Below are 72,089 nucleotides of genomic sequence, written 5' to 3'. Positions count from 1 at the left end.
TGAGGAAGATGCTGATGCTATAGGTTCACCACAATTTGGGGTAGGACAAAACACTTCAATAGCAAAGGCATGAATCTATCAATGTGGAGGTCCCGACGAATATTTACTGCATCAAGACAATGCGACTAAGTGCATCATGATCATCCTATTGCCGAATGGATGAACAATTTCACAGTCAATAGAGTTAGCACATTGGAACTAGATTTGGGTGGTTCCCATATGTCGGATAATATAAGATATTCAGATCAGGAGAAGATAATTAAATTAGAGGTTGTTGAAGATCCTATGTGTTAATCTATTAATCTGAATACCAACAAAATCACACAGCTAATTAAAATATATGCCGATATTATCGATATAGAATTGGATGCTTGAAAATATTTTTTTGTCCATCACAAATCTACCTTTGCGTGGTCATATGTGGATTTGAAAGGGATTCTAGTTGATGTGTGTGAGCACCAGATTATTTTGGAGGAGGATGTTAAGCCAGTTTGTGAGAGGCAACATTGCCTTAATCCTAAATATTCTCTCATGGTGAAGGAGGAATTAGATAAACTTCTTGACGTGGATTTTATTTATCTTGTTCCGCATAGTACATGGGTGTCGCCAATCGTGATGGTGCCAAAAAAGAATGAGAAAATCAGGATATGTCAGGATTTTTAGAAACTTAATGCGGCCACCAAGAAAGATTACTTCCCATTACCTTTCACGGACAGTATGGGTAACATGTTGTCATTATCACCAAGTAGTAAAAGAATAGGAGTGGGGCACCAATTAAAGTCATTTTGTGGTATTATTTTGGGTTGGCTGAAGTGCCATTTTCTTGTATTTCTTGTGTTTTCGAGAGTAGTAGTTCCAGTTAAGAATTAACAGTGAAGAGCCGGTCACAAGTATCGATTGAAGATATTCCAGAATGGATGAATCAGCAGTAACAACAATTGGAACTTTGGGATGTCCAAATCTTGAAACTGGAGCTCAAGTCCCTATATTGGGTGAGTATAATGAAGATCTATCAAACCAGTTGAAGAAGGAGTTGATGGACAGACTGAAAGAGGAGGAAGAAGATTTGCAATTGGAACCAGATTTGGTCGAAACTACATTTGATATTGCGGTAATTGATTAAATAGATAGGCTAGAGGGATCGTAATTTTTGTAGAGTTTTGTTAGATAATTTTTAGATAGGTATCAATTGAGTGTTTGTGACGACGCTACACAAATAGGAGCGGGGCTATGTAAAATAGATATTAATTTATTTTTGAAAGATATTGGTGAAATATATTAATAGTCTATATAATAGAAAATTCAGGAGGACGGATGAGTGATTTAGTTCTTAAAAGTAGTTAATTATAGAATTATGGTTAGAATCTGGAGAATCAGGAGAAAGTATATAGGAGTTGTAGAAGTTAATTAAGGTGCCATCGCTGTGATAGTATGAGTCAGGGTAAGCTTGGTGCTACCTCTTTTCTTTTATTTGTTATTTTCTTTGAATAAGAGGATTGAGAGTTTTTAAATATTGTGAAGTGAATTATGGAATGGAAATGTGATTAGTATTATTTGAGAAGAAGAAAGATTGAATGCTAAAATCTGATTGTAGTTCAGCAGAGAGAATGAGTCTGTGTTTGTGTGAAACACTGCAATGTGAATGGCAGTTCTATGTGAAGGATTCCAGTGATTGGAATGAGGATAATTGTGTGCTAAAAGTTGTGAGGGTACAGTATTATAGTTGGAGATTATGAGGGTGAATATATTGGTAGAAATAGTAGTTATTGATATGACTGAATTGCTGTAAAGAAGAGACCAATAAGGTGAAGGAGGAGATTATAGTTTCTTTGTGTGTTCAGATATTGGAAATAGAGATGATACATTCAGAAAATAATTGATTATATGATCCTAACATGAATGCTTAAGCAACTACTCATTTCTCGCGTTCGAATCCCTCTATACGGATTTATTTCCATTAGATTAATTTGGAATAAGTAAAACAAGCAATCATAGAAGGCGAGGTTGTGTTTTACATACATTCAAGAAACTTTAATAGATTTCATTTATATGAGAAGAATATAATCCAAATACCAATTCAAAAGTGTTAAAATAACATTCTTCTTAATAGCCTTCTTCACACATAAACCTCAATTACCTCAGGTTTTAATAAAGTTGCTCATTATTGATCATATGCTACCTCATTGTCTTTTGGTTTAAGGTAAGAACATTGTTGTATTGTAATATGACTATATGGTGAAAGATGATAATATGGATCTTATTATAGAAGAATCAAGTTAAAAGAAAAAGTAAAAAAATATGAATAAAAGATAGCAAGGTAGTAAAACTTTTAATAGTAATGTTGTTCGTTTAGAAAAAATAGCTTCTACTTACTTTGTAGGACCAAAAATAAGGCAAAATAAGGTAGACTAGAAAAATAAATGATATAGACATCTTTAGGAGGAAGTTAAGAATAAATTCTAATAAAAATTATTTAAAAAAAACTAGATGTTGATACCTGGAGAGGGCCGGTTATGAACCAGGGTCCAAATTAGACCTTGAGACACAAAACCAAGTCTCGACAACGACTCTGGGACTCTTTGGCAGAGTGGAATTTGATAGCAGATTGGATAGGGTTTCTATAAGCATTGTTTTTGGATGATTTGAAGTTGTTATGACTTTGTAAGAGCTTTATAAACTCAAGGTTTATTTTGGATGACTTGGATTTTATGAAATAAAATAGGGTTTATATTTTGAGTGATTTCAAAAGTTTTGTAATAGATCTACGGGTGAAATTTTGTGAGTATATGGTTATAGTTGTTTTTAATATGTGTTATAAATTTGAGCTTGATCTAACGGTTGAATTGAGGAATATTGAGGTTTAAGTGGGTCAAGGTCTTAGAAAGTAGAATTTTAGGTCCAATGGAGGTTTTTAAGATTTCTTACAGTTTATTATTTGGATTGGAGTGAAACTTATGTAAGAAAATATTAGACTTAATTTTCTATATGTATGAGAATTTTGAGATCAATCAAACAATGTAAAGAAGAGATATTGGCTCTAGAAGATTGGCATCAAGATTGGAAAAGGAAGCTGGCCAATACCTAAGCATATTTTTGAGGTTATCGTCAATTTGGTAACTCCGATCTTTTTCAATTTTTTTGTGCTTGTTTTTAATTTAATTTCTAAAAAATATGCATAATTTGAGTTGAGATCAATGATTTATTCATTAGTTATTGAGGTTTAAATCTATTGTAGGAATTACTAGGGTTTGGTTTAAGATTTGGTTAGAGTTTGGTTTAGGATTTAGGATTTGGATTAGAGTTTGATTTAGGGTTTAGGATTTGGTTCAAGATTTGGTTAGGGTTTAGTTCGGATTTGATTTAAGATTTAGGATTTGGTTTACGATTTAGTTAGGATTTAGTTAGGGTTTGACTTAGGATTTAGGATTTGATTTAGGATTTGGATTAGAGTTTGGTTAGGATTTAGTTATGATTTAATTTAGGATTTGGAATTTGGTTTAGAATTTGTTTAGGATTTGATTTAGAGTTTGGTTAAGAATTTGGATAGGATTTGATTTAGGATTTAGAGTTTTAGTTTAGGATTTGGTTAGGGTTTGGTTTATGATTTAGGGTTTGATTTAAGGTTTGGTTTAGGATTTAAGATTTGGATTAAGGTTTGGATAGGGTTTAAAATTTAGATAGGGTTTAGGATTTGATTTAGGGTTTGTTTTAGGATTTGGTTAGAATTTGGTTTAAGATTTAGAGTTTGAGTTTAGGATTTGGATTTAGGTTTAGGGTTTAGGTTTAGGATTTGATTAGGATTTGGTTTAGGATTTAGGATTTGGATTAGGTTTTGATTAGGATTTGATTTAGGGTTTAGGATTTGGTTTAGAATTTGGTTGAGATTTAATTTAAGGTTTGTTTAGGATTTGATTTAGGATTTAGGATTCTATTAGGATTTAAAATTTAATTGGTTTTGGCCTAAAATTTGAATGAAGTTCAATAGGATTTTAACTAGAATTAAATTAAGATTGAATTGAGATGTATTTGAGTGATATTTGTGATCCTTCTAATATTTCTTTAAGAATTCTTATTGTTTGTTTGAAATTTCTTTGAGGTTTTTTTGAATTTGATTAAGCTTGCTTAGCATTATTATGATCTAATTAGAGCATTGTTAGTATTTTATTAGAATTAGGATTTTGTTATTGCAATTTCCATTCTTCCTTCCATAGCCAAGTCCCCGGAGCATTCTCAAGAAAGACTTCACGTATTACGACAACACTCAAGAATTTTCAGTCCACTCCAACTTACAGATTGTGAGAAAACCTCCAGAAATTGCATTAATATCACTTGGCTGCCAACTTAAAAGGTGAAGCAAACATTCCAGTAGTGATTTCTCCTTCTTCAACTATTAACTTTGATTCAAAATTGGTTTGCAACTTGATCTTCAAGTCTTTCAACACTAAGCCAAATTTCATCTTGATCCAACTAATAGATCTTCAAATATCTTAGAAACCCTACCCAATCTCAAACTACCAATTTCTGATATGTACTTATATCAAAACCCAGATATCTTCTAATTTTACTATTGGATTACTACAAAATTTTACATACATTTAGAACACCTAATTATCCAAGTAATACCAAAATTTGAATTATAGATGTGATACTAATTTTATGAACTAGCCAAGAGTGCTAGCCATAATTTCATTGCATAAATTCCAAGTTGCTAATACAAACCTTAACTTTCAACAACAATTGCTATCTTTTTCTAAATCCTACCAAAACCAACCTTATGTCTTTAAAAAAAGCTCTAATCTAACTTTAAAATCCTAATTTCTAATCTTTAAATAAAATCCTAATTTATCCTAGGCGGTCATTTTAGTAGCTAGAGGTTTGATTTTAACCTTGTCTCACAAACGGTCTACCCCTGGGTATCAATCTAACCTATCATAAGGATTTTTTAGCCCAATCCTACCTTCAACTTGACCTTAGTATCAACCATGCCAACCATTTATCTCTTCTATTGTGATTTTATTAATTTATGGCCTTTATAATGTAATAAAAGAGTTTCTATATCTAAGAAGGTAAAAATACTAATTGACTTTTATCTACTTGCTATTAAGACAAGAAAATAGGCTAAGAGGCCTTCATAAAAGCCTTATTAAAATATGTTGAATTCTTGTTGATATAATATAATAGGATATTAATTAAAAAAATATTTTTAGTTATATTTTTACCATATAATCATGTCACAATATGACAACATATTATGGATTTGAATCACACTGTAGCTCAACAAGAGGAGAACTAATTACAAATGGAAAGGAGATACAAGATAGTAGAAGGAGCATGGGCTAGAAAAAAAAAATATGATGGAAGTAGTGGAAATTGATAAACAAGAGTAAAAAGAATTAGAAGAAAAATAGACCTTAGAACGTGAAAAAGTAATAGAATTTAAGCTAGAACGTATTAAATCTTATATTTTCCTAAATCAAATTTTCTTTTTATAATAGTGATTCCAACTTAGATTAAAATATCTTGTTCATCAATATAGATACAATATTATTAAATGCACATGGGAGCCAGTAAAGAATCTTATAAATACAATAGAGAAAATCAAAGCTTTTCATCAATAACATCTATCAAAATCAAAATGAAGAATCAAACAAATCTTTGCTATAAAAGAAAAGATGTTCAATGATGATTAAATTCTATCTTTTATCCTTTATTATGATTTTTTTATATTAATAGTATTATAAAGTGGTAATACAACTATATTGTGAAAAATAAAATATAGATATTATTATAAAAGAGCCTAATAGAAAGATGTAATAAAAAAACTAGGATAAATATGTGTATGAAATTTAAAATCAATCAAGTGGTTAGATTGAAGCGTATAAGAGTTTTGTAGGTTATAGTTTCAGAAAGATTTTAGAATTGGTGAAGATTTTTAAGATATCTATCAATTTGCCAATTAGATTTGAAATACAATTTCTTTATAGATAGTTAGCTTGACTTTAAACAATTTTGTAAATTTTAGAACCAATTGAGTAGTAAAATTAAGAGATCATAGTTTGAAAATATCAATCTCAAGTTTAGAAAAAGAAGCATCCTAACACCCGAGTAGAATTTAATGATTATCATCTATTTAATATGTGTAATCTTCTTCAAATGTTTTATGCTTATTGCTAATTTTTTGTTACAAAGTTTGTAAATTTTGAGTTAAAATCAACAGTTCAAATATTAGTTATTGAATTTTTAATGTCCTATAGAATTTATTAAAAATTTATTTATGATTTAGGATTTAATTAAAGATTAATTAGAATTAATTTATGATCTAAGATTTTACTAGAATTTAGGATTTGTCTAAGATTTTATTAAGATTTGATTAAGATTTAGGATTTCATTAGGATTTCATTAGGATTTGATATATGATTAGAATTTTACTAGGATTCGATTAAGATTTTATTAAGATTTTATTAAGATTTGATCAGGGTTTATTTAGGATTTGATTAGAATTTGATTAAAATTTAAGATTTCATTAGAATCTGGCCTAAGGTTAGGATTTAAGATTTTAAAAGGATTTTATTAGGATTTGGTTTAAACTTTGATTGAGATTCGTTTAAAATTTTATTAAGGTTTGTTGAAGACCATATAAAGTTGTAATTAAGATTTTTTTAAGATTTCTATTTTTGATAATTTTTTAAGATTTCTTTAATATTTTTTTATTATATAATATATATTTTATTAAGTTTAATTTATAATTTTTTATGTTTCTTTTATAAATTCTTGATACTTCTTTTAGATTTAATTAAAGATTGATTAGCATTGTAATAATTTCATTACAATTTATTTAGAATTCTATTAAAGTTGTTAGGATTATCTTGTTATAAGTTCCATTTTTTTTTCATAGCCAAGTGTCAAGTGTATTCTTAAGCACACTTCATGTAATACAAAACCACTAATAAGATAGAAAATCAATCGCCAACAAATTCAACTCAAGAACTTTTATTTATTGACTTATCAAATAAGACATTGCATTTATTATAGCTTTGAAGACAATGTAATAGAGATAAAGACCTTCAAGAATAATATATTCTTCTTTAAATAAATGACAAGATACAACGTGTTTGATATCACAACCTTGAAAGAGACTTCTAGTACTTAATGATTTTATTGGAGGTAGGAATGACTCTTAATGGTGTAATAAAATATTTCATTTGAAAGAAGTAACAAAGATCTCAATAATGATCAAATAATACGATAGTCTTTCTTCTTTAAAATGGAATATTATTAATGGCTGAAATGACCTATCAACTATCTTCAAAGGGAACAAAGATCAAAGTATGTAGCAAATTCAATTTACTATATCTTGAACTTCTTCAACATTTGATCATGGCTTTTTGTAGAACTTATCTCTAAAAGTGGAAATAATATCAGGAACATACATATTTGCTCTCATAGTTATCTAGATAATATGAATAAGTAGAGATAGATATAAGTAGATTAATTTGATAATATCTTATAGAGAAGCTTCTTAGAAGCTTTATTGATACAATTTCAGCTTTATACATATCTATAAGTGATAAGTAAATTGAATACTTAGTCAATAAATTAACCACATATAGCATGTATTGATAGTTTGTAGCACAAATTAACTATGTAGCACACACATAAAAAACTTTTCTTACAAACTAAAATATATGTTGTACAAATTAAAAATGTGTCAAATCTCTTGTAGAATGTTGCGACTTAATTCCTAATTAGATAGTATATATATAAGCAAGAGTGAAAGTTTTTTCACTTTTGTCAATTCCTTGCTTATTTTTAGTCTAGTTTCAAAGATTTTTAGTTTTTTTGTCTTTTAGCAATATATATTTTAATTCTTTTTTATATATATATATATATATATATATATATATATATATTAAAATTCTATTTTTTCATCATTCTTCAAAAAAAGTTTTATTTATTAATCTTCTTTTATTGAATTCTTACCCTTATGTCAGTTATATGAATCTTTAAGAAAGAAAATCCTCAACACACTCTTGTATCACTTAAAAGAATTAGAAAGTTACTCAAAGATGATATAATATTGAATTAAAATGGCTATTGCCAAAACCAAGAATACTAGAAAGTCTTAAAACAAGACTAAAGACTAGAAAGGCATTGACAAGAATGAAGAAGGCTTCACTCTTACCTCCATATATACTCTTAATTAGGAGCTATGTGGCAATGTCCTATAGGACCTCCAAATCATGTTGACTTTGCAAAACACATATCTTAATTTACAAGACAAGATTTTTATGTGTGTGCCACATAGTTAGCTTGTTTTATACGCTACTAATATGTGGTTATCTTATTAACCAAGTTTCTAATCTACCAATCAATTACAAACTTACGTAAACTCAAAAAACATCTATAAAGCTTTTAAGAAGTTTTTTTAAAAGGTCTTATGAAATTAACCTACTTTTATCTATTTTCACCTATTTCTATTTAATTATATAGATATTTACTAAAATACCTATGTATGTTTGTGACATTATTTCCTCTTCTAGGAATGAATTCCATGAGGAGTGGTCTTCATATATTGAAAAACTTTATGATGGATAAATTATATTTTTTACATACTCCGATTTGTGTTCTCTTTGAAGATGATTGATAGGCCCTCTTGGCCATCGATTATATCTCATACTAAGGCAAAGAGACCACCTTATTATTTGGTTGTTGTGGCGGCCTTCATAACTTCCTTGAAATAAAATATTTGAAACACCGTTAAGAGTTGTTCCTACTTCTAATAAAATCTCCAAACATTGGAAGTCTCTTCCAAAGTCATGATACCAAACACGTTGTATCTTACATCTATTCAAGGAAAGATATGTCATTCTTAAGGATCTTCATCTTGATTTTTTCATCTTAAAGGTTGTGATAATTGCAGTGTCTTATTTGGTAAGTTCGCAAATCACAACTCTTAAGTTGAATTTATTAGTTGTTGGTTCTCCATCTCCTTATTTATACAAAAGCTACAAAAAAAGATAGAAAATAGAATGTTATCTTCTTTTGATCTTATTTCCTTTATGGCAAAGATTTATTATTCTTCATCTTACTTTTGATAGATGTTGTTGATGTAATTAATAAGCAATAGGATTAATTTGTTCACAAATATAAAATGGTCCTAGTCTACGATAGTCCAACTTATCACAAGGACAAGTAGTCTTGGTATTGCAATGAAGTAACTATACCTTGTCACCTAAGTTGAATTGTAGTTGCTCCTTGTAATAGACATCCGCATTGGTCTTTTGTTATTCTTGAGCTTCCTTTAATTGTATCTTCATGGTTATATGTAGTTTTGACAAATAATTTTTTAAATCTTCTGCAATAGAATTATCAACTTTTGAAAAGTCAAAAGTATCAAGTCATGGATGATAACCATAATTGCCAAAGAAAGATGTTTATTGAATAGAAGAATGTATCAAATTATTATATGTAAACTCTATCAATAGCAAAAGAGTTTTTCTATCATCTTGATGATAATTGATGGTATACCTCAAATACTGCTTCAGAACTTGATTCACCCATTCCATTTGCCCATCAATTTGCCAATGAAAAGCCAAAGAAAACTTTATATCCACCTTTAAAATCTTGAATAGGATTTTTCAAAATCTTAATATAAATTGAGTCCCCTTATCCGATATGATATCCTTTGGCAATCCATAATAACAATAGATATTATCAATAAAAAGCTTAGCTATTTTTTTATCTGAAATAGATTTTATGCATGGTACAAAATATACCTTTTTGGTGAATAGATCTATGATTATAAATATAGAATCGTATGAATTTGAACTTGGAAGATCTATAATAAAATCCATAGAAATAAAATACTATAATTGTTCAGATAGAGGCAATGATTGAAAAAGTCCATAGGATCAATGACGAGGAATTTTTTATCTTAAACAAGTGTCATATGACTAGATAAAGTCTTTTATAGCTTTTTACATTTTCAGCCACTAAAAATCTCTGGATCTAAGCTCTAAAGTCTTGTTGTATCGAAAACATATACTAACATGAAATACTCAAGATTCTTGTGACTTATATATATTGTAATTGGACTTGAAGTGCCTTCTAGATAATGACTCCATTCTTGAAATGAATCCACAATTGCAAGAAGTTCTTTGTCATAGATCTTATAGTTAAACTTGGTTGATAAAAATTTCTTGGAATAGAAAGCTAGTGAATGGATTTTGTGATTTGTTTCTATTTATCACAATACTGCACCCAAGGCAAAGTCTGATTCATCTGTTTCTATAAAAAATGCCTTAGAAAAGTCGACAAGATACAAAGTTGGTGCAGAAGTAAATTCCTTCTTTAAAGCAACAAATGATGCTTTGGCTTCTTTATTTCACTCAAGTTTGTCTCTACAAGTCAAATATATATGAGGAGCTATAAATTGAAAAAAATTCTTGATAAAGATTTGATAATAATTGGCAAAGCTCAAAAAGCATTGCACATCTCTTACTGTCCTTGAGATCTTTCAATCTATAATAGTTTGGACCTTCTTTGCATTCATCATAAGGCCTTCATTGCAAATGATATATGCCATAAAGTCAACTTGAGTAGTGTGGAATATATAATTTTCTATCTTTGCATATAATCTTGCATCTCTTAGTTTTTATAATACATGACAAATATAAACTTCATGTTCTTCTATGTTTTTAGAGTAGATTAAAATATTATCTAAATAACAAATGACAAAATCATGAAGAAATTCATGAAAGACATCATTCATTAAATGTTGAAAAGTAGTTAATGCATTTGCGAGTCCAAAAGGTATGATATTATATTCAAAATATCCATATTTAATTTAAAAAGTAGTCTTCTATTTATCTCTTTTTTTAATGCAGACCAGATTATATACTCTTCATAGATCTATTTTTGTATAGATCTTTATTTGATTTAATTGATCAAAAAGTCTTGAAATCAAAAATAGAAGATATATATTTTTGATGGTGATCTTATTAAGTCCTCAATAATCCACATACATCCACAAAGATCCATCTTTTTTCTTCACAAAGAAGATAAGAGCGTCGGTTGGAGATTTAGAATGGTGTATAAAGTTTTTAGACAAGTTTTCATCAATGTATCCTTTGAATGTAGTCAACTCATTTTGTGATAGGCTATATATTGGTCCAAATGGTGGTTGAGTTCTTTCTTGAGGATTGATGGTACAATCATAAGAACAATGCTCCAAAAGAATATTTACATTCTTCTTTTCAAAAACGTCTTAGAAAACTTAATATTGGCTAGGAATGTGACTTGATATCTTTTCACCATCAGTAATAGACATGGCATATATAGCAAAAGTTAGCCCTTTATTTGTAGCATATATGAAAGCTCTCGCATCTACTAATAAGGATTTGGATATATTAGACTTATGGATTTCTATTTGCCTAGTAGGACCTTAGGCTAAACTATGGAAGAAGTGAAGATTGCAAGAAATCCAGTCTCTCTGAAGGTTATATCTTTTTAACCACAATAATCCAAAAATGATTAGATTAGAAGGAGATTTAATCACATTAAATATTACTATTGTTAGGTATAAGAGCTTTCATACATGCTACAAATAAACTATTGTGACCACTAATTGTTACTTCTACATGAATAATTTCATATGTAACATCTTCAAAAGACAATGAATGTCCATCTATTATTTCTACATGCATAGGTTTTATTTTCTTAACAAAGAATATATCTTATTTTTTGACAAAGTCTTCATCTATAAAACAAGCTAAGTCTCCTAAATCCAACAAGGCTAAGACTTTGTGATTTTTTGGTCCTAAATAAACTTCTATTGTAAAACAAGATGAGGGATCAGAGGAGAGAATAGGACCTTTACTAGATATTGCATATGATTCCAACTACACGGTGCCTATTGTACATACAACAAGTCATTTTTCAACACATTGTCTTCTTTGGCAATTGTGTTTGTTATTTTATAATTGCATTGTTTTTTTGGATAATGTTGAGTAATATGTTTAGCTTCTCCAAAATATAAGCGTAAGCCTTCTTGACATCATCTACTCTTTTTCTACTTTGTGAGGGTTTTAAAATGTATCATATTAATTTTCATTGATTTTGGCTTTGATAAATAAGTTTTTTAAAACTTAGGAGTTGCCGTCATTATTTGATTTGTTCTTCTCCAGCCATATCTTTGTTCTTAATGTCTATCAAATAATCAATTGTCACATGCATTAGCTTGAGCAATAAATTATTCTAGAGATTTTATCTTTGGTATTGTCAATAACAAGTCTTTGATATTATCCTTCAACCCATATCAAAATTGTTTGATAAGGACTTTGCTATTTCAGGCCACATGACAAGCAAGGTTTTAGAATTCAGTAATATGTATGGTGGCTAACTGTGATCCTTCTTGTAAAGATAAGAGCTTGGTCTCTGTTATTCTTTTTCAATCACCTTCTCCAAATGTCGCTGTAATTACTTTTAGGAATGAATTCAAATTATAAAGGAATTGTGAATATTTTTCTATCAAAGATGCAAACCAAAAGAGAGCATTTTTTGATAGAAGTGTGCATGTGAATTTGACTTGAGTAAATCCATTAAGGTATTGAAAAAGATGTAATTTTAGATAGAGCTTGATTTGTTGCAAAAAATCTTTGAAATTTTGATCTTGTTCCATTGAACTTCTAAAGAATACTAATCCTTGTCTCCAACATACTTATAAAAACAAAACTCCTTGGATTTAATTGCCAAGTTGATCTACTTGCTTCTTTTAACTATACAACTTCTTCGTACAAACTCTGAACTTCTTCCATCAGCATAGGTGTAGTACTTCCATAATTCACATTAGAAATACGTGAGATTTCTACTCTTAGAATATTGAAAAACTCATGAAGATCTGCAATAGTTGCAAATTTATTCTCACTTCTGCTAAGAGTAGCATCCATAATCTTTCTTTTCATAGACAATTCAAAAAAATTCAAAAAATTAAATTAGAGGAGGATAATTCACAACTTCTAATAAAAATTCCTTAAAGAGAGATAATCCACTCTCTTTAAGGAAAAGATCAATGTTAAAAAATAAGATTTTTTGTTTAAAGATGGATAGTCCACAACCTTCAAAATACAACAATAAAAATAGGATAATCTATTCTCTTCTAAAATAAGATAGAAATAATATATTAGCATTCTTATCAAACTATCAAGGACATAAATTTTTAAGAAAGAAAATCCTCAATACACTCTTGTATCACTAAAAAGAACTAGAAAGTCACTCAAAGATGATATAATATTGAGCTAGAATAGCTATTGCTAAAAACAAGAAGACTAGAAAGTCTTGAAACAAAACTAAGGACTAGAAAGGCATTGACAAGAATGAAGAAGGCTTCACTCTTGCCTCCATATATACTCTTAATTAGGAGCTATGTGGAAATGTCCTATAAGACCTCAAATCATGTTGACTTTATAAGTCACGTAACTTAACTTACAAGGCAAGATTTTTATATGTGTGCCACATAGTTAGCTTGTTCCGGAAGCTACCAATACGTGGTTATCTTATTAACCAAGTTTCTAATCTATCAATCAACTACAAACTTAAGTAATATCAAGCAACATCTACAAAGTTTTTAAGAAGCTTTTTTAAAAGGTCTTATAAAATTAATCTACTTTTATCTACTTTTACCTATTCCTACTTAATTGTATAGGTATTTACTAAAATACCTATGTATATCCATGACACCTTGATATATTGTAGTTTTTGGATAAAGATAAAAATATTTTTTTTGTTGGATAGGTAAATTAGACTTTGAAGAAGATTTATCTTTGATATCAGTAATATAATTATCTTAGCATTTTGAGCTTGAAGAAACTATAAGAAATTGATATTTTCACTCATTTAGATATAAACAAGAATATAAATTTAGGAATTTATAATGAATATATTTATCAAAAATAATATGATAATATTTTTTAAACTAAACATTATACTTATACAACCAAATTCTTAGAATTGCTATATTTTTAAGTAAATAGTTACATGAGGACAATATCTCATAGAAAAAAAAAAAAAAAAAAAAAAAAAAAAATCACTTTTATTGATAATTATTTAAGAAATACTTTTTTATATTTTATGAAATAAAAATTTAAAATCTTGACTAATTTTAAAAATTTCAAGGCTTTAATTAAAAAAAATAATAATTTTAGAGATTTAAAAATTGATAATAGCAAAAATCATGCATCCTGGGTCTTTAATCAATTTTGTGAATAAAATGGCATTAAAAGATAATTTTTGATACCTTGTATACCTTAAAAAAATAGAATTGTAGAATGCAAGAATTAAAAAATATTTGAAAGTACAAAGTGCATATTACAATATAAACAACTTTCAAATGCATAGTAGACAAAAATTAATAACATTACAACATATATCCTTAAGTAAGTTGTTTAAGGATATATGTTGTAATGTTTAAGGATATATGTTGTAATGTGGAAAAAAAAACATCCAGAGATGTTTGATCAAGTAAGAAATCTTTACCTCAACATCTTTGTGTCTTTAGATGTCATGCCTATATACATGTTTTAGATAGAAAATGGACAAAACATATATCTAAGTACACAAAATTCATATTTTTGAGCTATATTGAGGGTACTAAGTGTTATTGTCTTTACAATGTTGAAAATGGCTCTATAATTAAGAATTGTAATATCATGTTTATTGATTGTGAAGAGTCTTAGCAAATAAAAGGAGCTTGGGAGGCTTCTAATGATAAACCTCAAAAAAATAATTAAAATTGAGGTTATAAAGTCTCCATTAGATTTAAAGAATAATAATAAAGATGCAATGGAAGACTTAGACATTCAAAAAGATCACTAATAATCAATTGTTGAATCTTTATCTTTTATTTGAAATATTAAAATATAAATTCAAACACTTACATAACAACATGTAATTTTAAATTCAATTCCAATGTCACACCCTTATCTACTCTTTTATATAATGATGTATACAAGAACTTGTATTTTGGCAAAACAACAAGTAATTGATGAATAAATATTGATTTAGATTGCTTCTAAGTCTTTCATGTCTTTAACATGTATGACACATGTTTTTTATACAAGCATTGACAAAACAATTATTGTTACTAAAGCTACAAAAAGAGATGATACTTAAAAGTAGAAAGATGCAATAAATTTAGAGTATAAGAGTCTTATTAACATGACTAGAATTTTAATGCTTTTATCAAAAAATAAAAAAATTATTTATTGCAAATAGTTTTTTAAAATCAAATACAATACAGATGGTTTACTAAAGTGCTATAAAGTAAGATTATTTTCAAAAGGTTATTCATGAAAAGAAAGAATTTATGACAATGAAACTTTTTTTCTAATTGCAAAGATGATCCTAATTTGTACACTTCTTACAATAGTTGTAATTAAGAATTTGGAAGTTCATCAAATAAATATCGTGATGGAATTTTTTAATAGAGATTTAGAAGAAGAAACATATATGAATCCATTTGAAGGCTATGTCTTAAAAAGTGAAGAATTTATGGTTTGTAATCTCTCTAAAATTCTCTATGGCCTCAAATAATCTCCAATGGTATTATATAAGAAAATAAATGAATACTTTATTTTACAAAGTATGAAGAAAAATTATATACATTTAAGCATTTATTTTTTGATGAATGATAATAGATTCATTATTATTACATTCTTTGTAGATCACTTGATTTTACTATACAACAAGAAAAGACTTATTTTAAAGATAAAAAAATCACTTAGCCACAAGATTTCAAATAAAAGATTTAGAAGAAATCTATTACATCTTTGACATACAGATTACAAAAAAATAAAAATAAAATTTTACAATTAAGATAAGTCAATAAAGATACTTGAAGAACAAACTTAAAAGGTTTGGCATAAAAGATTATAAATCCTTGGCTATGCCTTTAAATTCTAATAATAAACTATCAAGAAATATAAATACTTATATTCTTGAGAAGGTTGAAATAATAAAAGAAGTTCTTTATAAAATTCTAGCTAATAGTTTAATATATGCAATAATAGGAATTTAAGTTGATATTATATATAGAATAGGAATTTTTAGCCAATATATGGTAAATTTTGACCTATAATATTAAATAACTATTAATAAAATTTTATAATATTTCAAAAGAATATTAAATCATGTACTATAAAATGGTAGAAGTTCTTCAATTTTGCAAGTGATTGGATATTGCAATGTAGATTAAATAAGACATATTGATACTCAATAATCTACTATTAGCTATATATATTTTTTGGTTGGTGATGCAATTAATTGGAATAACAAAAAAAAACTAAGGGTTTCATTGTCTACCACTAAAGTACAATATATGGTAGCTATTCATACAATAAAAGAAGTACTTTGGCTTAATAAATTATTTAAAGATATTAGATTTTTATAAGATAATCCTATAATTATTTTTAATAATAACTAGAATTTTATATATATATATATATATATATATATATATATAAGAATCCAACATTCTATGGTTATACTTAATATGTTAAAATTCAATAATAATTTATTCGTGAAAGATTAAGAATTAAAATATCAATTTATTTTTTTTGAAGGGCTTAAGTTATGGTTGCAGATGTTTTGATTAAAGGTCTAATTTATAACAAGCATTGCAAATTCAAGGAGATGATGGAAATTTTCAATTTGAATTAGTCTAATATGTTATTAAGTAGGAATGTTAAAAAAATATTTATATATATGGTGAATTTCTATTAAGTATTATGTAGACAATTGATAATTAAATATATATTGTGAATGTCAGTCAATACATAGTTGAATAGTTGTATAGCTATTATAGTTTTTGTAGCCGTCATAACCATAATAGTCTACTAAGCTATCATGTCAAATAAGTCAAATATCCACATGTCAATAGTTGGATTAATTGTTAGTATATTTGTACTAAAGAGTCCATGTTGTTAAACCATTGAGTTATGCTATATAAGAGCTTAAGAAAGGAGTTTATTTAAAGTAGTTTTAATTGTCTTATCTTCTTATAATTATTTCTTTAAGCAATAGAAGTCTCATCTTTTTATCACAAAAGTGGTAGAAATTAAATATGAACCTTAATCCCAACAAATGCTTATTTTTAATATATTTGGAATAATCTTAGATTACATTATATTTCTAGATAATAAATATACTCACCTCAAAAGAATCATGGTAATTTAGCTTATGTTAGTATCAATAAATCTATACCACGTTCAAACTTTCAATAAAATAGCTTAGTTTAATTGATGTTTTTATTCAAATTTATAGATTTTGCATAAAATCTATCATATATTTATTTAAGAAATAGATAGGATTTAATTTTTAAAAATCATTATAAAAATATATTATAGACTTCTAAGCAGTTGTATATAAAAGATTTTATTTCAATCACATAATATTAGAATTTGAAATTTTATGTTCATAGACAAGTATTTATTTCTATTATTAGGATAATATTAGTTTAAAGTCTAATCAATAAATTGAAAATGTCAGATTTTTATTCAACCATATTAATAAATTTGGATAATTTTTTTTTTTTTAAATAAAATAAGAAGTATAAGTGTTAGTATTAAATTTGATAAATATTTTTTTTATTAGTTAGATATAGAAAAGAAAAAAAGAAAAAAAAAATGATATGTTTTATTGACGAAAAAAAAAAAAAAAAAAAAAAACTTCTCTTAAGTATCTTAGATAGAACATTTGTTGCTATATTGTTTTATGTAAAATTTAAGTGATGTGTAAGTTTTTGACATTATTTTAAATTAGATAGGTTATCTTTATACATGACCAAGGATGAACAATAATAGTTAGTTATTATACTATTGGATGAATTGTAATTCTATAAGAATATAGATATGATTATGCAATAATTGTGACATTACTTTGAAACTAAATAGTTTTTTGAATAAATGAATTTAGAAGTAACAATTAATTATTTTTTCAAAGTCATGAGGTACAAAATTGAACACAATATAAAATTATGGCTTATCTTACATAAATATATGTAAACTATTATGAAAAAAATAAGATCAAATTCAAAAATATTTGAATTAAGCAACAAGAAAATTATTATTATTTTGCTTGAATAGAATACATAGCAAAGATTATACTATTTTTAAAAAAATACAAGAAAAATTCTAAGTTTAATAATAATATATGAATAGTAATAAGTTAAGTTCAATTTTTTTAAGAAATTGTTTGTATATTCTTCCAAATTTTTAAATAAATTAAAAATAAAAAAATAAATCAAATAGATCAAATCACCTAGTTTCTTCATTTTAGAAGATATTAATTTGGTTTAAAGTCTAACTTTTGTATGTTCTTTTTTTAATCTATCTTAAACTTTAAATCTTATTTAATATAAAAACCCAAATGTTTTGGTAATCAATTATCGTTTTGCAAATGGAGTAGAAAAATATCACAATTACAAGAGATTAGTTTAGAAAGATGATTAAGCATACATGGCAAATAAAAGTGCTCTATGGTTGCCATGTCCAAATAAATTGTGGATTTGGGTATTATCAAGCATATGCCACTATTTAAATGTTAGTATGACACTCACAAGTTTATTCCATCACTGGAAGAATGTTTTTAGAATAAGATAGCAAGGTTGAAGCTAATAGAATAGAATTTACTATTGTGAAGTTTGTTATAGTGAATGAAAAAAAGAAGATCAAATTCAAGGACGTCTTTCCTTTACTTAAAATAAAGTCAAATCTAACTTCAATGAGCAAACTTGTGATTGGAGGTTTTCTGATTTAATTTAATGTGAATAAATATTATGTAAAGATTTATAATAGAGATGTAGTAGCCACAAGTGTAAAACATAACAACTTGTATTGCATCACTTAAAAGAAGCTGAATGGAATAGAAAAGCTTCAAAGCATTGTAATTGATGAATTTTGAAATGAGATATATTCTTCAATCAGCTTAATATAATTTCTTAAAAAAAGTACAAGAATTCATATGTTTTAGAAGCTTAGATTAAATTATTCTCTCTAAAAGTGTATATTCAAGAATTGGTTGAATGTCATGCCACAATTTATTTTTTCTTTAAAATTAAAAAAAAAAAAAAAAAAAAAAAAAAAAAAACGTATTTTGAAAAAAAAAAAAATCTAAAGATATTCTTCTATAGAATACAATAAAATATCATCAAAAATATATACATATATAATAATAATAATAAAGATATTATGGATGAAACATATGGATCAATATTTAACATTTGTGAATAAGAGATCATTTCAAATATCAAAACTATTTTATACATTACATAAACACACTTCTGTTTTAAATGAAAGTTTTGCAAAACTAACCCTTATAAGTAATTCATGTGAGAAAAATTGACCTTATTTTTACCTGAACCATTTCAAATTTTTATAAGAGATCAATGTTAATTATTTATTTATTTTTAATTATAAACATAACATCTTAATAATTTACAACAATCATAAAGTACAAAAAGATGGCAAATGATTGCAACAGGTAATCAGGCACATTAAATCTCAACTGCAAATTTAATTTTAAGCCTTGCACACACACACACACACATATATATATATATATATATATATTTGTGTACATACATTAAAGCATCTGTTGGATCAAAAAAATGGGAAATTAATTTTTTTGAAAGCATATCATTAATTCCCGATATAGTGATCCCCTTCTTTTTCGCAGAATAAGTAAGCCAATTACAAACATCCACGTCTCAAAATCTGAGTGTGCCAGTTCAGCCCATGGATGACGTCGAAGATAAGAAAGATGCGTGACAGTTGGGCACAGTGAAGGGTCCTCCTGTGGAGCTCTTATTACTTTTAACACCATGTTTAACATGCGCCAACCTAGCCAGCATCGAAAGTGGGACCTATTCCCGCGGATTCCTTACTAGAAGTTCCCAACATGTGGCCTGGATAAGATCCTTCGTTATGGCCCTGCTTATCGCTTGAATGGTGGCCGTATTTTCAGTCCTTATCATACCTTCATTCATCCATCTTCATCCATTTCATCCAAGTTAGAATACGTGAACTGACTTTTTCCACATGTTTGTGCAGTGCTGTTTAAAGATCAGTCTCAACACTACTTTTTTTGGTGTCATATTATGTTTTCTCAAATAATTTATATTGATTCTGAATATATATGTGTGTGTGTATAGATATATATATATATATATAAATAGGGGAATGTTGAATTGACCATGCTTTTAGTAAATAGACCCACCTTTGATAAAGATTATGGTAATCATGTTATTTGTTGTTGTTTTTATTGGTTGCAGATTTAATAATGGAGAAATGAATCTAGAAATGATTATTTTTTTTCAGAATGGTTAGGATGGGTGGGTCAATTTAGGAAAAAATTGGGTCTATTTAACATTCTCCTATAAATATGTATAAAAAGAACAAGGTTTATTAAATTATTTGACCATATTTTTATATTTGTTTCTAAGTTCAAGCATCTAAGGGCATACTTGAATGATCTTCAAAATCCAGTCTAAAACAAGCATTTTATTTTTTAAAAAAAATTACATGTGATTTCCTTTTTCCAAAAATGTTATTATTGTAAAATCTAAATAAAAAGTAAATAATTTGAATAAGGATTATTTTCAAATTCTTTTATCATGTAAACTAGGCAACTTTCTTGTTTGCAAGACTTTGGTATAGTGAATATTTTATCTTTATTGTCACATTATTAGAAAGATTCTAAAAAATTACAATTTATGAACAGAATTAGAAAAATACCAATTTTTAAGTTGAACAATCATTGTACGTAAAATAAAAGTTTAAAATCAGGTTCAGGTAGTATTTGAATCATTCGTTAAAAATATTGTAATATAATGAAGAATTCAACATATCCAAAAATATTTCTAGCATTCTAGGCCACAGAAGATTAAAGAACAAGAAACTGTAGGTGGTTATTTCTTATGTGTTATTAAAAAACATAAAATACAGCAACTAATATAAAAATATTTAGATATAAGTAACAAAAATAAGTGTTTGTAAACTTTTAGATCTCTTAGAAATTATTATGTGTTCCAAGTTGAATATTTTGAAATAAATTTAAAATAGAGTAAAGAACCTATTCATTCAAACTTTTCATCCTACAATGTCATTGAATTATTATCTTTTTATTTTTAAATATTTTAATGAAGAGAGTACATGAAAAAACTGTTTAAATACTAAAAAAGAAAAAAATAAAAAGACCTTAATATAAGACTTTTCTAGATAATGTCTAAAATAATAATATATTTTTAGAAATGCTATAAAATCATGTATACTATTTAGCTTATGATACCTAAATCTGTTAATTGATATTTAAATAAAATAAAAATATTTCTTTATATAATTTTGAATTATAATAAAACATAAAGTTTTATAATAAAATAATAATCTTTTTATTTTTTTTTATCATAAACCATGCAATTAAAAATAATTTTTTATCTTTAATCTAATTATACCACAGAGTTATAAGAAGCTATTTTTTTTTCTTATTCACAATAACATAATGATTGAAAATCGATTCATTTTTTTATTAATTATTTTACTATAATCATTTTAAATATTTTTATTTTATATCATGTATAATAATTTTTAAATCCTTAAAAGTATAACAAATTTGAAAGTAATAAAAAATTTCATACTATAGATATACAAAAAAATGAGAGATTTAATGCTTTATGTGCATCAACTTTGTCTACTATGAGAACTAATGTCAATAATGGTTAAGCTTAAAGATATAGAAATGATATGAGCTTTATAATAGTTACACATCTTCATATAATTTATCCAAGTGTACTACTTATGAAATCAAAAGTTTCTCTTATTAAGAAGTTTGATATTATTATATCTAAGTTTTGAAGATTTATTAACTTAGTAAAACTTTATATTTGATTCCAACCCCTTAATTAACCAATCCTAGCATCCCACTTCAAATTATTAGAAATTTAATTATTGAATATTTTTTATAATTTAAAAAATTACTTCAATATATTTATGATAGAATTTTAGTCTATTTAAAGATAATATCATACAACTTATATAACAACCAATAAATTCCAATTTTTCTTTTATAGCAATAAAATCAACTTATATTAATATATGTATTATAATTTTAGTAATTAGAAATTTATTTTAAATAATATAATTTTAAATTTTCCAATCAATTTTTTTAAAGTTATAACATAATACAAAAATATTTTTATTTAATTTGTATAATCTTCAAACTATTAATTTATATATTAATTTGGTATCAAATGCAACAATTACTTTCAATGAATTTCTATAAAATAATAATATTAATAATAAATTATATTTTAGTACTTCTATGCTTTAATACTTTTGCTACTAATACTTCTATGAATCAAAATATACAATCAAACATGGAAGGTATATAAATTAATCTTATATATTTTTAAAATTCTCAAAATATAAGAAAAAAAATCTATGCTAATACAAAAAAATATGTCTATATTAAAAATATTAAAAATTTTATGGTTGAATTTTTCTACTATATCATCTTTTGAAGGTTATGTTTTGTCTTTTAAATCTTCTATTTTTTTTTGTACAAGTTTATTTAAGATCAAAAAATCCTATTGTTTATCATCATGGATATATATACTTACTATAATATTTATCTATATAATTAAGTAGTAGTAGATGAAAGTAAAATTATTTCATAATAATTTTTAGAAAAGCTAGAAGCTTCATAGATATTATTTTGACTTTATATGTGTTTGTAGTTAACTGATAACTTAGAAACTTGGTCAAGAAGTTAACCATGTATTGGTAGCTTATTGAAAAAACTAAGTATATGACGCTTATATAAAAAAACTTGCCTTGCAAGTTGAGATATGTATCTTACAAAGTCAACATGTTTTGAAGATCCTACAGAGCACTGCTATGCACCTCCTAATTAAGAGTATATATGGAGCTAAGAATAAAGCCTTCTTCACTCTTGTCAATGCTTTTTTAGTCTTTAGTCTTATCTCAAGACTTTCTAAGTCTTCTTGTTTTTAGCAATAGCCATTATAATTTAATATTATATCATCATTGAGTGATTTTTTAGGCTTTTTGAGTGATACAAGAGTGTATTGACATTTTAATTATTTGAGATTTATATCCTTGACATTTATATCTTTTCTTTATTAGATTCTAGTATATTTTTACATAGAATAATATATTATATAAAAATAATTAAATATAAATATATATATATATAAATTAATAAATAAAAAAATATTTAAAAAAAAATACCATTTATATAACCTATCAATAAAATCATTCCACATTAATTGCATTTGATAGTATAATGAAGTAACTTCATTCATATAAGATTAGATATCTTCTACTTTTTAACCATTATTTATCTATGATTTTTTTATCAAATTTTTATATATTTTTTATTTATCTTTTATATTTTATAATTTTATAATTTTATTTTCATATTATTATTCTTTTATTATTATTTTATTATTATTTTATTATTTATTTATTTAATTTATTTAATTATTAATTAATTAATTATTAATAATTTATTTGTTTATTTTTTATTATTATTATTATTAATAAAATAAGTTTTTAAACTGCATTCCAATCAGCTCGTGAAGGTTTTTTTTACATGCATCACTTTCTTCTGTAAGAAACGACCACACTAAAACATTGATCACAACTCCACCATTGCTTATTATTATACTCAAAATCTGTACGAAAATCCGTCCAAACTTATTGTCTAACCACTATTAGAAATCAACTGTCACCTTGCACTAACTTGGCAAATCACGGCTAATCTACTACGGTCATCAATTCCCAAGCCATGTCCTACCTTTGTCACTACAAGATCATCTCCACGTCCATGTAATACCATCACTTTGATTTCTTTTCATAGGAATGCCTTCATCTCACTGCCTCATCTAAAACAACGACATAGCTTAGATCTGTCAACACTAACTTAGTGCAACATTGTTCTTGCTTCTCTTTCATTGAACTCGAGTGCCTCTAAAATTAGCATCCCTTCTTTCTCCTAATTGGTAACCTTCTTTATTGATTTGGATCTACTCCCATGTCCATAACCAATAATTTCTTTTTATCATAACCCTCACCTTCTTCTTTTTAGATTCTTCTATTAATCCTCAAAATTAAATTAAAATTTGATCTTCTATGTAATTTTGATACAAATTGCTACTTTATTCTACAATCTCTACTTCTTCCTTAGCACAAAACTCTCTAAGTAGCATGCATGTCTCCAACCAAATTTGCCACCACTTGATTTACTCATCTATTGCATACTACATCTTGTGCCGCCTTGCCTTGTTGCCCTCATTAATTCCAGTGTATTTAAGTTTTGGTACTCTATACCTCATCCGTCTAATAATATTGACATAACTTGCCTAATCTAGAACCATCTAGATCAAAACCTGTGCAACTTAGACTAGTCAAGCAAAGTAGGTTGCCAATCTATGGATTTTTCTATTTTTTTTATTTTTTATTTTTAAGTCCTTGAGACATTCTTATGAAAGATTATTAAGGGCCCTTCCAGAAGTTTTTTTATTCTATTCTTGCTTTAAAATAGTATGTCTAATTTTTTATTATTTTTAATATATATATATATATATATATTTTAATTATAAAGGTAAAATAATATATTTTTTATTGTTTATTCTTTTCTCTACTGCTTTATCAGCATAATGCTATTATCCCTACTTAATCTAATTTTAAACTACAATTGTTTCATCTACCATTATGATTGTACTCAACTCTGAACACCTAAATGAGACTTTTCTTCAATAATTTATCTAACTTAACTACATCCAAACTTTTCTCTTCCTAATTCCATTGACTTATTCTAATATTTATTCTAACTACATTGTAAGTCACAAAATTTGGCTCACATAACCATATAAGAAATTTATTGTTATTTATGTGGTATCAAATATTCATTCAAGTAGGGATTGTAGTGGAATCTAAAATTTCAATTGATGAAAATTAAGATCTATGAAAAAATAAAAATAAAAAGTCTATATTTTGATATGTATTAAAGAAAGGAAGAAATAAAATATTTTATTTTCAACTAAATATGGTTATTTTGAATATATGGTCATATTAATTAGACTTATAAATACTTTAGTTTTTTTCTAGTAAATTATTGAATATTAAATATTTATTTAATAATATATTTTATAGATATTTAGATAATATTTTTATATAAAATTTAATTTTTTATCTATTAACAAAATATAGAGGATTATAAATAATATGTTTAATAAATACTAAAAAATATATTTAAAATATGTAGAATTATACACTAAGATAGAAAAATTCTAAGAATAAGAAATGATGTTTATTGATTTTTGAGATTAAATAAATCAATATTTAATATTTATTAAAAAAAATTCTAGATACTATTCTATTTAGATAATTTACTTGCAAAACAAAATTGGAATAGAATTAAGATATACAAGCAATATTTTAAGGTTAAAAAATGGCTCTTGTATCAATTCTTATTTTAGGTTGTTTAAATTTTTCTAAGTCATTTTTTTACGGAAAAAATGTATCAAATTTTTCATGAAATATAACTTAATAGACAAGATTAATTATAAGATTCACAACAAAAAATAATTTGTTATTATAGATATATTTTAATAATAGAAAATTTATTTACAAGTTTTTTTTAATTTCATTATTTTTTTATTATATGCAATATATTAATTAAAATAATTTTATGTAAAATTAATTAAAAAAATTAATCAATAAGTTAATCGACAAATTAATATGAATTTATTGGTCAATATTTAGAATATATTTTTATTAATATTTAAAAGTTGATTCATAGGTTTTCTATTAGAACATATTTTTATTAAGATTTATATATAATATTACATACTATTTTAAAAAATAATAAGGCTTATTACATGCCTATTTTAAATAAGTTTATCTTGCATAAAAAAAAGATGTTGCATATAATAAAAAAATAGTGTGGAAGTATATAAAAACTAGCTTAAAAATACATCAACTTATGGAATATATTTAACTAACCTTAATTTTTTTTTTATAATATAAAAACTTTGTGAAGTATTATTAGAGACATACATATTTACTTAGATAAGAAATGCTAGATTGAAGATAAATGTAAGTAGATTTGATATTATCTTGTAGTAAAGCTTCTTAGAAGCTACATAGATACATATCTGACTTTATATATTTTTATAGTTGATTGGTAGGTTAGAAATTTGATCAACAAGTTAGCCATGCATATGTGGATAGCTTCTAGTATAAGCTAACAAAATGGCATGCATATAAGAAACTTGCCTTACAAATTAAGACATGTATCTCAGAAATTAAACACATGTTAAAGGTCTTATAGAATGTTGCCATGTATGTCTTAGTTAGATAATATATATAGAAGCAAGAGTGAAGCCTTTTTCACTTTTTTCAATGCCTTTCCAGTCTTTATTTTTATTTCAAGACTTTCTAGTCTTTTTATCTTTGATAATAGCTATTCTAATTTAATATTATACCATCTTTGAATGCTTATTTTAGTCTTTTCAAGTGATACAAGAGTATATTGATCTTTTAATTCTTTGAGATTCATGTCCTTAATAATTTCACAAAAGTATTAATTTATTCTTCTTATTTTGTTTTTAGAAGTGAGTGAATTATCTCACTACTATTATTATATTTTTAAGATTATAGATTACTAACCTTTAAATCAATATCTAATATTTTAATATTATTATTTTTTTAAAGACAGTGGATTATTTTTCTTCATAGAAATTTTCATTTTATATTAGAGGTTGCACATTATCCTTCTTTAATTTGACTTGTGAATTTATTTGAGTCGTCTATGAAAGAAAAAATTATGGATATTATTTACAACAAAAGTGAGAATAGATTTACAAGCATTACAAATCTTTATGAGTTTATTAATACTCTTAGGATCAAAATTTCATATATTTTTAACATAAATAATAGAGGTACTATTTCTATACATATGAAAGAAGTTAATAACAAGTTTCAAACTATATGCTAAAAAGTTTTGCAGTTAAAAAAAGTAAGTAGATCAAATTTATAACTAAATATAAAAATCTTATTTCTATAAGTATGAAAGAAATAAAGATAAGTATATTGGAGAAGTTTAATGAAAAAGATTAATTTTTTAAAGATTTTTATAATAAATGAAGCTCTTTTCAAGATTACATATTTTTTTATACCTTGATAAATTTATTTAAGTTGGATTAATAGGTGCACTTCTATCCAAACATATTTTTTTCTTAATTTTTACCTTTATTGAAAAATAATTCACTATTCTTTTATGATCTACATTCATTCTTAGAAATATTTATAGCTACATTTGGAAAAAGTAAGTAAGAGAGGATAATAGAGACCAAAATCATTTTTTTTACAATAAAAATCATGTTAAACCATTGTACATGCTACAAAATTTAAAAACCTTGCTTCTAAGGTAGATTAAAATCACAAAACTCTTATCAATCAATTTTGATATAGGTTAAAAGAAAATGTCAAATTTTTCTTATTGATAATATGAAGAACGTACTCATTATAGCAATTTATTGCTTAAACTATTATATGCAATAATTCACTCTTTAATGACTCCAAAAATAAAATTTTGGTTGAAAAGGTGCAAGTTAAGTCAAGGCAACAACTTCTAAGTTTGTAGAGGCTTACTCATCAAGGCCAAAATGTATGCAAATTAATACTCTACATTTCAAACTTCTTATTAAGCAAGAAAATATTCATCATTGTCAAGATAGGTTGTACTTATCTTTTGAAGAATCTAAGAACACTACTCAACATTGTCCAAAAAAGCAATGTAATCACAAAATGAGAACATAGTTGCTAAAGAAGATGATATATTGAAAAACAAGCTTCTCTAGTTATAATAGGAACTATGCGGCTAGAATCTTATGTAATAATTAATAAAAATCTTACTCTTTTTTTACATCCCTCAACTTATTTTATAATAGAAGTTTGCTTATGACCAAAAAATCACAAAGTCTTTGCTTTATTAGATTTGAAAGCCTTAGCTTATTTTATAAATAAATTCTTTATTAAAAAATAAAGAATATTTTAAAATAAGAAAAATAAATTCATGCATGTAGAAGTCATGGATAATTATTTGTTGTCTTTTAGAAATGGCATTTATCAAAAAAATTTATTAAATGTAGCAAATAAAGATTATAATAGCTTAATAATATTTAATATTATTAGATTTTTTTAATCCAATTATATTAGGATTATTATAACTAAAAAAATATTATCTATAAATAGATTAGATTTCTTATAATCTTAATTTTTTTTGGAGCCTAAAATTTTGCTAGTCAAATAAAAATCTATAATTCCAATACATCCAAATCCTTATTAATATATATAAGAGCTTTATATATACTACAAAAAAAGAATTATCTTTTTTATATACAACACACCTATTTTTAATAAAAAAAAATTCAAGTGGCATTCTAAATCAATATTAATATAGATATTTTTCTAAAGCATCATTTTTATGACTATTTGATCAATCTTTAAAAAAGAGCTCAACCATCATTTCAATCAGTCTATAATTTATTAAAACATAAGATGGCTATAATTAAAAATATATTAATAAGAATTTGGCTAAGAATTTTATATACCATTCTAAATCTTTAGCAAAGGCTCTTATTTCATTTGTAAAGAAAAAAGACAAATCTCTGCAAATATATATAAACTATTTAGAATTCAAGAAGTTCACCATTAAATATAGACATCTTATATCTTTGATTTTAAGACTTTTTTATCAATTCAATCAAGCAAAGATTTATACAAAAATAAATCTTCAAGGAGCATATAGCCAAGTACACATCAAAAAAAGAAATAAATAAATAATTACGTTTTGAACTAGATATGGGCATTTTAAATATAATGTCATATTTTTTAATTCATGAATGTACCAACTACTTTTTAACATCTCATGAATCATATCTTTTATAAGTTTCTTGATAAATTTGTCTTCTATTATCTAAAAATTATTTTAATTGATTCTAAAAATATAAAAGAGCATGAACTTCATGTTTGTCATATATTACAAAAACTAAGAGATGTGAGATTATACGCAAAGATAGAAAAGTGTATATTTTACAATATTTAAGTTGACTTCTTAAGATATATCATTTCAAACAATGGCCTTACAATAGAATCTAAAAAAGTCAAGATTAACATAAATATAAAAATCTTTAAAATAATTAAAGATGTATATATATATATATATATATATATATTAATTATTATTAGATCTTTATCAAAAGCTTTTTATATATTGTGGCTCTTCTTATATGTTTAACATGTAAAGACAAACTTGAGTAGAGCAAAGAATTCAAAATATCTTTTGAAGTCTTAAAGATAATATTTATTTTTGTACCAATCTTATATTGTGTTGATTTTTTTAAAGCATTTTTTTTTAATGAAAATAAATGTATCAAACTTTGTTATAGATACAATATTTTTACAAATGGAAGTAGATAATAAGCTCTATCTGCTAGCTTTGCATTCTAAGAAATTTTCAATAACCAAAATCAACTATAAGATCCCTAACAAAGAGCTTCTTGGAATTGTAGATTCATATCAAGAATTGCATCATTATTGTGAAGGGACTTTTTATCCAATCATCATGTATATAGATCACAAGAACCTTGAGTATTTTATGTGAATATATGTTTTGAATTATTGTTAAGCTTGTTAGAATATGTCTTTATCAAGATTTGATTTTAAGATCACTTTACTAAGATTTGATTTCAAGGTTTTTCAAATGTTCTTTTTAGATTTTCTTATCTTATATTAAAACAAAAAGATATAGCTTTAATCAACAAAAAATAATTTTCTTGAAGCCAAAGTTATTTCATCTTTGAATAATGAAATCATCATTGACTATTGATTCAATCTTTTTCAAGCAAGTTCAATCTAATAGGTTCTTTAATCTTTTTGTTTATAATAAGAATAATTCTTTTTAGTCTCATAATACTTTCAAATTTGAATTTAAAAATAATCTATTCTATTTCAAGAAATAATTATATATTTCAAAAGATGAAGTATGATTACATGTTCTTCAATCTCATCATGACTTTCTAGCAATAAGACATTTTGGATACAATAAGACTTCGAATCTAATATCAAGAGATTTTTGATAGCCTCAAATATAGAGTGCAGTTAAAGACTTTGTATAATCATGTAATATTTATTCAAGATCCGAAATTCTTCATCATCAAGTTTATGGACTTTTTCAATCATTATCTATTCCAAAACAATCATAGTCTTTTATTTCTATAGATTTTATCATAGATCTTTTATTCTCAAGTTCTTATGATTTTATATTTGAGATAGTAGATTATTTTATCAAATTCTTATATTTTATACTGAATATAAAATCTATAATAAGTGAAGAAATAGCTAAACTTTTTATTAATCATATCTATTGCTATTATGAATTATCAAAGAATATTATATTAGATATATAGACTTATTTTGTACTGAGATTTTGAAAAATTCTTTTTAAGATTTTAAAGATGGATATAAAACTATCTTTAGCTTTTTATCTTCAATCTAATGGATAAATGGAGCAATCCAATAAAAATTTATCATATATCTTTTAGTTAGGCAATATATATGGAAGCAAGAGTGAAGTCTTCTTTACTCTTGTAAATGTCTTTTTAGTCTTTAGTCTTTTCTTAAGACTTTTTACTCTTCTTTTTTTTGGCAATAGCCAATTTGGTTTAGTATTATATTATCTTTGAATGCTTCTCCAATCATTTTGAGTGATACAAGAGTGTACTAATCTTTTGATTCTCTAAGATTCATGTCCTTAATTGGTATTCAAAATTTAAACTTTAAATTTAATAAATCTTTTAACATCCTAGTTAAAAATTAGTCTAAAAAATCAATAAAGAATCACACTTATAAATTAAAATTAAATTCAAATAAAATTTTAAATTATTAAAGAGCTTCTTTTTTAAAATTTTATATTATATTTTTAGTACCAAGATTTCATTCTTGTATTATTAATTTACTTCTAATTTTTTTGTAGATATAAGAGTTTATTTCAATTATTAGTTCAAAATTTTCATTTCAATCCAACAAGTAGATTATTGCATATCTTTGAAATCCTTACTTATCCTTCAACTTCCAATTATTAAAACCATATTCTACTTGAATTCCAATAACTTTGAATATAACTAAATAACTAGTTTTAAATTTTTATATAAAATTCAAAATAAGTATGTGTAAGGTTAAAATATATATATATATATATATATATATATATATATATTTCTTAGATAATATATATTTTTTTTTAAATATAAAAACTTCTTTATTTTTTAAGAATAGAGTCATCTAAATTAAACCTTAAATTTGTGTAGCTTTCACAAAGTCTATACAAACTCAATTTTTTAAAAATAATGTATGTAAAATATTCTAAAGTTTATTTTCTAACCTTATTCTCTAATAACCTAAAATATCATGCATTTTTTGTAGGCATTTAATTTTATATCTTCAAGTCTAGTTTCAACATTAGTTCACAAACAATCTTCCTTAGTTATCAATTCAAGTTTTTTTTATGAATATTTTGCTAGAAACTATCTTAAATTTTTATCTATAGATTTTTATATTGGTTTTTTATTTTGTCTATTCTATCTTGTCTTTTCTTATTTATGGCCCTACAAAGTAAGTTTTTTTCAACAAGAAAACATAAAAATTATTTTTTTATTTCTTTCTATCTTTTATCTATATTTTTTGTGATATTATTTTCAAACTGAAGAAATTATATTTTGAACTATTAAGTCAATGATCTTAGTTGGTACTAATTTTTTAATAAATTTTATTAAAGTAAATTAACAAGTTTTCTTATTTTTCATATTAGAAATAACCTATATGATTATTTTAATTATTTTAATTTATTTTTATTTTTTTTTGAAAAACCTTCTTTATTATAAAAGGTGTTTATATATTTTGGAATTTAATATATATTTAGATACAATTCAAGCATGCCATGATTTTTTTGTAGAAAGAAAGATTATATATAAAAAAAACTTTAGAACTTATTTTAAGAGATTTTTGGTAACTTCAAATATAGAAAGTAATCAAAGCATTTATTTAATATTATGATACTTTTTTTAAAGTAAAGATTTGATGCCTTTGACCTTATAAACTTTTTTAACCTCTTCTTATTTTATAGCAACCTTAATCATCTATTTCAATAGATCTTATCACATATCTTTAAATTTTTAATGAAATTTATTTAGAAAATATCATATCTATCTAAAATTTAAAAAATTATAATAAGTTTTTATTCATGTAAATTTTTTTTGCAAGAGTTATTGAATAAATAGGCATGTTTGTCTAATAATTAGAAACTAAAAATAAACATGTATTATAAGAACTTTTAAAGTGATTTTTAATCTCAAATAAATTTAAAGAAATAAGTTTATAAAAATTCTTGTAGAATGATATAATAAAGTATAGCTTTAAATACCTTCTATTTAAAAATCTTCTATGAAATTTTAATACTTTATATTGAATTTTCAAATCATTCAGACCCTCCTAGAACATTCTGCAATTTTCTTGAAATTTCTATTAAATTTTAAAATTTTCCATAAAAGAATACTTAAATTTAGAAAATATTTTATAATTTCTAAAACTTCCTTTAAAACCCTCAATAATTTTTTTTTGTTGTATTATATATAAGGGCTAAAAAAATAATATCTCAATCTTTCCATTATATACTTTTTACAGCAATCTAATTATTCCGTTTTTTTTTTTTTTTTTTTTTTTTTCCTTAAATCTTTTATTGTCTATTGATAATCTCTATTAATATTTTAATATTCTTGATGATGATTAAATTTTATTAATAAATTAAAAATATACCTTATGTTAAAAATTATTTTAAAATACTAATTAATTTATTTTCTAAGTACAAAAAAATTATTGCAAATTTTATTCATTGCAAATAAATCAGCATAAGTCAATGTAATTGGTAATGAGATTCTTACAATGCTGGTAACATCTCGAAGAAATAGTTTACACAATTTTTAAAAAAATTAGAGAAGTTGTAATTGTTTCAGCGCTTATCTGTGTAAAAAATTATATCAAATAAAAAATATGTGTACCATTTCTTTTTTTAAGCCAAAGATTCGACGAAATGATTGATGCATCAGTTGTTTCTGAAATGTAACTCTGTAGCTCCATCAAGATCAAAATATAAAACTTAACCTAATTTTTTATAAAAAAGACTATAATCTGAATATTTGACAGTGTTTATAAAAATAACAAAATAAATACAAATCTTAAAAATATGCACATTGAAACACATGAATCCTTCAATAATGAAATTCTATACGAAAACCAAGAAATTATGCTACAATAAGTTGTGATCAACTGTTTAACATATGATGTAAATTTATGTTGTTATCATGAAGATATTTACTAATTCCGATCACAAATAAATATTGATCATTTTTTATTTTTATTATAATTAACTCAAATGATATCTCTCATATTATAGCCTGTTCATTTAAAGAGATTTCATAAATGCTTTGTTCCTATTTGTACAATGATGTTAAATCTTGAAACTTTGAATAAGTATAAAATATTTTATTATTTTTGAAAAGCATGATGTTCTGATTGATTTATTGTGATATATATATATATATATATATATATATATATGTTTTTTTGAAGTTCTCGAATAAAATCAGCCAATGTAACATTATTTTATCATTGAAATTTTATTATTTTTTCAAAACCAATTAATAGATACATGATTATAATTATCAAAATCATGTATATATTAATATGTACTGATTTATTTATCTATATTGATGTGTGTGTATGTATATATATATATATATATATATACACACACATAAGACATAGTGCATTTCAAGCCATAATGTTGTGGTATTATCTGACTATTCCACTTCAATTCCCTGCAGAACCACTAAGTTCCATTATTTTCAATTTTTTGTTCAAAGAATACCAAATTCTGGAAACTTCAAAGTAAAAAAAGAAAAAGGAAAGAGCCTTTCAAAAGATTTAGAACAACCTATGAATACTTACAGCTTGTAATGCTTGTTTTCAAATTAACTTGTTAATAACCCAAATCCAATAAATATTGTATAAATTACTACAGATTTAGGCCAATAGCTACTTGTTGTACACTGAAATATAAGTTTGACATAGAAACAATTAGATTTCTTTTTAAGGGCTATAGCAAAATAGATATTCAATTGACAAATAGAAAATCCAAATGATTTTTTTTTTCATTTTTTTTTTTTTTTTTACGAACCATAAACCTTTAATCATGCCTAATTGTTCATAAATAATTATGTACTTTTTTTTAAAAACCTTGCTTCCTTAACATTGGACCCTTCCTACCAATATTTTAAAGGTTTAAATCTTTCTACAAGAAGAATGATTGGTTTCAAGTTTGTGCAAGGGCAGCTTTTGACAAGCTCTATGGGTTGGTTGAGGGGTGTGACGCAGCATCAAGTATTTGACGGTAATTGCATGTCAGTAAATTGCTCACAAAATTTGAGTCAATTACCCAACCTCTATGTAAACACACATGAATGACTGACAAATGAAATAAAAGGACAGAGTGCTAACTGGGTATCTGTTATACAAAATTGCTTTGGGTGGATAACGTACAATGTCAGTGCTAGTTGGGTACCTGCTTTGCTAAATAGCTTTGGATGAAGTAAAATGTGAGTGCTGGCAGGGTACCTGTTTGGGAAAATTGCTTTGGATGAAGCAAACGGCCAAATAAAAGCAAATAGCAGAGTGGGATGAGGACATTAAAAGCCACCCGAAGTGGATAGAGGCATCGCGTCGACATCCATCCACTCTACATATTCATCCAACGGATTCTATCCATAATCTTCTTTCTTCCGCGTTGAACGTTTAATGTCAACTCCCAACAAACTGTCAATGCATCACCGAAAGCTTCACTGAGCCTTGTGTCTTCGCTATGAGGTCTGCGCCGCGGCATTGCTCTGCAACCAGCCAGCTGGTATGGTTGGTTAGGCGCGGGGTATGACGAGAGCAAGGCTCTAAGATACCGTCTAGCGCCGTACGGTTTCGCAACAACGATGCAACTTGACTCTGACAATTGGGTTTGTGCTAGCGACCACATCGGCTACTCATAGACTGACATTGCGTCGCACCCATATCATTGCGTGTAAGGAATCCGTCCACGCTCATAGCCGTGTTTAGCCAGTGTCTTGGTTGAATCTAGGATCCCAACTGATCTGGAGGTGGTCTCTTTCTTCCGAAAGAAACGAGTAAACACTAAACGGAATATTCAGTTCTTCCAGATTCTTCTTCCGTCTGGATGGTTGGGAACCTGCTTTGCCGTGTGTCTAAGTCAAAAAGGATATAGTCACGTGTTTAACAGGTATCATGAACGTCATGTATTTATCTGGTGGTTTGTTTTGGATATCCCGACATCTGAATCATTCAACGCATTTTCAGTTTCATAGAAACAAATCCTGGGTAGACTGTAGCGTCAGATTCCTCTCGGACCCCACGCTTGACTGATGGGTCACCAATTGATACTTTCGCAATTCACCATCGATTTCCAACCATCGCCCTGCACTGCACAAGTCCAACTGCAGTGGCGTTCGATACGCCATCAAAATTCTTTATTAGTATCTGCCACTTCTTCACTATCGTAGATTGCCTCAACTGGATACCTCGGTAGCCGTAGCTCGTGCGACCACTTCCTCACCCCCACTCCAAGTCTTCCCTTCCTTCGCGTCGCCGCTTCTGTTCCATAACCCACTTTCGACCATTGCTCTAGTGACTATCTTGTGATACAAGAACGTCGGTGCTGAGTTCCAGGTTTTGAGTAGGCCAAGCAGCTTAGAAGAAGTGTAAAGAACGAGAGTTGTTATAGCTAGCGTATTGGAAAATTTGTAGGTCTTGGCACCTGGTGTGTGTGATGGAAGCGAATCATTTCGTTCATTGAATCCTCGATAGGTTACTAGAGTTTCGTCCTCCCTTGCGGTGGACACTGAACACTGTATATTCTTGGCAGTCTTTCAAATCTTGTGCAGCACAACTACACAGAATATAGCCTTACTACTCCGTGCTTGCAATGATTATCCTCACTGCAAGTTTCGAAGGTTTGCAGAAGTTGTTGATGTCAGTCAAGTATTTGCGCTGCGGTCTTAAGACTTGAAGTAGCTCTTTGTGACCTTCAGCTAAGCAGCACTCTGGAGCAGTATTTTGTGTGTGTCAAACTGAGTTTGAAGGACCAGTTTCCAACATGCGCAACAGCTTTTTTCGCATCCTGTCACACTTTGTTATTCAGTTAGGCATCTGAATTAGCATCCGCTACCCACAATTCCATCAGCAGAAATCTCAGGTCAGGAGCTCACAGGGGTAGAGCTGTAAGATAAAGCTGACGGAGTTTTATGTGCCACATAGGATTGGTTAGATTCAGAACTTCCTTGTGGCTGAGTTTTCTCGGAGGCTGCGATGGTGAAATTTGCACAGCAGCTGCAAGCTGAACTAGTGCCAGAATGGCAAGAAGCGTATTGCAGCTATGGCGAATTGAAGGCGGACTTGAAACGCATCCAGAAGCACCGGGCGATGGGGCCGACCTACACTCGCACGGGGTCGTTAGGGCTCCTGAAATCGTTGGCGTCTATGAAGCCCAGCATCAGCGGGATAGGTCGCACCTTGAGTCGCAGGCGGGTTGCGGACCATATCTCGTTCTCACCCAAAGGGACTACCGAAGACTCTATAGTGGTATGTCTCTGCGCTGAATTCTCACTTTCGCTCGTCCTTCAAAAGATATGGTTCATCACACACACTTGGGTAGTTCTTAGACTGTCTACGATGCCCCTCCTTTGGAACTCAATCACCCGACATCCCGCACTACTTCCTAAGGCTCTTTGAGCAATTCATACGTAAGAACTACCACCTTAGATGTTGCGGTGATGTTCAGGTGCTACACATGCATGTAGTGGGTTGGATATTTCGACAGTTCCAAATAGCTCTTGCTTTATCAGTATAGCATGTGTGTCTAACGTCTTGAGGATCGCGTAGAGTCTATCTACAGGAAACACTACTGATATATTGATATTGGCAAGTGCACAGATAAACAAAAGACAGACCCAGGATGGAGACATTTACATCACGGAGCTTAGGGAACCGCTCTCACACTCCCCGCAAGACGTGACCTTCTTTACTCGGCTTGACGATCAGCTTAACAAAGTTAACAAATTCTACAAGAAAAAAGAAGCGGAGTACATCGATCGCGCTGGAGCCCTGGAGAAGCAAATGCTTGCATTGATCAATGTGCAAGAACTATTCGCTCGCCAGGGTCTTTCGCTACCATCCTATCTACCCAAAAAGGAGGATCCAGTTCCAGGTACCTACCGCAAGTTTTACTTAATGGTGACATCTGCACTTCAAAAGTGGTGAACTTTCTCCAGCGAAACGCATGTCTTTCACACATGATGATTCCAGTATTGATCATTTCCTCTTTTTCATTGGCATTTCTTGTCACTGTAGAAGTGAAGAAAGCATCCGATAAGGAACCTCTCATGTCAGAGAACAGTTTAAAGTCCAATGAGTATCCTCTGCAAACATTCCCTATGAAGCCCTCAACCTTTGACGAGAAGGGGAGCAGCATACCAGAAGAGGAGGCTGAAGGTGACAACGCCATTCAGGATTACATTGAACAAGTGGCGACAAAGAATTTGAAACAGAGAAGGGCAGCCTTTTCTGATGTTAATATGGAGTTGCAGAAACCTGTTCTGCATGGCCAGGATACAGGATTTGTAGTACCTGGGCAGCTCTCTCCCGCGACCGTGCGGCATTCCCCAGTCACGCCGATGGGCTCTTCCCTTCCACCCACGCCAAAGTCGGCCTTGAAGAAAGTATCCCAGATCCCTGAGCAAAAAGAGCCTGAGACTGAGCCCGTCATTTTGGACAATGACTTAGAAAATCAGAGGGTGCAATCATTTAAGTCCCAGAAAGAGCTCGACCAGGCTAAAAATACATTGCGGCTTGCGTTTGTGGAGTTTTATAGAGGGCTCGGCTTGCTCTCTAACTACAGGTATTAGTTCAGGTTGCAATGTGGCTACAAGCATTCAGGTCCTCTTGTCTCCAAGACAGTCGGCGACCATCACGTTTTGAAATCCTTAGTGCCATGGTAGGTATGCAATGACCTAACCAAGTTCCGTTGCAAATTTTGCAGATCTTTAAACATCAAAGCCTTTGTCAAGATTTTGAAAAAGTACGACAAGACTACAGGGTTGCACTTTGCGCCAATCTACATGAAAGAAGTAGAAAGTTCTTACTTGGTCATTTCTTCAAAGGTGGGCTCGCTTGACTCCAGAAACAGTTGCAACACTCAGCAGCACTTAGTTTAATGTTACGCAGATCAGAATCTCTTCAGGGGAAACTGTTGTGTTCATATCTGATTTTGATACTACAGTACGACCATGCAACCAAGTTCGCCGAAGTCCGCAAGTTGACTCGAAAAATTCTGCAGGTACAAAAATTGATAAACAAAGTGGAGGATATCTTCACCAATCATTTTTCTGACGGTGTGAGGAAGAAGGCTATGTCCCAACTGCGACCAATGCGAAAACAGGGGACCCACCGGACCACCTTTTTTATCGGTACTGAGGCCTTGATTCCGTCATCTTCTCCCGCCCTTCCTATTCCTTTTTTCATTCTTGTTCCACCTTGGTACTTAAAGCCACACTCAGCTCAGATCGCGAAATTCGAACATGATGCTAGTGTGTGTAAACAGAAGCTATGTCTCCAGCTGGTTCAATTATGGAGAGAGTAATCCTCTAGTCGATATTTGAAGTGAAGATTGTTGATGAGATTTTTGTAACGTCTGAAAACAGGGCTCTTTACGGGATGTTCGATTGCACTCTGCATTTCTTTCTTCTTCCTAGTGGATAACAAACGTGCGCTGAATCCGGGTGGAAGCACTACTGCTAAGTACTTGGAAACTGTGTTCCCAGTGTTCAGGTGAATAATTCCATCGAACACCTTGTTTCTTATGCTTGCGCGAAAGATCATTTTTACTGTATCAGTATGATTAGTGCAAATCGTTCTAAGATAACCTGTGTTCTGCGTTTTCAGCCGTCTATGATGGGCTTTGATTATTTTTCATACTCGTGGTGAACCTTACAACTGTGTTGTGGTTGATCACTGCAGCACGCTAATGTTAATTACCTTCCACATATACATGTACGCCATTGATGTCTTCGCATGGGCTAAGACTCGAGTGAACTATCCCTTTATATTCGGATTCTCGCCAGGCACGGAACTTCGATATCGCGAGGTCTTGCTCTTGGCTACAGGGTTCACGACTTTTTTGCTGGGAGGAATGAATTTGCACATTGCAGTGACGTTGTTAAACTCTAAGGCGACTCCGGCGAATCCTGGTGCTTCCGTAGATAAAACTGAATCGGTGGCAGATATTATCCCATTGATCCTTGTCTTGGTAAGGTTTTCTCCATTTGTGGCTTTTTTGATCCGCTTGAAACTATCGATTACTTTTCGATAGCATCAGACATGTAAATTTTCTATCTAGAAACTTCTTGTTCTAAGCTTACGCATACCTAAAAGATTTGTGAACACTGAAGGACGTTGTTTTCCCTTGCAATGTGCAGTCAACACTGGTGACTTTATTCCTCCCATTCAACATCATGTACAGATCTGCAAGGGTTTTTTTTCTGGGGTGCTTTCGTCGCCTCGTTTCCGCACCTTTCGTCACGGTTGACACGGAATCCCTTGACACTTAATGTAGTTGACATGTCTTGGTACTGGGTTCACGGATCTAGCTGCATGATTATGTCGATTCATTCCATTCTTATGGCGGTCTCAAAGATTTATGCTAGGGTTGATACTTCTCAGCACATGTTGAGCGAGTTCATTTCTAATCGTCTCATACTGATTTTGTCAATGTATTCTCTAACATTTGATGTGGATGGGCGATGCAGGTCTTACTCTCGGATTTCTTCCTTGGTGACCAGTTGACAAGTCAAGTGCTAGTATTCCGCAATTTCCAATTCATATCTTGCTACTACCCTACCGGGTATTTTTTGACTGGATCCGACAACAAGTGTGACCTAAATCCAATCTACAGAGGGTTCGGATACATAGTGGCATCACTTCCATTTTGGTGGCGTTTTCTGCAGGTACGGTTATGCGAACATCACAACTCCTTAAAACTGCTCAAATCTTGTCCCTCCTAAGTGCACTCTGGTTTTTAGTCCCACCTGCTAAATCTCCCCTTCCTTTCTCTCTGGTGGAGTTGCTAAGCTCTTTCTCTGTTTTAAGCCTCATTACTGACGTGTGACGTATATACTCTGGCTATGCAGTGTTTGAAAAGATGGAATGTCGACAGGGACTCGCATCAATTACAGAATGCTGGAAAATATATGTCTGCTATTGTGGCCTTGCTACTGAGGCAAGCATTCGGGAACCACCCACAGATAACTGCCTTGTGGGTTCTGTCCCTTATAGCTTCCGTTGTTGCCACCATCTATGCAAGCTACTGGGACTTTTATGTGGATTGGGGCCTGCTCAACAAAAAATCAAAGAACAAATGGCTGCGAGATAAACTGATCTTGAAGAACAAATCTACATACTTCGTCGCCATTGTACGTTACTAAACTCAAAAACTTCGTGAAAAAAAAACGCTATGTTGAAAGTGATCAATTCCATTCTGTCTTAAGTCTGACACTCCTGATTCCCGGCTCTCTATCATTCGAATCCTCCACAGTTTCTAAAGCTGTAACACTTCATTTGATCTTCCTCTCAGGGAGCGAACTGTTTTTTGAGGCTATCGTGGATGCTTTCAATTCTACAAGTCGACATGAAGTTCGGATGGAACTCGAATGCGTTTAATGTGAGCACGGCTACCTTGGAGATTCTCCGCAGGGGGATATGGAACTTTTTTCGGTGAGTTTCCAGCTCCCTGCTGCTAGTGAATGCGCTTGGGTGTGTGAATCTCTTGCCTCTGTCGGCTCTGATGCATCCAGGATCCTTGTCTCTGAGGTTGTGTCGAAATATATCCGGTGGCCAAATGCTAAGGGTTGAGTAGCTAGTTAATGGTGATCTTGTTAATGTCTGCAGAATTGAAAACGAGCATCTTAACAACGTAGGCAAATACCGCGCTGTCAAAGCGGTGCCATTGCCATTCAGCGATGACTAATCCTTCTGGAGAGTGTCCTCTTCACCGAAGACTCTATCAGATGGACCTCGCGGTGGCCTAGGTGATGCGTTTTTTATTTGCAGGAGATGCATAAACAGCAGCTGTCCTCCACATCCTTCAATGTGCAAACCATGGCACACACTGGAATTTTGTGCTGAGCACTGACACGGAGATTGATGCGGCTGCTCTTCTACGAAACAACAAGGTAACAAGCAAAGGAGAAAGCATGATTTTGATTGTGAGAGCTTTTCTTCACAGCATATCTATGGGAAATAGCTTCTATAGCATTTCTTAGTATACCCATGGTGTCCATATGAGAACTATCCTTTTTACCGTTCCATATGTTAGTTATTCAACCCACATCATTTTGGTGATGTGTGCCCAACTTTTTTGCTTCAATATATTCATGACACGAAATGTAAATTGGAATTAGTGGACTATTATTCCTTTCAAGAAGATTCTTGAAAATTTTGCAATTGTGTGTCCTTGATGGCGCATCCAAGCTGTTACTCATTAAATGTGCTAATGTATTTTATGGTTTCTGCCTTGCAGCAGTGTAGTTTAATTTGGGCACACATGTAGAAGTGTTTTATAATGTGTGGTTGATTGATTAATTATTTTTGTAATTATCCTTATTTTTCTGTTTTTTTTCCTCTAAAAATAAGTACTTTAATAAGAAGAAGCAATATAAAATTCTAACAAAAAATCAAGGATTGTTTGGAATGTGGCATGTTCAAATTGAATGTAAAACTAAATTTTATTTTTTCCCTTTCTATATATATGCATGAAATTTAAAATTAATTTATAAATTACTATTAGGTATTGAATAGAAGATATTTTAAATTTACACATGCAAAAAATTTAAGTAATTTATTCTTTATAATAAATTTTTATATTTTTTTAAAATAACTCTTGTAAAATTTTGAAAAAAAGTTGCACAAGTTAGAGATTATTTTTATATTACACTATTTTATCAATAAATTATTCAAAATAATATTTTTATCTTATTCTAACTAAAGTGGTAATTCAATTTTAGGTTTTTTTTTCTTAAAATATATTTTAATTTTTTGTAGTTATAAAATAAATCTAAAAACCACAAAATCCTTTTTGGAGTATTTCTATATAACTCTACAAATTTATAGTATATTGTAATAAAACTAAATTATAAAATATTCTTATTATCGATATTTTATAATTAAAATTTTATAATAATATATTTTTTTTTATATATTTGATGTGATGTAATAGAATTAAAACACGCACAATCCTAAGTTTGGAATTTATAAGACTTTTTAAACTATAATAAAACTATTAGCCAATTTTACTACAAATTAAGACTCACCACAACTTTTGCAATATACTCTTTGAAAATTGTGCAACAAGATTCTTTTTTAGAATTTTTTTGTAATATAATGATAAAATATAAAAAAAATCCTTCTTTTAAATAATCTTTTAAACATTTAACAACACTTGTGGTTGATAATCTTTAACTTCTTGTTTGTCTCTTCAAATAACTATTTATTTGTATTTTTTTTAATGTTGAATTTAAAGATATAAATTTCTATCTTATGTCATACACAAATAAGTTTTTCAATAATTTAAAGTATCATGCAAAGTTCTTCTTAATTTTTGAAATCATGGTAGTTTTAAAATAATTATTTTTCATACTTAAAAGTTTTGAAACTTAAGCATTTAAATACAAATCAAACATCTTCTTAAGGTAGTTATTAGCAATTTTTGGAGTTACTAAAAATTTATTAAAAAATAAATAAAAAATACAGATTTTAGAAGTAAATACTTCTAAGAAATTAATTTGTTAAATAATTTACGATTTAAAAAAATAAAAAAATTACTACTTTTTTATAAATCTAAATATACATCATATATTAGTATTTTATTAATCTATTACAAAATCACCTTACTTTTCAAAAATCTTATTCAAAGCAAGTAAATGAATTGGTTTGTATGCTTTTTCACTTAATTTTTTAACAATCATTTTATTAAAAATAGATCATAGATGCACAATATTATATCATAAAATATTTAATATTCATATAAACTTACAAAACTCCTATAGAAGGACCTAATACAAAAAAAATAAACTTTCTATAATTTCTAAACCACTAATAGTCCTTCAAAAATTTTATATTTAAGAAAAGAATAGAACTTAAAATTCTATTCAAATATTGTATAAATTGATATGTAAATGGCTATGCTTTAAACATATTATTTTAGAAAAATCTAAGAAATCTTAACACAAAAAATATAATTTATTAAATTATTATATTAACCATCTAATTTTTTACATTAGCCATGAAATTATCATAATTTAATAAAAAAAATCACTTCAAATATCTTAAAACAAAACTAAATATATTTTTTATAATAAATGTTGAAATTTTATGTATATGATATTTCAACTTTAAAAAAAGGTCTAGTTATCATGAACATACATATTTACTTCAATAATTACATAAATATTATGAATAAATAAAAATAAGTTAATTTGATAATATCTTATAGAAAAGCTTCTTAGAAGCTTTATAGATATAGATTCACTTTTATACATGTTTATGGGTGATTGGTAGGTTAGAAACTTGGCCAACAAGTTAGCCACATATTGCACATATTGATAGCTTATGATACAAGCTAACAATGTGACATACATATAAGAAACTTGCCTTGCAAGTTAAGACACATGGCTTATAAATTAGTCATGTGTTGGAGGTCCTATAAAATGTCGCCATGTAGCTTCTAATTAGATAGTATATATAGAGGTAAGAATGAAGCCTTCTTTATTCTTGTCAATGCCTTTCTGATTGTTAGTTTTATTTTAAGACTTTTTAATCTTCTTATCTTTGGCAATAGCTATTTGAGTTTAATATATAACTATTTGAGTGATTTTTTAGTCTTTTTGAATGACATAAGGGTATATTGATATTTTTTTTTAATAATTAATCTACTATAGGATTTATTACGAGTTTATTTAAGATTTGGAATTTGATTAAAGATTGATTAGAATTGGTTTAGGATCTAAGATTAAGTTAGGATTTATTTAGGATTTGATTTGGATTTAGGATTAATCTAGGATTTGATTAGAATTTAGGATTTTTTTTGAATTTGATTAGGATTTGACTAAGATTTGATTAAAATTTGATTAAGATTTAATTGAGATTCATTAAGTTTAATTTAGAGTTTAAGATCTTATTAGGATTTCATTATTATTTGACCTAGAATTTGATTAAGATTTATTAAGGCTTTAATTAGAATTTTAATTAGAATGTGACCTAAGATTTGATTAAAATTTATTAAAATTGTAATTAAAATTAAATAAAGATTAAGTTATAATTCATTTAAAATTTATTCAAAAATTTTATTTTTATTATTTTAAAATATTTTTTATTATTTCTTTAAAAAAATTTAATTCTAGCACTTTTTAAGATTACTATTATTTCTTTAAATATTTACTTTTATATATTACTTTTATATATTAATTGTCTTCTAATAATATAAAAAAATATGAATTTCATATTTGCTATGTATTAAAAGATTTTAAAAATACAAGATTATATACAAAGATAGAAAAAAATATATTCCATACTACTCAATATGATTTTTTAGGATACATCATTTCCAACAAAAGCCTAGTGATAGATCCAAAGAAAGTTCAAACTATCATAGATTGAAAGATTCCAAAGACAATAAGAGATGTGCAATGCTTTTTGAACTTTGCCAATTATTATCAGATCTTCATCAAGATTTTTTTTTAAGTTTCAGCTCTACTTATATATTTGACTTATAAAGACAAACTTGAGTGGAACAAAGAAGCCAAAGAATTGTTTCATACTTTAAAGAAAGAATTTACTTTTTTATCAAAATTTTATTATGTTGATTTTTTTAAGGCATTGTTTTATGAAAGTAGATCCATCAAACTTTACCTTGAATGTTTTATTGTCATAAAAAGGAGTATATGACAAACTCCATTTAATAGCTTTTTATTCTAAGAAATTTTTAGTAACAAAGATCAACTATGAAATCTATGATAAGAAATTTCTTACAATTACGGATTATTTTTAGGAATGATATCACTATCTAGAAGGTACTTTCAATTAAGTCACTATGTATACAAATCACAAGAACCTTAAGTACTTCATGTCAACATGGATGTTGAATTGTTGCCATACTCATTGGAACATGTTTTTATCAAGATTTGATTTTAAAATTTCATATTTACCTAAAAAATAATAAAATTTATCAGATGTACTTTTTAAATATTCTTGTCTTGCATCAAAAAAAAGAGATATAAGTTTTGATCAATAAAAAATAGACATCTTGAAGTACAAGTAATTTTATCTTTAAGTAATAAAAATCAACATTAATTGCTAATTCAACCTTTGTCAAGCAAGTTCAATTAAGTTTTTTTTCTTGCCATCTTATTCATGATATCAAGAATACTTCATTTAAGTCTCATAATATTTCTAAGTTTAAATTCAAGAACAACCTACTTTATTTTGAAGGTCTTTTCTATATTCCAGAAAGATAAGCATGTTTATATATTCTTCAAACACATCATGACTTTTTAGTGGTAGGACCTTTTAAATATAATAAGACTTTAAATCTTATATCTAGATATTTTTAGTAGCTATAAATGTAAAATACTATGAAAGATTTTATATAATGATGTGGTATTTGTTCAAGATCAAAAAATCCTTCTCATCAATCCTATAGACTCTTCCAACCATTGCCTATATCAAAATAATCAATCTTTTATTTCTATGAATTTTATTACAAATCTTCTAAATTCAAGTTTATATGATTCAATATTCATGATTCTAAATTTATTTACTAAAATAGAATAATTTGTACCATCTATAAAATCTATTTTAGATAAAGAAACAACTAAGCTTTTCTTTGACAATAACTATTGCTATCATAGATTGTCAAAAGATATTATATCGGATATCAAGTTATAACTTATATTAAGATTTTGAAGAATCTTTTTTATGATATTAAAGGTGGATATAAAAATATCTTTGGCCTTTTATCTTCAAACTAATGGATATATAGAATAGATAAATCAAAATTTTGAATAGTATTTGAAGTATACCATCAACTATCATTAAGATATTTAAACAATTTTTTTGCTATTGACAAATTTTACTTACAATAATTTGATACATTCTTCTACTCATCAAATACGTTATTTTACTAATTATGGTTATCATTTATGATTTAATATTTTTGAATTTTTATTAATTGATAATCTAGTAACAAAAGATTTGAAAAATTATTTTTTAGAGCTACATGCAACAATGAAGGTGCAATTAAAAGAAGCTCAAGAATGACAAAAGATCAATGTGGATACCTATCAAAAGGAAAAAATTATAATTTAACATAAATGATAAGATATATTTACTTTGTCGTAATATCAAGACTATTTATTCTTGTAACAAGTTGAATTATTATAGGCTGAGATCTTTTCTTATTTATAAATAAATCAATCTTATTGCTTATTGATTACATCTACCAAAATCTATAAATATCCATTTTATATTCTACATACCTCTTCTTGAGCCATATAAAATAGTAAATATTTTGAAAAAAAGATAAATATCTCATCTTCCTATAGAAATGGTTAATAATCAAGAATTTAAGGTAGAAAATGTCTTAAATTCAAAGTGATACTAAAATAGGTTGAAATATCTTATTTATTGCATGGATATGATATTAGTGAATATACATAAGAATCAACAAAGAATCTTTTAAATGCAACAAAGAAGGTTGAGATTTTTTATTGAAAATATTCATCCAAACTAAGATGAAGAATAGAAAATCTTTGCTATAAAAGAAATAAGATATAGGAAAGATAGCATTCTACCTTCTATCCTTATTTGTAGCTTTTATATATTTGTAGCACTAAAAAAATAAAAAACTAATAATTAGCAGATTAAACTCAGGAGCTATCATTTGCTAATTTATCAAATAAGACATTGCAATTGTCACAATCTTCAAGACAACATAATCAAAATAAAGATCTTCAAGAATGACATGTCCTTCAAATAGATGGCAAGATATAACTTGTTTGGTATCACGATCTTAGAAGAGACTCTTGATGTTTGGTGATTTTAATAGAATTAAAAACAATTCTTAGTGATATTTTAAATGTTTCATTTGAAGGAAGTTATAAAGGCCTTAATAATGATTAAAAAATAAGGTAGTATTCTTGCCTTCATATAAGATACTATCAATGGCTGGTAGGACCTATCAACAATCTTTGAAGAGAATAAAGATTAAAGTATTTGGCAAATATAATTTTTTTCATCTTAGATTTCTTCAACAAATAATAATTACTTCTTATGAAATTTGTTCCTAAAAGAGAGAATTATGTCATAGACATATATATTTATTCTAATAATTATCTATATGATCAAACAAAAGTAAGTAAAAATAGATTAATTTCATAATATCTTCTAAAAAAGCTTCTTAAAAGCTTCATAGATATTACTTTGACTTTATTCATATTTGTAATTAATTGATAGATTAAAAACTTAGTCAACAAATTAGCAACTTGACACACGTATTAGTAGCTTATGGAACATGCTAATTATATGGTCTATATATAGATAAAATGCTTTGTAAGTTAAGACATGAGCCTAACAAAGTCAACACATATTGGAAGTCCTACAAAATATTGTCATATAGCTCTCAGTTAGAAAGTATATATGGAAGCAAGATTGAAGTCTTTTTCACTCTTGTCAATGTCTTTCTAGTCCTTACTCTTATTTCAAGACTTTTTAGTCTTTTTGTCTTTGGCAATAGTTATTTTAGTTTAATACTATATCATCTTTGAATTATTTTTTAGTCTTTTTGAGTGACATAAGAGTATATTGACCTTTTAATTCTTCAAGGTTCATGTACTTGATACCATGGGATTGTAATACAAATATATGTTTCAATAAGCTATAGAATTATTAATACAACCATCATATGCTTAAATAATCTTAAATATATCATAATCTATTTTTATAACAAACTTTATGTTATACTTTGTAAAAAAAATATACATCCTTTATGTATCTAGATATAGATACAAGAAAAATCAAATAAACACCGTATACAACATTCTTGTAGATTTAGACTTTAAATTTATATTACAATCCTGAAAACAAAGAATGATGAAACACAATACTTACATACATACATAAAAATTATATATATATATATATATATATATATATATATATAAAAAATACCAAAAAGTAGAAAAAATAATTTCACAAGATATTTCTTAGTACTAGTTTTTTTAATAAGCTATGGGATTATAATATAAATATATATTTTAATAAGCTATAGGATTATAAATTAAAAAAATCATATGCTTAAATGATCTTAAATAAATCAAAATCTATTTTTGCAACAAACTTTGACTTATGCTTTGTAATAAAAATACAAGATCTTTTTGTTATCTTAAAAATATAATGAACAGATTTAAGTGATTATTAATTTTTTTAATGTTGCTTTTACATTTTAATCTGATCTCATTTTTTTATTTTAAGAAACATCTCAATCTTTTTATCTAAATAATTTTTCAATATATATAAATATATATAAATATATATATATATATATATATACATGTGTATTATTTAGTTTTAAAAATTTTGCTCGGATTTTTACTACCTCTTAAAAGAATGTTAATTTATTCCTTTTTTTGATACAAGTTATAAAATAAGATAAAAATAATAATTATGTATAAGATATAATTTTTACCTAATATGTCAACACATTGACTTAGACATAAGAGAAATCAAATAAACACCAAATACAACATTCTTGTGGATGTAGACTTTAAATTTAAATCACAAAAATATTTAAAACAAATATAAATATAACACATGAAAATAATAATAAATAAATATTTATATATATATTTATATGTACATAAAATTTTAATTATTTTCTAAAAATTTAAAAATCAATATACATAAAATAATAAGATACAAAAATATTCCATTGAAATATATTCTTCTACATATATCCAAATTACTAAGAAATAATAATTTAAGATTTAAAATCTATAAATTTTATTAAATATTAAATTTAAATATATATATATATATATTTAAAGTTTTAATTTATTTGCTTTAAGAAATAAATTTAATTGATAATAAAATAATTATATAGACATATTTTTTAAGAATTTTTAAAAAAAGTATTATACATACATAAACATACATACATACATACATATACAATCATATATATATATATATATATATATATATATCTAGGGAGTTGTAAAAGTCACACCTCCCTTAGCCATCTCATGATTAATTTTGTTCATTTCTTGTCTTTATCTCTCATTCCTCGTTTTGAGCATCTCTTCCTTGTCTCCCTTGTCCTTCATTTTGAGATTAGAGAGGAGAACATTATATTTCACAGCGTAATTTATATTAATTTCATTTAATTTTATTTTTTAGGATTATTATAATATAATATTTAATAGTTGGATATTTAAAATAAAAATATCTTAGGCATTAGTTCATCAAAATTATTTAAAATAAAAAATATATTTATTTTTAAAATTAATGAAAAAATCCTTCAATATTTTTTTTATTTGCAAAAGAATACATTAAATAATTATGATAGAACCTTGTGTCCATCTTTTTATTGGAATAGGTTATTTATCACATCCATATCCTCATTTAGAATTCTATGAATTTTAAATAAAATATTTTTATTACATATTTTCTATTCTACATAAACAATTTTATTTCAATATTTTCTATTAAGATTATATTATACATATTATCTTAAAATTTATGAAAAATATTTTATTTACATATTTTATTAAAAAAAAATTATATTTTTCTTAATGGACATGCAAAAATTTTAGTTGAAAATAAAAATAAACTAAGCTTAATTTGATATTGGTTTGGAATAACCATATCTATTATGAAATGTCAAATTTTAAACTTCTTATACTTTATCTTAAATTTAAGACACATATTAAAATAAGAATATATATTTTTTTATTATTCCAAAAAATAAAATCATATTATTATTTTTATGATTATTTATAATATTAAGAAAATTATTAAATAAATGACTTATTAAAAATTATTAATAATATTTGTACCAAAATTATTAAATTTAGAATGATTAATAAACTAAAATAGGTGGCCTAGAAATCAAAACATTCCTAAGTGAATTCCTTTTTGTAAAGAATTATTTTTAAAACGTAAAAGGAAATCAGAATACAAATAATTATGTACACACATATATATATATATATATATATATAGTCATAAAACCTTTTATTGAAGAAAATTATAATATTAAATTAAATTTTTAAATATTAATATCACATTCTTGTTGCTATTCTAGTATTTGAATTCTTTTAATGGTTATTTATTTATGTGTTTGTATGTATGTGTGTACACACACATTAATCTAGCAAGACAACAACTTGATATGCACTATCGTGATGTGAAATATATATTTTTCAAAATCTGATATGAATAGAAATTTTACTATAATAATTACATCTTTATAAATACAATCGCAACAACCATTATTTCATGACAATTCAATTCTTTCTGCAATTGAATTTTTTATTTTTTAACTCTTTTTTGCAAGTAGTAACATATATCATGTTAGTTTGTCAATCTAACACCACAATAATTTGTATAAAAAAAATTCGGCTACTTAAAATCCAATGGATGAACTTTGAAACATGTATGATTGATTCATAAAACAAAACAAAAATACTCTTAGGATGAGGGTGGGGTAGAATTGGGCAAAGTGGAGATGGGACAAGAATAAGGGAGGAGGGTTGGAAACAGGATTGGGAACAAATGATATGAACAAAATGGACCATGATGTGAGAAGTGGAGTGTGGCTTTAAGAACTTCCTTATTTTATTTTAATTTATAAATAATCTATGTTCTATCACTTTTCAATCTATTATTATTTAAATTAAATTTTATTATTTTAAAAAATTACATATATTTTTTATTTTAAAATCATACTGGATAATTGTGTAATAATATTTCTTTAAATAATTAATGACAATTACAAAAAATCTTGAAATATATATTCCAGTCCCTTCAATTCTAGAATGAAGATTGAAGAGGAGAAGGAGGAGCAAAGAACAAGGAAATGGAAATAGACACAAAGGGTGCTTGGAATGATGGATGAGGGACTTGGGACAAAGAATGGGAGACTAAGATGGGGGATGGACAAGATGAATCATTAGATGGCAAGAAGGGATGTGGCTTTAACAAAATTAGAATGTGGTTTTAATAATTTCTTATATATATATATATATATATATATATATGTATAGATGTATGTTTTATAATTAAAATTAAATATATTTTTTAATTTTTTTTTATTAATGTAAAAAATATTTAAATAAAATTTAGTATTAAAACTAGTAAAAAAACAGCATTTTAAAAACTTGAAAATTTTAAATTTTTTAAAAATGCTTTAAGAAAACAATGATAATTTGATTATTTTTTACATAAAAATATCAATCAATTTTATGTTCATTTGTAAAAATAAAAATATTAATATAATTTAATTTATAAATGTAAAAAGATTTTTATTTTATGTGTAAAAACATAAAATTCATTTTTCTACAAAAAAATATTGAAAGGAATGTAATGACTTATCAAAATTGAAGGAAAAAAATTGAATGTTTCTTTTACAACTGACACAAAATAATTTTATCAGAAAATGTCATAAAAAATTTGAATATTTAAATACATATCTATCTATCTATCTATATATATATATATATATATATATTTCATTTCAAATTGCACGTCTATCATATGTCATATGGCAATAAGTACTTATTTATCTTTTCTTTAAAGATATGTAATCTAAGATTTACATACACAACATAGATTTTTAGTACTTATTTTTAATAGACTTAGATTAACATTCTTATTAACAGTCATTAAATGAATGAAATTCATTTAATGACTCATTTTTAATACAGACTTACATTACTCATTTTATCGTAATTGAAATAAAAGAATCATAAATTTTATATTATATATGTTTTTTTGGTATCAATTCTTTTTCATCATTTTAAAAAAAAGTTAAATTTTAAAATTTTATAAAAATATTTTTTCTTCGATATGTTTTATTTTTTGCATTATTGATGATCCTATCTTTTCATCATTCTTTACACTATTAAATGTAAAATGTTTTCATTATTTGAATTGTTATTTTGCAAATTTTAAAATTTCACATTACCTTTAAACAGTGATTTTCTTTGTATTAATTGAACGTCTAGTTACCTAAGTTGATTAAGCTACTTTGTCTTTTAAATACCAAATATGCTTGGTATTTAGAAAACAAGAGAAAAGTACTGAAATATAAACAATGCTCCTTCACAGGTTTACAGATACTTATAATTTTTTTCAGAAAAAATCTTATATTTTAACTTATTTGCTGAATATGACAGGTTAACTAAAGAAATTTTGCCAAGTTCTTAACATTTTACTTTGCTTTGAAATTCTTTTTTTTATATAATATATAGGTCTTTCATAGAAATGATGCACAATCACATAATAAAAATTTAGAGCCATAGAGATTGTGTCCTATTTTTTAATTTTTTAAATTTGTAATGATTTATATGCAGTGTTAATCACATTATGACTTATACATCAATAGAGAAATATGGGTAGTTATTGTGAAAAGCATAAGAATTTGATAAAACAATTATGTATGAAACAATAGTAAGAAACTGAACTGAACGTCAACACTTTCTTTTGACATTTTTTTATTGGCATCATAATGGTAATCATTACCATAATTTATTTTATGTAATTGTGAGTATAGATATACATATCACTGGTTGTTAACTTTAATTTCCAGTTCTTCTAATTATATTCATCGTTTTATCATCAACACCATCCTTTGTTGAAAATGATGGTGTTGAGTTCTCTTTCCTTCACAATGCAACTTGTGGTAGTATACAAGTACTTTTTTAACAAAAGAAAACAAAAGAAGGACTGGACAAAACTCTAAGAAAATCTATTGCTAAACTGTCGCTTAGTTTCAGCGCGACGGCGGTTCCTCTGAAGAGAGGTCTTACACACAGCTTCACGACGCTAGGAATCGATGAAACGAGGTAGTGGGCATAACAGTGCCAACGGTTTTATAACACTTGTTTCCTGATGGCCATTTTTGGAAGGAACTAAAAATAAAAATGGCATCTCAAACGATGATGTTTCGTGACTACTCGAAGCCTACAGTCGTGGCCAAGCTCCACGTTCGAAAGAGAGCTCATCGCTTAATTTTGAAAAAAGATAAATTTAACGGAAAATGGGTACCACTTCCTGACTCTTTTTCCTGAGGTTCCAAACTCTACTGGTAGCTTTTGATTGTCACTTAAAGAGAAGATGATGCGCCACTTCGTATATTACGAGATGCAGAAAATGGAGAGACTTGAAACCTTTTCTAGCTCATGATCATTTCACATCCACGAACATTACAGTTTCTGTATGTGCTATGTTTAACAGTAACAAATTACACGGTTAAACATAGTAGATTTTATTTTACACAGGAGCACATAATTTTAATATGGTATTAGAGCTTAACTCTAAAACTTTGTAATACAAGTTCTAGAAGTAGTGTTGAAGACATTCTTCACAGAAATTGAGGCACCAATAAACTTGTCTTCTCTTCAACATGGTTACAATTATCCTCTCAACCAAGGAATAGCTGGAATTTGACCGCACTTTACATATAGTTTGGAACAAAAAATCTAGATGAAGTTCAAAATGGAAAAACTATAGAAGTTGATTTTTGGCAAAAAGAAAGAACCAACATCTATTTCAAAAAACAATGCAGCAACATCAATACTACCAACAAATCAAGCTGCAATCACGACATAGAAAAAAAAAGACCTTGGTGCTCAAGTAACAATGTGAGATTGTGTTGATACTTCATTTTTTTTTTATGTAGAATATATAAAACAACCAGAAAAATTTGGCTTACCCTTGAAAATATATACTCTGCAACTAACATCATTACTTAAGCTTATCTATAAGAAAAATTTATTAGACAAAAAATAAAAGGGAAAGAGTTAGTAACACAATCCTTACATAATTTCAAAACATTGCTTCAATAATGTTACTCTATTAGATAAAAATTCTACCTAAAATAGAGATTTTCATACTTATGACGTTAATTCCATTACAATATGGTATAATTATTCAAACTCTCTATACTAAATGAATTGAAATATTATCCAAATTAATTGCTATCGTATATTAAAAGAATATAACTATGAAAGATTCATTTTTTGAATCTCAAGCATTCTTTGTTGAATAAAAGGCAAGGACAAGTGGTAACCACAATTCAATACAAAACAATTACAAAAAGATTATAAAAGTTCAAAAAATAAATAAAAACTAACTACTTCTTACTTCCATTGCAAAAAAATGGAATATTGAGACTGCCATGGATATACATAGGTACTCTAATAAATACCTATATGATTAGGTTGAAATAGATAAAAGTAGATAAAAGTATGTTAATTTCATAATACTTTTTAGAGTAGCTTCCTAGAAGGTCCAAAGACGGTGCTTTGACTTTACATGTATTTATAATTGATTAGTAGATTAGAAACTTAGTCAATAAATTAATCATGTATTTGTAGCTTGTAGAATAAGTTAATTTTAAAGGTGCACATATAGAAAACTTCTCTTGTAAGTTAAGATATATATCTTAGAAAGTCAACACGTTTTAAAGGTCCTATAAAATGTTGCCATATAGCTCATAGTTAAGAATATATATGGAGGCAAGAGTGAAGCCTTCTTCACTCTTATCAAAGCCTTTGTAGTCCTTAGACTTCTTTTTAGACTTTCTAGTCTTCTTGTTTTAAGAAATAGCCATTCTAATTCATGAATATATCATCTTTGAGTGACTTTTTAGTTCTTTTTAGTATCACAAGAATATATTGAGGATTTCTTTCTTCGAGATTTATGTTCTTGATAATTTGACAAGAATGCTAATTTATTGTTTCTATTTTGTTTTAAAAGTGAGTGAATTACTTCAATTCTATTCTTGTGTTTTGAAGGTTATAGACTACCTACCTTTAAATAAAAAATCTTATTTTATAACATTGATCTTTTCTTTAAAAAAAGTGGATTATTCCGCTCTACGGAAATTTTTATTTGATATTACGGATTGTAGATTATCCTCTACTAATTCAATTTTTAAAATTTGTTTGAATTATCTATGGAAGTAAAGATTATAGATGTTATTCTTAGTGGAAGTGAAAATAGATTTGTAACTATTACAAATCTTGATGAGCTTGTCATCATTTAAGAATAAAAATCTCACGTATTTTTAATGTGAATCATAGAGGTACTATTTCTACGCCTATAGAAGAAGTTTTGAGTTTACAGTAAGAAGTTGTATAATTGAAAGAAGCAAATAGATTAATCTTATAACCAAATCAAAAGAATTTTTCTTCTAAATGTATGATAGGAACAAGGATTAGTATACTTGAGAAGTTTGATGGAATAAGATCAAAATTTTAAATTTTTTTGTAATAAGTCAAACTCTATCTAAGGTTGCATTCCTTCCAATATTCCAATGGATTTACTCAAGTCCTATTCATAAGTGTACTTTTATTATGAAGTGCTCTCTCTTGGTTTGTGTAGAATAGATATTAATTTGTTTCTGTAAGATATTGGTAAAATAGACTAATAGTCCATATAATAGTCAGTTTAGGAGGACAAATGATTGATTTAGTTATTAAAAGCGGTTAATTATAGGATTGCGGTTAAAATTTGGAAATGAAGAGCAATTATATAGGAGTTGTAGAAGTTTGTTGGAGGGCTAGACTGTGATAGTCATGAGCCGGGATAAGCTTGGTACTACCTCTTTGTTTCTTTATTTTCTTTGTTGTTGAAAAGTAATGGATAGTTTTTGAATACTGAGAAGTGAGTCTGTGGAATAAATTAGAGATTGATTTATGAGTTATTGATTATATAATTGGAGTACTGAGTGATTGAATTATATGAAGAGTTATTAGAAGATTATGATTTTTGTTTATTGAAAGCTGTGTGTGTTTCAACAAAAGAAGTCTAAGATTACAGAAATTATGTGAATTCAGATTGTTAGAGTGAAGTCTGTTATTTTTGGTGTTGGATAGAAATTATTATGTTTTGAGTGGTCTTTTGAGAGTGCAGGGTTGCACACTGTTGTTGTCAGTTGATGAAAGAGTATTATTACTAGAAGAAAGTATTGTAGTGTTTATTAGTGTTTCAGTGGTTTGGAATACGGTTAATTGTGTGACCTTAATAAGTAAAATTCATGCACTTAGTCTTTTCCTGTGTTCGAATTCTCTTATACAGGTTTATTCTGAAAGAAATTGTAGAATAAGTAAAATGACAACCACATTTTGGTGCCACTATCGGGGATAGACAATAGCATTGAGTGTTAGGAATTAACTGCCAGTTTAGTTAGATGGGAGATAGGAAGCAAATTTAGTAGAATATAATGAAAGAGTATGGTTATTAAGAATGAAAACTTAATAGTAAATAGAATACGATAGTCGAAAGAAAGAATAGAGAGATCGCAAGCAAGAAATTTGTTGCGTAACAAGAAAGAATGGAAGTTAATAATGAATCATCAATAAAGTTGGATTAAACCATCGGTGCATGCCTGTCGACATATCTGAGTATATCCAGAAGCTAATCGACATCAAATATTTCAATAGTATATACTATTAGAGAAATTGCCAAGAGCACTTCCAAAAAATTTGTTCAATGGACTAGTGTTTTCCTTGAGGCCATTAACTACGAGTGAGAGAATCACAGAAGAATTGGGTACTCCATTGGATACGTTTTCAATAACAAAAGTTTCCAATTCCATCGAAACTCGTTCAGTAGAGTGGCATAAATTACTTATCAGTAAGGGCCAATTTAGTGTATTTCAAAATCTATCGTTTTCACCCCCAATTCAAGTGAATAACTTAGTAAGGAACAATAATAGAAAATTGAGGAAACTTGAAAATTTAGAACAATCAATTGAAAAAGGCGCTAGTTCTTTTAACAAAAGATTAAGTGGAACATTGTTCTCTTCAATGGCGACGGGTAGTCTAGTGGTTCCAATAGTAGTATAAATGGGTGACGTGAGTGATTGCACAACAAGCATGGCTCCATTACCTACTTTTAGGGATTTTTTGGGTGCAGATCATGATCAATATTTGTCTCAATTTTTGACAACATGTGTAGCCAATAATAAAAGAACTGAAGATATTTGGTTACGATGGTTGCCGGCAACCTTAAAAGACAGTGCGTTTGAATGGTACAACCGTCAACCAATGGGTCAATTTTTTAGTTGGGAAGCATTGAAGAATACATTTTTAATCCATTTTTGTCTAATTGGTTTTAAGGATCAACTTCGAGAAAGATTAATGACTAGTAAAATGGGTCCAGGAGAGGCAGTGGAATCATACCATGGTTGTGTGGCAGATATACTCTGTAAGTGGTCAAATCACCAAATATTAGAGGCTTTTGTATTGTCCATATTAATCAATGGATTGCACCTACTCAAACTAAAAATATTTGTAAAAGAGGCTCAATTAAATACAATAACTACATATGTTAATAGAGCCAAGATTTGGAAGGAATGCTATTATGATCAGTTTTAACTACGCGTGCTACGATGATTCCAGTTCAAGGCAGCTATCAAAATCTGACTTGGAACGGATTAGTGGGTAGTTATCCATGGATGTTAGAAACAATGGCCAATTTCAGTGCCAATATTCAAGGGCCAATTAATGTCACTCCATTGTAAACTATACCATCGAACATGACAATAGTATATGCTCCATATTTTCCATATCAACAACAAGCATTAACTACGATAGAGTTACCATTAATACCAGCCAAAAAAGATTCCAATAAAATCTTGTTATCGAACCTGACAAAGAAAATGAAAGAAATGGCTGCTAATATGGTCAAGGATAAGGAAAAGCAGCACAAGCCTACCAATACTAGGTCCAATGTATGGTATACTAATTGTAAGGGCCATGGTCATTTGGTGATAGAATGCCCTTCACCCTCACATATGATGGGTTAATGTACATTTTACGGAGGAAAGCACTTAACAGCTAATTGTTGGAATTGGCAAAGGCAACAACAATTCAGTAATCAAACCATGATCCCATCGACTTAGTGGAAAGTCAATCAAGTTCAAACGAGAAATACATATGGATGAAATAGAAATCGATCTAATTGACAAAATTGAGAGTTTAATAACTTTCAAAGTTCCAATTTTAATCAGAGATCTACATCAAACTTCCAAACCTATCAGTAATATGCTCCATCTGCATCATCGAATTAAGTATCCTCCGTACCAACGAGACAATTAGGATCATTTTCTAATCTTATATGGAACAAGCCTAGTAGGTATATACAGGTGGATACACGTAATATACCTGATGGGGGTGCAAGAAGACCACTTCGTTGTTTCTATTGCAGACAGATTAGTCATTATGCCAGTGAATGTCCCAATCCCAAAGTTAGTGACGATTATGCGCAAGTGTGTGGAAATTCCAAACAATTGGGGCATACTTATCAAGAATGTTATGCTCCATTCAATTTCAATAATTGGGATCAGCAGATCCAAAATCAAGGAAAAATAGATGAGATAAATCAAGGTCCTCAAGATTCTTTGATAAATCGGGTGAAATGTGTCCAAGCCGTTCTTATTAAGAATCAGCAAAACGGAAAAGGACCAATTCAACATATGGGTGAGCCTAATGCAAAGGACCAATTTGATCCAATTATGAGGACATCCAATCCAGGTCCTGTTACGAGCCTCTTATCCAGTATGAGACCTGATTCGGTTGGGCAACCCAATGAGGTCTCAATTATAGAGGCTTTGGTTCCGTTCCAAGCGGTTTTGCTCTCTACACAGTTTCAAAAAATGTCCTATCCATTGAAAGATCCTCTCAGGAGTACAAATTCCAAGGAAGCTCAGGCTACTGTTTCAATTCAAAGTCCAAGACAAAAGAATATCTTACCTCTCGGAGTTAAACTCAACCCAATGAAAAGAAAGAGGGCATTGGAAATTATCTTAAATATGGAATCCTATGACATTTTGAAGGATCTAGATGCTATTTGATCTTCTATTTCTATGAAGCAACTTCTAGTGGTCACACTAGAGTACCATTCTATATTGAATTCATTGTTAACACGACATAGGCAAGACAATAAGGAAGTTTGTGAAGTTAATTTGAACCCTGACCTATGTGCATCAACCATCGATGTTTCGATTGATGGTGTTATGATCTCGGGTGTTCAGTTGGATGGTGGTTTTGATGTCAATTTAATGAACGTTGATACAATGGATGCTTTAGATTTGGAACACTTAATACCCACAATTTTGGTATTAAGGATGGCAGATCATAGTCAAGTTAAACCAATGGATATTTTATGGAATGTTCAAACTATAATTACTAGTATTACGTATAAAATCGACTACATCATCTTTCGATTATAACATTTGACTTTATCATATCCAATTTTATTGAGACAACCCTAGCTTTATCAAACAAAGGCCAAGAACGATTGGGGTCGGGGTACTTTGACAATTGGCAAGGGTGGAGATAAAATGGTGTTACAAATGTATCTAGTACACTATCACGGAGATTTGCAATTGCGAGCATCTAAATTGACATCAGACAATGAACTTAGCTTCGATGATAATGCAGTAGTATAGATTACAGAGGCGTCCGTAGAAGCAGTCCAACATCCTAGAGTGATGTACCAATGTGGGTGTCCGGGGGAGTACTTGATATATCCACCGGATTTAAAAATCTCTGCTAAAGTTAGTATTGATTAGATGACCAAGTATGATGTGCACCATGTGAGTGCCCTGGATACAAGATTCAATACTTTGCACATGTTGGACTTAAGGATTGATTTGAAATCCGCACGAAAGTTGAAACAGAATATCACCACTGCACCTTTATGTCAAACTATCAACTTGGCAACGACAGCAGAGCCTTGGTCAATTAAGGTCTACAAAGGTGTTAAAGAATAGGAGTTGATCTACTAGATAAAATTTTTCTTGCATCATAAATCTACTTTTGCTTGGACTTATGATGATCTGAAAGGTATCTCCATTGACGTTTGTGAGTATCATATCATTTTAGAGGAAAATGCTAAACCACTACGGCAGAGGTAATATTGCCTTAATCCTAAATATTTCCTCATGGTGAAGGAAGAATTGGACAAGCTTCTTGTGGTTGGTTTTGTTTACCCAGTACCGAATAGTGAGTAGATTTCTCCAATCGTGATGGTGACGAAAAAGAACAAAAAAATCCAAATTTGTCAGGATTTCTGGAAACTTAATGTCGCCACCAAGAAAGATTACTTTCCATTACCTTTCACGGATAGTATATTGGATGCCATAGCAGGTCGCAAATGTTATTTATTTGTTGATGGATTTTCTGGATATAATCAAGTTCAAATTGTACCAAAAGACTAGCTGAAAACAACCTTTACTACGGATTGAAGCACATTTGTTTATCGCGTGATGCCTTTTGGGTTATGTAATGCCCCAACTACGTTTCAGAGAGTGATGACTCAAGCTTTCCAAGACTATCTCTGGATGTTTATGGAGATCTTTTTAGATGATTTTTGTGCATTCAGTACAAAACAAGTTCATCTTAATTGTCTGGGCAAATGTTTAGCTTGGTGCGTTAAGTTTGAAATATCGTTGGATTTGGAGAAGTATCAAATTGGTGTTTTGTCCATAAAATAATTGGGACATATCGTCTCTAGTCGTGGTATTGCTATGGATCCTAATAAAATGCAGCATATAATTAACTTGCCCAGACTAGAGACGGTCTCTAGTGTTCGAGGGTTCATCGGCCATGTCAATTATTATCGCCACTTTATTTGTTCATTTGCAATTATTTATCAACTTTTTACAAACTTACTGAAGAAACCTCCGTCAGATGGGACTAGTCCCTTCTAGACCATGGAATGTACTGTGGCCTTTGAGGCATTAAAGTCAAAATTGGTCTCTGCACCAATATTAGTGGCACCTCGTTGCACGGAGCATTTCCATGTTTATGTTGATGCATCCAATGTGGCTATTGGATCGGTGCTAAGTCAAAAAGATGTTTAGGATTTGGATCATCCTATCTATTATGCCAGTCGACAATTGGTGTCTGCTAAACGCAATTATACTACTACTGAGCGCGAAGTATTGGACATGATATACTCAGTTCAAAAGTTTGAGCACTATTTGCTTAGATATCCATTTGTATTTTATGTGGATCATAATGCCCTCAAATATATGATTCATAAGCCTCAATTGAGTGGGTACATTGCTCGATGGGTATTACTTCTACAAGAGTTTAATTTTATGATTGTTGTATGACCTAAGAAAAAACATGCAAATGTTGATCATTTATCCCGATTGTCTAATATTCTCGACAATGAGCCTGTCTCTAATGCTCTTCCTGACGCCGAATTATTTGTCGTAGATGTGATTTCCTCTAAATATAGTGAAATTATTCAGTTTTTGATCTTTCACATTTTTTTGCCGACTTTCACCGAGAAACTTAAGAAGCAACTCATTCTGAAGAGTGCCCTATAAACGATGATTCGCGATGCTTTGTATAAACAAGGTAAAGATGGCATTTTAAGACGCTATATCTTTCAAAGTGAAGTACAGTCGGTACTAGAGGATTGCCATTTGAATAGTTGTGGTAGTCATTTTATAGACGACAGCACTGCTCGCAAGGCTTTAATGGTAGGATATTGGTGGCCCACTATGTTTTTTGATACACACCAATATGTTCGTCGTTGTGATCCTTGTCAATGAATTGGTCGACCCACGAGCGCTTCAACCATGCCGTTAGTACTAATCTTGGCACATGCACCGTTTGAAAAATGGGGTATTGATTTTGTCAGTCCCATTGCACCAACGTCAAAACCTGGCGAGAAGTGATATATTTTAGTCACCACCGACTATGTAACAAAATGGGTAGAGGCTATTGCTACCCGCCATGATAATGCCAGTACGGTGGCCACTTTTCTATACGAGAATATTATAAGTCGATTTAGGTGTTCGAAAGAATTGGTTAGTGATCATGGCACCCATTTCATAAATAATACCATATCTGCCTTGACAAACACATATGAGATTAAGCATCAAAAAACTATTCCATATCATCCTCGCAAAAATGGGCAAACAGAAAAGACCAATGGAATTTTGTGCAAGGTTTTGACTAAGACAATTTTGGGGGCGGGTATCGATTGGGAGACCAAACTCTTTGCAACTTTGTATGCGTATCATACTGCATATAAAGCAATTACCAACACTACTCCGTTTCAACTAGTTTATAGACAAGAGACAATTTTACCTATTGAGTTGGAGGTTCAAAGTTTATGGATTACCTTGGATGAACGTCTGAGTGACAATGAGTCATTACACTCTCGGTTGGTGAAATTAGAGAAATTGGATGAAATATGGGCTACAATTCTTTTCTACATGAAAGCAACTCAAAAACGGAGGAACAGTCACTGTGATAGTAGATTGTATCTGAAGATTTTTATGCCCAATGATTTGGTATTACTGTATGATAGCCGGTTTAATCATTTTCTGGGCAAATTTCAAGTTTGCTGGCATGGACCATTGTCATGTTGTAACACAGCTAACAAGTCAAAGGGTGAAGAAAATATCATGTTTTGAGGATCACTTCAAAAATATTGTAGCAAATTATCTTGGAAAAATAGATATTAGTCAAAGGGTAGAAAAATTAAAGGTGCTAATGCTGCCTTTTTGCAAATTATGCTTTTATTTACTTTGTAAGGCCAAAAATAAGATAAAATAAGGTAGATTGGAAAAATAAATGATATAGACATCTTTAGGAGGAAGTTAAGAGTAAATTCTAGTAAAAATTACTTAAAAAAACTAGATGTTGATACCCGGAGAGGGCCGGTTATGAACCAAGGTCGAAATCAGACCCTGAGGCACAGAACCGAGTCTCGAGGATGACTTTGGGACTCTTTGGCAGATCGGAGAAAAGGGTTTGATAGCAAATTGGATAGGGTTTTTACAAGCATTGATTTTCGGTGATTTGGAGTTGTTATGACTTTGTAAGAGCTTTGCAAAGTCAAGGAATGTTTCAGATGACTTGGATTTTATGAAATAAAATATGATTTACGTTTTGGATAATTTCAAGAGTCTTGTAATAGATCTATAGGTGAAATTTTGTAGGTTTATAGTTATAGTTGTGTTTAATATGTATTGTGAATTTGAGCTCGATCTAACGGTTGAATTGAGGAGTATTGAGGTTTAAGTAGGTTATGGTCTCAGAAAGTAAAATTTTAGGTCTAGTGAAGGTTTTTAAGATTTCTTGCAATCTACTAGTTGGATTGGAGTAAAACTTATGTGAGAGAATATTAAAATTGTTTTTTTATATGTATGAGAATTTTGAAATTAATCGAATAGTGCAAAGGAGAGATATTGGCTCTAGAAGATTGGCATTAAGATTGGAGAAGGAGGCTGGCCAATACCCGAGCACATTTTTGAAGTTATCATCAATTTAGTAACTCCGATCTATTTAAATTTTTTTGTGCTCGTTTTTAACTTAAATTTTAAGAAGTGTGCAAAATTTGAGTTAAGATCGATGGTTTATTCATTAGTTATTGAGGTTTAAATCTATTATAGGAATTACTAGGATTTGGTTTAGGATTTGGTTAGAGTTTGGTTTAGGGTTTAGGATTTGGATTAGGATTTGATTTAGGATTTAGGATTTGGTTAGAGTTTGGTTTAGGATTTAGGATTTGGATTAGGGTTTGATTTAGGGTTTAGAATTTGGTTAGGATTTGATTTAGGATTTAGAGTTTGGTTAGGGTTTGGTCAGGCTTTAGGGTTTTTATTAGGGTTTGGTTTATGGTTTGATTTAAGATTTGGTTGGAATTTGGTTTAAGGTTTGTTTAGGGTTTGATTTAGGGTTTGGTTAGGATTTTATTTAGAGTTTGGATTAGGATTTGGTTAGGCTTTTATTTAGGGTTTGGATTAGGGTTTGGTTAGGATTTAGGATTTGGATTAGGGTTTAGTTAGGATTTAGGGTTTGGATTAGGGTTTGGTTAGGATTTAGGGTTTAGATTAGGATTTAGTTAGGATTTGGTTTAGGATTTAGGATTTGGATTAGGATTTGGTTTAGGATTTAGGATTTGGATTAGGATTTGGATTAGGGATTGATTAGGGTTTAGGGTTTGGATTAGGGTTTGGATTAGGATTTGGTTAGGGTTTAGGATTTAGTTTAGGATTTGGTTAGGATTTGGTTTAGGATTTGGTTTAGGATTTAGGATTTGGTTGGAATTTGGTTTAAGGTTTGTTTAGGGTTTGATTTAGGATTTAGGATTTTATTAGGATTTAAGATTTTATTAGTTTTGGCCTAAAGTTTAAATGAAGTTTAATAGGATCTTAACTAGAATTAAATTAAGATTGAATTGAGATGTATTGAGTGATATTTGTGATCATTCTAATATTTCTTTAAGAATTTTTATTATTTGTTTGAAATTTCTTTGAGGTTTTTTTGAATTTGATTAAGCTTGCCTAGCATTATTATGGTATAATTAGAGCATTGTTAATATTCTATTAGAATTAGGATTTTATTATTACAATTTCCATTCTTCCTTCCATAGCCAAGTGCTCAGTGTATTCTCAAGTAAGACTTCACGTATTATGACACCGTATCAGGTGATTGAAGGTTTTTCCAATGGGTCTATTCAATTGGAGGATTTCATGGGCCATTGATTTAATATCCCTATTAATAAGAAGCCATTACGATTATTTAATATATAAAAATTGGGACGGGTTTTTATTATTTTTGGAGAGAAATGAATAGTCTGAGTAACATGTTGTCGTTATCACTAGCTAATAAAAGAATAGGAGTGGGGTACTAGTTAGAGGTCATTTTGTGCTGACGATTTGGATTGTTTTTTTTTCTATGATTGCCATTTCTTGTGTTTCTTATGAATTTGAGAGTAGTAGTTCCAGTTAAGAGTTAATAGTGAAGAGTTGGTCAGAAGTGTCAATTGAAGATGTTCTAGTATGAATGAGTCAATAGTAACATAAATTGAAACTCTATGATGTCCAAATCTTGAAACTGGAGGCTCAAGTCTGTAAATTGGGAGAGTATAATGAAAATTTCTCAAACTAGTTGAGGAAGGAGTCAATGGATAAATTGGAAGAGGAGGAAGATTTACATTTAGAACCAAATTTGATAGAATTCACATTTGATAATGCAGCAAATGATCAATTGGGTGGGCCACAAGAAATAGTAACTTTGTAGAATTTTGTTAAGTAGTTTTTAGATAGGAATCAATTGTATGTTTGCGAGGACGCTGCATAAATAGGAGTGGAGCTATGTAGAGTAGATATAAGTTTATTTTTATAATATATTGATAAAATAGACTAATAGTCCATAGAATAGTCAGTTCAGGAAAATGGATGATTGATTTAGTTATTAAAAGTGGTTAATTATAGGATTGCAGTTAGAATCTAGAAATGTAGAGCAATTATATAGGAGTTATAGAAATTTGTTGGAGGGCCAGACTATGATAGTCATGAGCCGGAGTAAGCTTGGTGCTACCTCTTTGTTTCTTTGTTTTCTTTGTTATTGAAAAGTAATGGATAGTTTCTGAATACTGAGAAGTGAGTCTTTGGAATAAATCAGAGATTGATTTATGAATTATTGATTATGTAATTAGAGCACTGAGTGATTGAATTATATAAGGAGTTATTGGAAGATTATGATTGTTATTTATTGAGAGTTAAATGTGTTTCAACAAAGAAAGTCTGTGATTACAAAAATTATGTGAATTCACATTGTTAGAGTGAAGTCTGTTATTTTTGGTGTTGGATGGTGTTAGAGTGAAAGGGATTGTAGAATAAGTTGATAATCACAATTTGTATCTTTAATGAAAAAGGATTTGTGACTCTTTTATAATTTGAATTCATTCCTAGAAGTATTTATTGCTACATTAGGAGAAAGTGATCAAAAAGGAATAGTAGAGACTAAGCTCTCATCTTTACAACAAAGATCACAATCAACCACTATATATGATGTTGAATTCCAAAACCTTGCTTGTGATGTAGATTAGAATAACAAAGTTCTTATCAATTAATTTTGACATAGGTTGAAGCATAATATAAAAGATTTATTATTACCAATGATAAAGGCAAAATCTTTGGAACAATTTATTGCTCAAGCCATTACATGCAATAATTATTTATTTGAAAGATGTGAAGAATAAAGACTTGGCTAAAGAAGAATAAATCAAATAATGATGGCAGCTGCCAAGTTTTCAGAAACTTATCCATCAAGGTAAGAACTAATATAAATAGATATGATATATTTTAAATCCATCACAAAGTAGAAAAAGACTCAACAACATCAAGATGGCTTATTCTTATATTATAGAGAAGCTAAATACACTGCTCAATATTATCGAAAGATACAATAAAACCACAAAATAAGAAGTATGCTTGCCAAAGAAGAGAATGTGTCAAAAATAAGTTTCTCTAGCTACAATAGAAATTGTATAGCTAGAATCTTGTATAACTCATAATAAAGGTCATATTCTCTATTTAGATTCTTTATCTTGTTTTACAATAGAAGTTTATTTAGATTCAAAAATTACAAAGTCTTAGCTTTGTTAGATTTAAGAACCTCAGCTTATTTTATAAATAAAGATTTTGTCAAAAAATAAGAAATATTATTAGTTAAAAGAACTAAACTTATACATGTAGAGGTCATAGATGGTTGTTTGCTATCTCTTAGAGATATTACGTATGAGATTTTTCTTTTAGATATAGCAATTAACGATCATAATAGCATATTAATTTTTAATGTAATAAGATCTTTGTCCAATTCAATTATTTTAAGATTATCTTGGTTAGAAAAATATAATCCTTAGATAGATTAGATTTTTTATAATCTCAATTATTTTAATAGTTTAATCCAAAATCCCATTACTCAAGTAAAAACATATAAGTCTATTATATCCAAATTCTTACTGATATGTGCAAGAACTTTTATACATGCCGCAAAAAAAAGATTATCTTTTGCTATATATGCCATGCCTATTTTTGATGGTGAAAAGACATCAAATAATATTCTTAGCTAATATCAAGATTTTCAAGGTATTTTTGAAAAAAAAAAATGCAGATATTTTTTGAAAGCATCATCTTTATGATTATTCTATCAATCTTCATATACGAGCTCAACCACCATTTAGACCAATCTATAGCCTATCACAAAATGACTTCGCTGCACTGAAGGAATACATTAATAAAAATTTGACTAAAAATTTCATACATCATTTTAAATCTCTAATTGGAGCTCATATCTTATTTGTGAAGAAAAAAGATAGATATTTATGGATGTGTGTAGACTATTGAAGACTCAAAAAGATCACCATCAAAAATATGTATCTTCTACCTTTGATTTTAAGACTTCTTAATCAATTATATCAAGTAAAGATCTATACAAAAATAGATCTATAAAGAGCATATAATCTAGTATACATTAAAAAAAGAGATGAATAAAAAACTATATTTTGAACGAAGTATGGACATTCTGAATATAATGTCATGCCTTTTAGACTCACAGATGCATTAGTTACTTTTTAATATGTAATGAATGATGTCTTTTGTAAGTTTCTTAATGATTTTATCATCTATTATTTGAAGAATATCTTAATCCACTCTAAAAATACAAAAGAGCATAAAGTTCATATTTTTTGTATGTTACTAAAACTTAAAGTTTTACAATTATATCCTGAGTTAAAAAAGTGTATATTCAACACCACTCAAGTTGACTTCCTAAAATACATCATTTCCAACAAAGAGTTAATAATGGATTTGAAGAAGGTCTAGACTATCATGGATTAGAAGATTTTAAGAACAATAAGTAACATGTGATATTTTTTTGACTTTGCCAATTACTATCATATCTTCATTAAGAATTTTTTTCAAGTTACAATTATACTTATACATTTGACTTGTAAAGACAAACTTGAGTAGAATAAAAAAAGCCGAAATATCATTTTATGTTTTTTTGAAAAAAATTACTTCTGTACCAATCTTATATTAAATTGACTTCTATAAAGTATCTTTTATGGAAATAGATGTATTAGACTTTGCCTTCAATATAATATTATTATAAATAGGAAAAAATGACAAATTCCATCTAATAGCTTTTTATTCCAAATTTTTTTTAGCAACGAAGATTAATTATGAGATCCATGACAAAGAATTCCTTGCAATTAAGGATTCATTTCAAGAATGGCATCATTAGTTAGAAGGTGCCTCAAGTCTAGTCACATAATATACAAATCACAAGAATCTTGAGTACTACATGTCAGCACGTATTTTGAATTGTCACGAAACTTATTAAAACATGTCTTTATCAAGATTTGATTTTAATATCACTTATCAACTTGAAAAGCAATAAGGTTTATCAAACGCCCTTCTTTGATGTTCTTATCTTGTACAAAAAGAAAGAGATGCATCTTTTAATCAACAAAGAATAATTTTCTTGAAGTCAAAGCATTTTCAACTTTGAACAATAAAATCAATATTAAGTGGTGATTCAATCTTTGTTGAGCAAATTCAATCAAGTATGTTCTTTGATCTTTTTGTCCATGATAATAAAAATAATTCTTCTAAGTCTCATGATACTTCTAAATTCAAGTTCAAAAACAACCTACTCTATTTTTAAGAGAGATTATATATTCCAAAAGATGGAGCATAATTATATGTTTTTCAAACTTGTCATGACTTTCCAAAAGTGAGATATTTTGGATACAATAAGACTTTAGAGTTAATATCAAGAGATTTTTAATGGCCTCAAATGTGAAAGGCAGTCAAAGACTTTGTACAATCATGTGATATTTTTTTAAGATACAAAATTCTTCATAATTAATCTTATGGACTTCTTGAACTATTAGTTATTCCAAAACAATCATAGTCTTCTGTTTCCATGGACTTTATCATACATCTTTTAGTCTCAAGTTTGTATGATTCTATATTTGTAGTAGTACATCATTTTATTAAGATGATATATTCTGTACTATATATAAAATCTATCATAAGTAAAAAAATGGTTAAGTTTTTTTTTAACAACATCTATCACTATCACAGATTGCTTAAGGATATTACATTGAATATGAGGACTCAATTTATATCAAGATTTTAAAGAATCCTTTTTAAGATTTTAAAAGTAGATATAAAGCTCTCTTCATCTTTTCATCCTCAAATTAATAGGCAAATGGAATAAATGAATCAAGTTTTAAAGCAGTACTTGAGGTATATTATCAATTGTTATTAATATGATTAGACAACTCTTTTATCATTGGTAGAATTTGCATATAATAATTTGGTAAATTTTTCCACTCAAAAAATACTTTTATTTGCCAATTATGATTATCATTTATAACTTGATACTTTTGACTTTTCAAAAGTTGATAATCCTATAGCAAAAGATTTGACAAATTGTTTATTAGAGCTACATAGAACAACAAAGACATAGTTAAAAGAAGTTCAAGAATGAAAAAATATTAATACAGATGCCTATCACAAGGAACAACCACAATTCAACATTGGTGACAAGATATGATTACTTTGTCATAATATCAAGATTATCCATCCTTGTAACAAGTTGGATTACCATGGGGTTGGACCTTTTTTTTCTATTAGTGAACTACTTAATCTTATTGTTTACTGATAATATCTACCAAAGTCTATAAAGATCTATCCCATATTTTTTGTATCTCCTCTTAATTCATGTAAGAAAATAAATATCTTGAAAAGAAGACAAATGCTACTTCATCGTATAGAAGTGGATAATAATTAAGAGTTTGACATGGAAGAAGTCTTAGATTCAAGGCAAAGCCAAAATAGATAAAATTATCTTGTTCATTGGTGCGGATATGATACCAATGAATGTGTATGAGAGCTAGCAAAGAATCTTGCAATTGTAGCAAAGAAAATTGAAGCTTTTCATTAATAACATCCATCAAAACTAAAAAAAGAATAGAAATTTTTTACTATATAAGAAAGAAAATAAAAGAAAGATAACACTCTATCTTCTATCATTCTTTGGTATTTCTGTATATTTGTAATACTAAAGAGATGGAGAACCACTAACCAATAGATTTAACTCTAGAGCTTTTATTTGTTGATTTATTAAACAAGACATTATAATTCTCACAATCTTCAAGATAACATAATCAAAATGAAGATCTTCAAGAATGACATGTCTTTCTTTAAATAAATGGTGAGATATAACATGTTTGATATCACGACCTTAGAGGAGAGTCCAAATGTTTGGTGATTTTATTAGAGGTAGGAACAACTCTTGATGGTGTTTCAAATTTGATCTTACTTTGACTTTATATGTATTTATAGTTGATTGATAGATTAGAAACTTAGTCAATATATTAATCACATGTTGGTAGCTTACAAAACAAGCTAGCTATATAGTACATATATAAAAAAATTATCTTGGAATTAAGATATGTGTCTTATAAAGACAACACTTTTTGGAGTTCCTATAGGATGTCTCTACATTGTCGTATTGTAACATGACTATATAGTGAAACATGATAATATGGATCTTATTATAGAAGAGCCAAGTTAAAAGAAAAAATAAAAAAATATGGATAAAAGATAGAAAGGTAGTAAAACTTTTAGTACTAATGCTGTACTTTCAGAAAAAGAATAGCTTCTACTTACTTTGTAGGGCCAAAAATAAGGCAAAATAAGCTAGATTAGAAAAATAAATGATATAAACATCTTTAGAAAGAAGTTAAGAGTAAATTCTAGTAAAAATTACTTAGAAAAACTAGATGTTGATACCCAAAGAGGGCTGGTTATGAACTAGGATCGAAATCAGACCCTAAGGCACAAAATCAAGTCTTGACGACGATTCTAGGACTCTTTGGCAAATTGGAGAGTGGGATTTGATAGAAGATTGGATAGAGTTTCTATGAGCATTGGTTTTAGATGATTTGGATTTGTATTGACTTTATAAGAGCTTTGCAAAGTCAAGGTTTGTTTTGGATGACTTGGGTTTTGTGAAATAAAATAGAGTTTATGTTTTGGACGATTTCAAGAGTTTTGTAGTAGATCTATAAGTGAAATTTTGTGGTTAATGTTCATAGTTGTGGTTAATATGTATTGTGAATTTGAACTTGATCTAACAGTTGAATCAAGGATATTGAGCTTTAAATGGGTCAAGGTCTCAGAAAGTAGAATTTTAGATCCAGTGAGGGTTTTTAAGATTTCTTGTAATTTAATAGTTAGATTATAGTAAAACTTATGTAAGAGGATATTAGACTTGTTTATCTATGTGTATGAAAATTTTTAAATCAATCAAATAGTGCAAAAGAGAGATATTGGCTTTAGAAATTTGGCATCAAGATTGGAGAAGGAGGCCGACCAATACCCAAGCACGTTTTTGAGGTTATCATCTATTTGATAATTCCGATTCTTTTTAAAATTTTTGTGATTTTTTTTAACTTAATTTTTAAGAAATGTACAAAATTTGAGTTAAGATCAATGATTTATTCATTAGTTATTGAGGTTTAAATTTATTACAGGAAATATTAGGATTGGTTAGGGATTGGTTTAGGGTTAAGGTTTGGTTTAGGATTTAGGATTTGGTTAGGATTTTATTTAGGATTTAGGATTTGGTTTAGGATTTGATTTAGTATTTAGGATTTGATTTAGTATTTAACATT

General features: G+C 28.0%; 1 protein-coding gene across 1 annotated transcript; it reads left to right on the top strand.

Moving 5' to 3' along the window:
- The first annotated feature begins 35,537 nt into the window (after positions 1-35,537).
- On the top strand, positions 35,538-41,747 carry LOC112281376 (phosphate transporter PHO1). Its single transcript, XM_024517802.2, has 12 exons — positions 35,538-36,833; positions 37,185-37,458; positions 37,602-38,148; positions 38,290-38,410; positions 38,587-38,716; positions 38,951-39,077; positions 39,267-39,555; positions 39,725-39,829; positions 40,055-40,252; positions 40,436-40,717; positions 40,879-41,018; positions 41,193-41,747. Exons 1-12 carry the CDS (start codon positions 36,561-36,563, stop codon positions 41,269-41,271), a joined length of 2,565 nt encoding a protein of 854 aa, XP_024373570.1. The 5' UTR covers positions 35,538-36,560; the 3' UTR covers positions 41,272-41,747.
- Positions 41,748-72,089: the final 30,342 nt, after the last annotated feature.

The sequence above is a fragment of the Physcomitrium patens genome, chromosome 4 (assembly GCF_059467195.1).
Source record: "Physcomitrium patens ecotype Gransden chromosome 4, ASM5946719v1, whole genome shotgun sequence".
Lineage (NCBI taxonomy): Eukaryota > Viridiplantae > Streptophyta > Bryopsida > Funariales > Funariaceae > Physcomitrium > Physcomitrium patens.
Note: the sequence above shows the minus strand (reverse complement) of the source record. Positions and strands in the feature narration are given on the sequence as shown.

Bases quoted from the DNA above. Each gene is read 5' to 3' on its own strand.
- LOC112281376 (XM_024517802.2), top strand. From the start codon at position 36,561: ATGGTGAAATTTGCACAGCAGCTGCAAGCTGAACTAGTGCCAGAATGG. The intron at 38,411-38,586 runs GTGGGCTCGCTT...AAAATTCTGCAG, and splicing joins ACTTGGTCATTTCTTCAAAG to GTACAAAAATTGATAAACAA. The intron at 39,078-39,266 runs GTGAATAATTCC...TGATCACTGCAG, and splicing joins ACTGTGTTCCCAGTGTTCAG to CACGCTAATGTTAATTACCT.